At 37.9% G+C, this 56855-nt stretch overlaps 1 protein-coding gene across 1 annotated transcript; it reads right to left on the reverse strand.

The window, feature by feature from the left end:
* Positions 1-24848: 24848 nt before the first annotated feature.
* On the reverse strand, positions 24849-51886 carry LOC140170215 (uncharacterized). The gene is made up of 14 exons (XM_072193550.1): positions 51795-51886; positions 45891-45955; positions 44855-44968; positions 44027-44128; positions 41379-41579; positions 40684-40903; positions 40340-40470; positions 39003-39181; positions 37931-38070; positions 35734-35786; positions 32626-32772; positions 30985-31076; positions 26557-26674; positions 24849-25912 (listed from the first exon to the last, which is right to left on the reverse strand). The coding sequence occupies exons 2-14, from the start codon at positions 45919-45921 to the stop codon at positions 25014-25016; spliced, it is 2427 nt and encodes an 808-aa protein (XP_072049651.1). The 5' UTR covers positions 45922-45955; positions 51795-51886; the 3' UTR covers positions 24849-25013.
* Positions 51887-56855: the final 4969 nt, after the last annotated feature.

A 56855-nucleotide genomic window follows, 5' to 3' on the forward strand; every position in this document is an offset into this window, starting at 1 on the left:
ACATAAATATCATCAAGTCAAGTCAAGTCAAGTAATACTTAATTTTTACGGGTGAGAGTAAAATACCCGCAAGTGTAATGACAAGCACCTCGTATGTACAACTAGACCAGACATCAAATATCCAAGAGGAAAATAACTTGTTATTAATTACCTGCTGTAGGGGATGTGCCACTTCTTCAGTACATTCCACTGAGATAGTAGGCATACAAAATATATCAGTACATGTCCAATTTCAGTCATTTGTTAATATGGCAGTCTGATTGGTCACAACAAGAGATGACAACTTAATTTTGGAGAATATCAAGACCTACCTGTCAATACTTCATGGTGGACCAGGACCCTATTTCCTGCTGATGTCTAACAAGATAATGCTTGACTTTGAAGGTAAGTCATCAAGTCAACTGCTATCCCACTCTAGCAAATTCAAGAGGCAAATGCTATTTTTTTTCCTTTCATTTCGAGGGTCAGAATTTTGTTTCACAGTGCGAGAATCAATCTAGATTTTTGCAAATTAAATTTGCGAGAATTAGTCTTGATTCTTGCAGAATAAATTTGTGGGAATCATTCAATTCATGCAAATCAACTTCTGTGTAAACTATAAAAGAATCTTTGCGAGAATCGATTTTCGGATTCATGCCCAAATTTTGACCCCGATTTCCATTTTCTCAATTGGATCAGGTTGATAATTAAAACTAGAGTAAGATCAGACATTTTTAACATGACAAAAATGTAGTTAAATTTAAATATTTAGGCTATATAATGTTCATATTACACTCTTGTACTACACATTATAGACATTGTTTATGTTTAAATTTCTTTTGCAGAATAAAAAGTTAAATATGAGTTTCAGGTATCCACAAACGGTGCGGTAATGCATGGGCGTAGCCAGCTTTTTTGGCCATGGGAGAAAGGGTGTTGGTGGAAAATATACATCTCTTCAAGGTTTTTGTGAGGAAGGCTTGACAAAAAATGAAATAAGAAAAGTACCTAAACATGACAAAAAATGAAAGAGAACATGGACAACGTAACGAACAGATAAGGGCAAATAGTAGTGACTTTACACATGTATGTAAAATGCTTACCTTGCAGACAAAGTTTACGAAGAAGAAGAAGGGCTGTCAACACCTGATCAATTTAAGTTCAGGAACATCTTAATACTTCACATGTTCCTTGACAACGGCTGTAGGTCAGACGTAATATCAAACATGCTGATGTCGGAGGTTGATAGCCTCTACCACGATGAGGAACTTGGCTATCGTTCAATTCCAGCGAGTGTACTACATGTATAAACAACACAGAAGACAATCTGTGAAGGGGGAGCAGCCCTATATGGAAAGTTACAATACACCCTTCTCCAGGAAAAAGAAGTGATACCCTGCTCTGAGGTATTGGAGTTTCTGCAGCAGAATCAGTTATCAGATGATGACAAAAATAAATTGTATCACTTGTACGAGAAGGATGAGTACAAGGAATTATTTCGCATGACACATGGTGGACCAGGACCCTATTTCCTGTCAAAAACAACACAGAAGACAATCGGTGAAGGGGGAGCAGGCCTACGGAAAGTTACAATACACCCTTCTCCAGAAAAAGAAGTGATACCCTGCTCTGAGGTATTGGAGTTTCTGCAGCAGAATCAGTTATCAGATGATGACAAAAATAAATTGTATCACTTGTACGAGAAGGATGTGTACAAGAGATTATTTCGCATGACACATGGTGGACCAGGACCCTATTTCCTGTCAAAAACAACACAGAAGACAATCGGTGAAGGGGGGAGCAGGCCTACGGAAAGTTACAATACACCCTTCTCCAGAAAAAAGAAGTGATACCCTGCTCTGAGGTATTGGAGTTTCTGCAGCAGAATCAGTTATCAGATGATGACAAGAATAAATTGTATCACTTTTACGAGAAGGATGTGTACAAGAGATTATTTCGCATGACACATGGTGGACCAGGACCCTATTTCCTGTCAAAAACAACACAGAAGACAATCGGTGAAGGGGGAGCAGGCCTATATGGCAACTTAACATATAACCTTCTCCAGGAAGAAGAAGTAATACCCTGCTCTGAGGCATTGGAGTTTCTGCAGCGGAATCAGTTATCAGAAGATAACAAGAATAAATTGTATCACTTTTACGAGAAGGATGTGTACAAGAGATTATTTCGCATGACACATGGTGGACCAGGACCCTATTTCCTGTCAAAAACAACACAGAAGACAATCTGTGAAGGGGGAGCAGCCCTATATGGCAACCTAACATATAACCTTCTCCAGGAAGAAGAAGTAATACCCTGCTCTGAGGCATTGGAGTTTCTGCAGCGGAATCAGTTATCAGAAGATAACAAGAATAAATTGTATCACTTTTACGAGAAGGATGTGTACAAGGAATTATTTTGCATGACACATGGTGGACCAGGACCCTATTTCCTGTCAAAAACAACACAGAAGACAATCTGTGAAGGGGGAGCAGCCCTACGGAAAGTTACAATACACCCTTCTCCAGAAAAAGAAGTGATACCCTGCTCCGAGGCATTTGAGTTTCTGCAGCGGAATCAGTTATCAGAAGATGTATATATGTTAAGTTTTGTTTTTAGTAGGTTAGGTTTTTTGATTCATTACACCATTAACACCATCCAGTAATTTTGCAACCCCAGCTTTACCGCAGGGGTAAAATAGCAAATAAAAGAAGATATGGGATATAAAAATCAGCATTTTCTATGACTGATTTGGTTATAGGCCTAAGCTATCATCATCACATCATATTATTTGTAAGAAAGAAAACTTTCCTATCTTTGATTATGGCTTCAACCCCCCCTGCATACAGAAATTCCTGTATTTATTTTACAATTATGTTAATAATGTTATATCACTTGATGATAAATCTGAGATGGAATATATGTCATTGCCATGGCATTAGAATATATTCAACTGTGGAAGGCACATCAGCTACTGAAGTGTGAACCAAGAAAAATGCAGGATGGATATTTTGAATGTATTAGATAAAACAAGCCTATTGATAACACAGGACTGGGCAATGAAGTTTTTGCCTAGGAAATATCGGGAAAGCCAGACAGATTGGTTTGGAAAGAGGGGGCTATCTTCGCACATTTCAGTGGCAATACGGCGTGGCTGCAAACAGCAGTTGGAGGGACTTACAGTAGTTCACATTGTGGAAAACTCTCAACAGGATAGTAATACTGTCACTGAAAATCTTAAGACTGAATGTATTTTCTACAACCTTTTGTGCTAGTGCATAAAACATACACAATTTTGCATTCATCATCACCAACTATACTAAGCACTGACAACACACACACTGATAACACACACACTGATGAGGGATATGATCATGATGCAAGAATTGAACAGAATGTTGAGAACTGTATGGAGTGTGAGGCCAAGGAAGCTTTGTTTTAAGTTCATAACTTATTTTATCCCTTTATCCCATAATACCAGGTTATTGGGAAAACCATCATTATGGGTGAGAGTAAAATACCTGACAAGCACCTCGTATGTACAACTAGACCAGACATCAAAAATCCAAGAGGAAAGTAACTTGAAACCTGCTGTAGGGGATGTGCCACTTCTTCAGTACATTTCACTGAGATAGTAGGCATACAAAATATATCTGTACATGTCAAATTTGTTAATATGGCCGCCCTGCAGACCTACAGCAGATGGTAACAACAAGAGACGATAACTTTCCTTGATTTAATTGCGGAGAACATCAAAACCTACAGAAGTTTAAAGAAGCGGAATCCATTATCAGAAGATAACAAGAATAAATTGTATCACTTGTACGAGAAGAATGAGTAAAGGGTTTATTTTGCATGACACAATGCTCACTTACAGCACCACTATTTGGTTGTCAGGCAGCAAAACACAGACCCTAATTCGACTGGGTTGTGCCGGTTGTAGGTCTATTGCATTTGGAAATGAATGCAGGGGAGGTTGAGTCATGACATGAGATAAACTGTCAATGTAACAATTCCACTGTCAACGGAACGAGTCCCCATGTAAATGATGTGCAGGGACCTGGTGTACATTATGTCATTTCTCATAAAAAAAAAGTTATCAAATGACAACCAATATTTTAGATAAATACATAGTGACTGCTCGATACAGAGAGCACAGAAAACTGTGGGAAGGTAACTGCATGTTCCACGCCATAACCCACTAACTGGGAATCTTCGAACATCATTGAACCAGGCATGGCAAAATACTCTCAACAACAAATTTCGAAAACTCTGTGATTCTGAGACTCAGTTCCAAGATGCAATCTCTCATAGACGAGTCCGTCAAGAGATTACTGGCCCTCAATGATGTTGTGATTGGACCATCAACTACAAGTGTGTATAATTGACAGCCCTTTTAGACACTGGGAATCTGCTGGATACAGAGAGCACAGAACACTGTGGGAAGGTAACTGCATGTTCCACGTCATAACCCGCCAACTGAGAATCTTCTAACATCATTAACCCACACTGATAAGAAGGGAGTTGGTAAACTTCATGGAACTTTTGAGTGGTGGCACTCAAAGCCAACTACTTCAAGATTGCATATCAGGCCAACAGAATCCACCCGAAGAATGGACCGCCAAAAGGAAGCTACCAATACTACCGACAGGTATTCAATATTCTTTTTCAACCAAGATGGAGATAGACCAGATATAGGCACATTTCAACCAGGCATGGCTAAATACTCTCAACAATGACATTTCAAAAACTCCTGATTCCGAGACTCGGCTCCAAGACACAATTTCTAATAGACGAGGCCTGTCAATCCACCCGAAGAATGGGCCATCAAAAGGAAGCTACCAATACTACTGACAGGTATTCGACCAGATATAAGCACATTTCGACCAGGCATGGCTAAATACTCTCAAGAACGACATTTCAAAAACTCTTGATTCCGAGACTCATCTCCAAGATACAATCTCTAATAGACTAGGCCCGTCAAGAGATTACTGCAGATATGGGAGGGGGCAGTAGGCGAGATAAATCTTCACAATCCCTCTCTATAATGGAATAGACCAATGATGCTGTGATTGGACCATCAACTACAAGTGTGTATAATTGACAGCCCTTTTAGACACTGGGAATCTTAGGAACATCATTAACCCACATTGATACAAAGGGAATTGGTAAACTTCATGGAACATTCGAGTGGCGGCACTCAAACACATGAGTCAACTACTTCAAGATTGCCTATCAGGGCAACAGAATCCACCCGAAGAATGGACCACCAAAAGGAAGCTACCAATACTACCAACAGGTATTCAATATTCTTGTTCGACCAAGATGGAGATAGACCAGATATAGGCACATTTCAACCAGGCATGGCTAAATACTCTCAACAACGACATTTCGAAAACGCCGATTCTGAGACTCAATTCTAATAGACGAGGCCAGTCAATCCACCGAAGAATGGACCACCAAAAGGAAGCTACCAATACTACCGACAGGTATTCAATATTCTTTTTCAACCAAGATGGAGATAGACCAGATATAGGCACATTTCAACCAGGCATGGCTAAATACTCTCAACAATGACATTTCAAAAACTTTTGATTCCGAGACTCAGCTCCAAGATACAATTTCTAATAGACGAGGCCTGTCAATCCACCCGAAGAATGGACCATCAAAAGGAAGCTACCAATACTACCGACAGGTATTCAATATTCTTTTTCAACCAAGATGGAGATAGACCAGATATAGGCACATTTCAACCAGGCATGGCTAAATACTCTCAACAATGACATTTCAAAAACTCTGATTCCAAGACTCAGCTCCAAGATACAATCTCTAATAAACAAGGCCCTTCAAGAGATTACTGCAGATATAGGACTCCGCTACAAGATACAATCTCTAATAAACAAGGCCCTTCAAGAGATTACTGCAAATATAGGAGGGGGCAGTAGGCGAGGTGGCCCTCAATCTTCACAATCCCTCTCTATAATGGAATAGACCAATGATGCTGTGATTGGACCATCAACTACAAGTGTGTATAATTGACAGCCCTTTTAGACATTCCCAACATATGGTTTTGATAACAAATTGGTCAAGTCTTTGTAGACAACTGATCAAACCATATGTTTTATAGAGTATCAAATATATAAATAAATAAATATGCATGCTCGCCAAAGCTCTACATCTTTACCGTATGATAGTGCTTGTTTTCGGCATTGAGAGAAATTTTAGAGTTGCTTACATCGCGATATAACATACTCATATCAGTATTTTGCTGCATGCTCGCCAAAGCTCTACATCTTTACCGTATGATAGTGCTCGTTTTTGGCATTGAGAGAAATTTTAGAGTTGCTTACATCGTTATCTTTCGATATAACATACTCATATCAGTATTTTGCTGCATGCTCGCCAAAGCTCTACATCTTTACCGTATGATAGTGCCCGTTTTCGGCACTGAGAGAAATTTTAGAGTTGCTTACATCGCGATATAACATACTCATATCAGTATTTTGCTGCATGCTCGCCAAAGCTCTACATCTTTACCGTATGATAGTGCTCGTTTCGCATTGAGAGAAATTTTAGAGTTGCTTACATCGCGATATAACATACTCATATCAGTATTTTGCTGCATGCTCGCCAAAGCTCTACATCTTTACCGTATGATAGTGCTCGTTTTCGGCATTGAGAGAAATTTTAGAGTTGCTTACATCGCGATATAACATACTCATATCAGTATTTTGCTGCATGCTCGCCAAAGCTCTACATCTTTACCGTATGATAGTGCTCGCTGGCATTGAGAGAAATTTTAGAGTTGCTTACATCGCGATATAACATACTCATATCAGTATTTTGCTGCATGCTCGCCAAAGCTCTACATCTTTACCGTATGATAGTGCTCGTTTTCGGCATTGAGAGAAATGTTAGAGTTGCTTACATCGTTATCTTTCGATATAACATACTCATATCAGTATCTTGCTGCATGCTCGCCAAAGCTCTGCATCTTTACCGTATGATAGTGCTCGTTTTCACAGATGGGGACAAAAAACGGTTTCCAGTCCTGCAATTTGTTAAGTGATGTACAATAATTATGAGTCCTGGGGAGGGTAAAATTAGGAGGATGAAGTTTTAGTGATTATTTATGGATTATTTTCTAGCCCTACTGTATAGAGAGCTGTATAATATGTGTGACTCATTACAATATCGCGACTGCGTTACATTGTGACTCGCGTTACCATTTTGAATAGTCTGTCTCTGGTGGTACAATTGTAGCAAACCAAAAACCTTATGAAATAATTATGAGTTATGACCCAAACCAGGAGGAAAATGAAAGGAACATTTATAACCCTTTAGATTTTTTACTGCATTAAAAAGTTGTTCTTTTGTGACTCGCGTTACATGCTTAACATTATACAACTTGCCGTTCCATCCTGACCATTACCAACACAGCTTCCTAATTTTTTATTTTTTATTTTGACAAATTATGTATCAAACAACACTATCACAAAAAAAGAATTGTTTTTGTTCCGTATATTAATGAGAAAAAAAAAATTAATTACTTTTGACTATCTGCTATTAACAAAATGTAGGAAAATACATTAAATCCTTCAAATCAATGAAAAAAAATTACTGCAGCTGATATTCATTTGAAAATTTCTATTTTGTTAACTTTAAAGGGTGTATAATCAAAATATATCATCAATCATTGCCAATTGCAAAGTTCATATTTTTGAAAAAACATCATTTTAACATGGAATTGCCCATATCAGTATTTTGCTGCATGCTCGTCGAAGCTCTACATCTTTACTGTATGATAGTGCTCGTTTTCGGTATTGAGAGAAATTTTAGAGTTGCTAACATCATTATTTTCCAGGGAAAACCACATTAATAATCATAATGTCGCATGTTTCTAGCATGCAATATAGTTGAGATTTTGATTCATGTGCTGGCGCCATTTTCCAATTTCTTGAAATAACATGCTTGCGCTGGGCACAAAAAGTAACATAGGGGACAAAAACATCCAAGTCTGCAATTTCAGATGTCATTCACACATCAACCCAGAATTTTAATTTCTCCTATTTGCTCTTTCCTTTCCCTTTGTATTCTTTTATTCTATTATGGAGAGGACTTTTTGGTCAAGAATGTTAAGATGAAGCAAGGTCCGCATCACCTTGTCGTTGGCACAACTGCACAGTTGGCTCAGCTGGCGAAGATGAAGCGGTGGTATGTGGATGGAACATTCAAAATTGTTAAGTCTCCATTTTACCAGCTACTCAGCATCCAAATGAAGAAAGATGAGTGTGTGAAACAACTACCAATGTGTTATGCTCTAATGTCAGACAAGCGGACAAATGATTATAGGAGTGTGTTTAGAGCATCAAGGTAAAAAGTAAAGACATAGTGTCCCTGAAGATTAACAGTTATGATGCAATATATGAGATACTATAAAGTAATGTAACTAATTGACTTCAATCTGCACAGTTGGCTCAGCTGGTGAAGGCGAATCGGTGGTATGTGGATGGAACATTCAAAATTGTGAAGTCTCCATTTTACCAGCTACCCAGCATCCACTACTTTGTGAAGAAGGACAATTGCACAAAACAACTGCCAATGTGTTATGCTCTAATGTCAGGCAAACGGACAAAGGATTAAGACATATTGTCCCTGAAGATTAACAGTTATGATGCAAAATATGAAATACTATGTAGTATCGTAACTAATTGACTTAAATCTGCACAATTGGCTCAGCTGGCGAAGGCGAATCGGTGGTATGTGGATGGAACATTCAAAATTGTGAAGTCTCCATTTTACCAGCTACCCAGCATCCACTGCTTTGTGAAGAAGGACGATTGCACGAAACAACTGCCAATGTGTTATGCTCTAATGTCAGTCAAACAGACAAAGGATTAAGACATATTGTCCCTGAAGATTAACAGTTATGATGCAAAATATGAAATACCATATAGTATCGTAACTAATTGACTTAAATCTACACAGTTGGCCCAGCTGGCAAAGGTAAAGCGGTGGTATGTGGATGGAACATTCAAAATTGTTAAGACGCCATTTTACCAGCTACTCATTATCCACTGCTTCATGCAGAAGGATGAGTGAGTGAAACAACTACCAATGTGTTATGCTCTAATGTCAGCCAAGTGGACAATGGATTATAAGAGCATGTTTAAAGCTATCAAGGAAGTTTTGCCCAAAGACAGCTGTAGCCCAGGTAACAACTCTGAAGATACTGCTATATTCCAGATAATGAACCTAAAGACGACAGAGAAGACAGCAGTAGTCCCGATTACAACATAGATGACAGCTCTGGACCATATACCGGCAAAGACAAAGGAAACAAAGGAAGTCATAACAACTTGGTCAAACCTACCCTTCATACACTTGTGCTGCAGTCAAGCAAGCGTACTAGATGATTATGATGCATGTATTGTACGATATATGAGCGGTAATGGAAATTAAGAGAATATCAGCTTCAAATATCTTCAGCATGATGCAACAAATGCATGTGCCTTCCTGAGTGTCCTGATTTGTACAGGTTTCATGTCCAAGAAAGAAAACAACACACAGGCACTAGCGCAGATAGCGGAGAAAAGCAGGGATGGCAGTGGGGTACCAGTGGGTATCTGCAAGATAATTTCAAATGAGTTGAGGGAGGGGTGGATGAAGAGGGCAGTGTGTTACTATATAGGTAGGTTTCAACATTTAAATGGGCCACAATTGTTGTGCAGATACGACCTCTACATAGATGACATGTCTCTGTCCCCTCAAATCTTACATCTATGCATGATTCTGGGATCTCTAGGGTTTTGAAAGCAACCATGGCAAATGCAACTAAAAAATTCAAAGGCCTAGACAGTGTACTACTCATGGATGAATGCTCTAATATATGTTGGCAATGGAAATGTACAAGTTGAAAAGAAGTCAACATTCACTTTTTCTGTGTATATTTCGGAAAAACCTTTCTCCATACATTAAAAACACAATGCCAGAGGGCAGATATGACATGTTCAATTTGAATTTTTTGTTTAGAAGGTCTGTGACTACTGTGTATCTGTATCAGCACAATTAATCAAAACAGTTTTGAGTGTTTCCTCTCCAAAATGTAGAGTAATTTGAACATTGATGACAGAGCAAGGTTTCCCAGAGAAAAAAAAGGAGAGTATTGAAGACTTGTTTTATTGTTTTAACTTATAAAACGTATAATTAATACTACTCTTATTTTGAAAAGGTAGTTGGATAAGATGGAGAGCAAAAGCAGACATTTATAATTACATTTTATAACTCATTGTTCAAATTTTGACTGCAGGTGGAGTGTTTACACCATCCGTTGGTGGAATTGTCATCGCCAACATGAAAACTCCACAGGAGTGGAAGTGGAGCAAAGCACAGCCTAGTGCAAAAACTAATATGATCATGGTTAACAAAGAGTCTCCCTATAGAGACTCTGAAGGGGAGATTGAGGATGTCAACCAGAAGTCTTCACAAATCTTTCGAGAATGTATTCAAGTTGTAAGGCAGCCACAAGAATGGGTGTTAGACCTCTGCTGTGGAACAGGTATGTAATCTGCATCCAGAACTACCTGTAAATATACTTTACTTGGTTATTTTGGCCCTGAGCATACATGCATATAGAGTATCAAAACCTTGTGCCAAGTTTAGGCAAAGCTTATCCGGCTCCTATAAAATTATCTTCAAATGATAGCCACTATAATTTAGACAAAAATGAGGTGACTGCTGGAATATCATACAGAGAGCTAAGAACCCAGGGGATGGTAACTGCATGTTCCACACCATAGCTCACAAGACAGGAACCTTATCAGGAACATCATTAACACACACTGATGTAAGAAGAGAGTTGGTAAACTTCGTGGAACTATACCAGCATAAACAGAACACACATGAGGAAATGTGCAGAATTTGGCGACAGGAACCAGTATCTGCAACAAGATGCGGGCTGGGAGACAAATTAGTCGTAATTGCAGCTGCCAACCGATACCGCGTCCAAAAACGATCATATCGAGTTTACCATGAGATGTGATTCAAATTCTTATACATTACCAGGAAATGCGGACACAAGAAGCAATCCAGTAATTATTATCGGCCACCTTGCACAGCAGCATTACTACAGTTTGCAATTACAAGACAACACAGAAGATAAATTTTCAAAAAAACAGACCGTTGCTAGTAGAGGGCTATTTTTGTCAACGTATGTCAGTTGGCCTCCCATTGGTGTGCCCACCGGGGCCCTGGAACAGGGAATATAGATCGACCATCCTAGTCAAAATTCCAGCCCTCCAGGACATTCAGTTCGAGTTGTGGAGGCTGATGATGAAAAAGGATAGCAGGGCTGGCAGTGTGGAGGGTTCCAGTGAGGATGTGCAAAATAATTTCAAAAGGGTTGAGGGAGGGGTGGATGAAGAGAGCAGTGTGTTATTATACGGCTGGGTTTCAACATTTAAATGGGCCACAATTGTTGTGCAGGTATGACCTCTACATAGTTGACATGCCGCCAGTCTCAGTCGCTATGGTGTCCAAGTACCTGTCAAGGTGTGTGGTGTGGACTCCATAGTGGCTGTGGCTAATTCAGATCGGCCGCAGCAGCTAAACTACTTTTTTTAAACATATATGTTAATAATGTTATGAATATCATATGACCAGTTGAAAATAAGTGTTTTGCCAATGTTTTGATAGGCAAACAAGATTATTCTTGCAATTCTCTATGATGCATCTCCAGCGATTGCTCTTGCAAGTCCTCTCTTTTTACCGGAGCTCATGAACAAGAGAGATATAGACCGGCCTTCCTAGTCAAAACTCCAGCCCTCCAGGACATTCAATCCAAATTGTGGAGGCTGACGATGAAAGACTTGGGCACTAAGAGTGGGCAACAAAGGGTGAGGGAGGTAGCAGGGATAGCAGTGGGAGGGCCCCAGTGGGGATCTGAAAGATAATTTCAAAAGGGGTGAGGGATAAGTGCGTGAAACAACTACCAATGTGTTATGCTCTAATGTCAGGCAAGCGGACAAAGGATTATAAGAGCGGGTTTAATGTCATTAAGGAAGCCTTGCCCGACGATATGGGGACACAGGAAGTTATTCCTGATTATGAGACAGCAACTTGGAAGGCGATGGCCACTGTTTTCCACAGGTAAATTCACTGAGTATGTTTGTATATGTAGCGATAAACATGGTGCAGATGTTGCACATGAAGATGGTGCAACAATTAGACACACATGTATCAAATATAATGTGCTTACACATCAACAAAAGTGCAATGAGTGCAATCCATCTAGCCTTACCAAATGACACCAAATGCATTGGATTTCAAGTACCGCACAACAATAAAACTCTTGGACCAAAGACGACAATGAGACATGACTGCATAACAAAGAATTGTCCTCAAAATTAAGGCAAGCTAATTAACTGAAAATAGTAATCTGAAAAGAGAACTGAACAAGCTATAGCTATAAACTTGTAGCTAATGAGACAAATCAGCATGGTGTCAACTTGGATTCAGCACAGAGCCAATTAAGAATGTGGTGGCTGTATCAGGTTGTAAATCAGGCAGGAATTATAATCAACTTGGAGAAAAGCAAGATTTTAAATGCAACACGAGTCTAATGATTAAGTTGGGCTTGTGTACAAAACATCAAATGGCCAGCTTGATGGCTATACTGATATTGGAACAATTAATAACGACCTTGAAGAGTTGACAGGTATACCACAGCTTTTACAGTACCATCTCAAGACTTGATCCTTATGCTTCGGGCAACACTCATCTTTCTCTAGCATCACTTTGCTCATATTAGCTTTACCTGACCTTAACTGATCCAGGGTGAAGACTGTATGGATTTTGAGGGGTTTTATAGTCTAAGTAGATGAACACATTCATGACAAAAAAAAAACATTACAGGGTCAAAACCGATAAATCGGCAGTACTTCGAAAAAAGTCAAAATAGCATGTCAGTATTTATTCTAGCCCTACTACTAGTACTAGTTCAAATCATTATTCTGTTTTTGATCATTATTTGACCAGTTACAGGGTAGTTTAAAAGCATTCCCATTACCATTACTACATTATATGATGTTTATTAGGTTTTATATCCATGATATCACTACCAGGCATAAGCTTAATTTTGGAGGAGGGTTGCATCATGATATAAGCGTCATGTATGTAGGCCTTATACGTTCTCTAAGAACTACATAATATTATACATAGGCCTAGGCCTATTCTAGTTTTAATTTTTAAGAGAGTCAGTCAGTGGTTCTTAAACAAATTTAAGGGCTGTGCAATAATTATGAGCCCTGGTGGGAGGGTAAAATTGGGAGGGGGGATTTTGGCGAGCCAAAAAAGGGGGTAAAAAAACATATCTAAGGTATAGCCTAAGATTTGCACATTTGGATCCCAAAAATTTGGCATTAAAGGGGGTGGGTGATTTTTGGCCGAAAATGCCGAGAGCTGAGGGGGGGGGAATTTACCGGGGGAGGGGAGGCCTCATAATTATTGCACAGTCTCTTAGTGTCCTACGAATTAGGCCTACCAGTCAGTATTGGGGCCTAAACCAGTTCTGTTTTCAGTGTAAAGCTGAGAAATTAAGTGTAGGGCTATCAGGGGTGTGAGAGTTCCTCTTTTTAGCTGATTTCCTCTTTTTTTATGTCTAAATTTACGCATTTTATTTTATTTTCAGCCCATTTGACTAATGTATCATTCTAAATTATCTTTTTCATTTTAAAATCTAATATACTGTAACATATCTCATATATATTTAGATGGCCGATAAGGAGGTTGAAGGAGAACCAGGCGTAGGCGAAGGAGAACCAGGCGTAGGCAAAGGAGAACCGTTGCATGATGGCGCAGTGGCTGTGGGAGAGGTACAAAATGTACCGGTATGTTCTAGAAAGTCTATAGGGCCTACGTGTAGATTAGAATAGAGAGTTCCTGTGTTATAATCCGGTAATTGCCTCCGCCATGTTGAAGGGACAACTGCGCGACATGCTGGATCGATGTCATTGTTTACATCAGCTGAGTCAATGCTTTGACAAAAGTATCCTGCGATTTTGCGCACAACGAACACACAATGCAGATCATGTCATTCATTGGAAACATTTTGTGCTTTAACAGACCTAACTTTGTAATTAAGAAGTCAGAGCACGTAGTGCATTCTTCGATTTGATTTTTCTTAGCTTAGGAACAAAAGTTTGATTCTTCTCGGCAATGTCTTTTCTCTATCCATCAACACCCAGTTTTAAAACTAATTTTTTTTATTTTCCATTTTCAGGCGTACAAAGCCATGTTAGGTGCGGATAGCTTTGTTCAGGCAGGTTGGGTTCATGATATGCGACTTTTGAAGTTCTCTTCAGAACACAGCTCTCGACCACGTTTCCTAGTTATAGGCAAAGTGAAGCATTCCCAGACCATGTCGGCAACACACACCTCGCCTTGGTTAGTTGCTGAGCCGGACATAGAAAACCTAGCTGCACATTGTACTTGTATGGCTGGGTAAGTAGGCCTATGGCAAATTTTCATTGTCAATATGTACCGTACATGTATGTAGATTCTAATCCATGCTGATATGATACAAGGAATATAAACACTGAAATTTTTTTTTCCTGACAATCAGAGAAACTCGCAATTGCTCAGGGTCACTCTGAACTGCTTGTGTTAGAAAATCTGGATACAGATGCAACTCAGACGCAGGGAAAGGAACTTCTCTTGACAGTCAAAAATACCATGACAGATCGAAAATAAAGTTTATCCAAATACTTGAAGAATGGAGAGAGAAGGTATTACAAGAAAAATCAAATTGGAATAATCTAAGCGAAGAAATTAAAGATACCATATGACATCCATTAATGACTTCTATTGCGGAAAGCATCTCGTTTTAAATATGCAGGAGTATGCAGATGCTGCATTAAAGGAATGGGAGCAAGTTGAATCCACCACAGGAAAACTTGGGAGGGAGAAGCATCTACTCTGGAACAGGAAATCAGAATCCGCAACTTACCTGGCCATACGGACCGTATGTGAAGCTTACGGTCCAGACGCTAATGCTCAAGCAGGATCTCCAAAAGAGTTCACAGACTATTTGGAGGAGATTGGAGAACAAAGCTATCTGACGGCTTACCGTGGCAATTGCTTTAATGTCCCTTTTGAAAATGGGGCGGCCGTATACTACCATTATCATCACAATCACCTCCAAGACACTTACTCATCACTCCCGATTCACAAGCAAAATAACCAGCTTACCAGATCGGTGAAATATGATCTTCAGGATCCAAGTATAATTGGAGGTATCCGAGCCATGGGTATCTCAACACCCATATCACACAACCCATTATGCGCATGCTGGGCAACGACAACATTTCAGTACTGCAGACTAGTGCATATTATACGCGTCTTATGAATCAGTGACTGAGTGGATGGTAGATCCACAGCCGTTGATGGACGACAGTGCCATTATGTTTGAGGACTTTGTTCAAAAGAAGGATGGTTTACATCAGGCACTTTATGACACTGTCAATGAAGAAATAGAATTTAATACCAGGCAAGCTTTGTCAATAGTGCTTCATAACATACATGTGTGCATTGTTCGCCAACTGATGGACCACTTGCCAGGTGGAAAGCATCATGCACCCAGTGGGAATGTCAGGCATGAGGCAACATCATGCCCCTGCTTGTAAAGAAAATTGAGCAGTAAGCATGGTAAGAAACCTCAAACCCAAAAACAAAATGAAGCATTTGGAAAAGTTTATGACGAATCTCGAACTTGTGCTCTCTCCGATCTTCTTAAGTTCCAAAGTTTACTTTACCAACTTTGAACCAAAGTTTACTTTACCAACTGAGCTAATGTGGTTGACACACAAATTTGCAGGTTTACTTGTTCGTATATAACTATGTGTATCAACGATTTGCTCAAAACCCTTTACCTTTTTAACTAGTATGATGTCAAGCACAAACAATGAACCAGATCATTTGAAACACCTGACAAGTTCAGAGTTGCACTCCGCTCAAACATCCCTGCGTTTAACAACACCGACCAACAACCTTTGTAGGATCTGTATATGTCAAGCACAAACAATGAACCAGATCATTTGAAACACCTGACAAGTTCAGAGTTGCACTCCGCTCAAACATCCCTGCGTTTAACAACACCGACCAACAACCTTTGTAGGATCTGTATATGTCAAGCACAAACAATGAACCAGATCATTTGAAACACCTGACAAGTTCAGAGTTGCACTCCGCTCAAACATTCCGGCGTTTAACAACACCGACCAACAACCTTTGTAGTATGTCATTATGTCAAGCACAAACAATGAACCAGATCATTTGAAACACCTGACAAGTTCAGAGTTGCACTCTGCTCAAACATTCCTGCGTTTAACAACACCGACCAACAACCTTTGTAGTATCTGTCATTATGTCAAGCACAAACAATGAACCAGATCATTTGAAACACCTGACAAGTTCAGACTGCAAAACTACACACCTCATCGTGGAATTTATTTTCATTTTCATTTTGTTTTAAATATAAATATCTTATTATTCTGCTATAATGCTGGAAATCTTAACAATCAGGTTTAAGGTTTCAAAGATGTGTGCAAGGCAAAATTTCATGATTGTTTTGTTTCGAGCCATAATTTGTTTTTTGTGAATACGATGGAGACAAGGAAAAGGCCACTGACTCCAAAACAATTTCGAGCTGAACTCTGCAACAATATCCCAGCCTTTGATAATTTGGAGTAACTACACTCAAGAATCTGTCACATTTTGAACTATGATATCACACACAAATAATGACTTGATCATTTACGTGCTGCAAAACTTCACACATTTGTACCAGCCTGACGTGGATTTCCTTATTATTATTCAAGTTGCCAATTGCTGGTAGACATATCACTCCATGCCTGCTAAAGCAAGGTGGAATGCCTGGAAAACCAAGGACGAAGTCCAGGTTTTATATCATACCTGAGGTGGTAAGTACATTTAAAGGAATGGGAGATAGGACCATTATAGTCATAGGCACGACACGATAGCCGAGTCAGCTACCTTAATTATTATAGAGTTTTTTTTTAATATAAATTTTTACTATTATTAATCCATCTATTTTCATATTTTACTATATAATGCTGGAAATTATAGGTCTTAACAATCATGCCAAGGTTTCGAAGATATACATGTGCAAAGTGAAAATTCACGATTGTTTGGGTAATTTGATGCCTTAGAATTCATTTTATTTATTCTGAATTTATTTCACTACAATGTATATAAATGTTACAAATTAGGTCTTGACCATCATGCCAGACAATTGAATCTATTTTTCCATTTAATTATTGATCAAGCGAATATGCTTTATTCCTTTAAATAAGTGGAGCTCCAGGACGAAATAAGGGGGATTACACTTCCCTTACCTGAAGGGATGGACTGCTACAACAATACCTGACAAAATAAGGGGGATTACAGTCCCTATACCTGAAGGGGTTGACTGCTACAACAATACCTGACGAAATAAGGGGGCCAATCCAGGTCTGCAACCTTCCTACGGAAACCTACCCTAACACCATTGGAGGAGGATGTTGAAATCCTAGAAAACGACATTGATGATAGATTGGTAGAGCTTATAATATCGGAACTCAACTACAGCACTTTCATCCTCTGACCTAAACATTTGCAGTAGTCCGGATCAAAGTGATGTTATGACCCTCATTCATACTGTAACACATCATGCCAAATTGCGAAGTGAAAAAGAAACTTGAACGAGGGATATCTGCGTAGTGCGTACACTATTCACTACAGACGGAGTTCTTCATTTGTATTCTAAAGGCTAAGCAGAGGTCAGTTTTTGGAATGGCAGGTCTGCAACCGTCCTACGGAAACCTACCCTAACACCATTGGAGGAGGATGTTGAAATCCTAGAAAATGACATTGATGATAGATTGGTAGAGCTTATACCGGAACCGGATCCTCTGACTTATCGCCAAAAATTTATCCATTTATGGTATTTACAGCAAAATGCAAGTGTTTTGCTTGTTGTGATGTATGCATACTTATGTAAATCTGGATTATGGCACAGATGACAGATAAAACATTTCTTTTTAAATACCCATGTTCCAGGGCCAAAATAAGCGGAGTTTTGTTTCTGTAGTCTGCCTTATTAATGCAGGCTCTATAAGAATCTCGAAACAGGACCACATGTTATACTTAGCAGCCAGGTGAAGAGGTGGCTGTAAACTATGACACCTGAGATATGCCAAGTGGGAGATATTGCAGGTGTTTGACTGCTGGATTCTGTATGTAGCTAAGATTAGCTGTGAACAAATTAAAGGTCTGAATAAATAAGGGTAACTATTATGTACGTATCAGATTTATAATCAAAACATTTTTGAAATAAAGTACATGAGTACATGAAATTAATGAGACTTATGACTGCACAGAATAGAAATTGAATGCGAAACAAAGGAATTTCAACTTTTATCTTATCTCGTGTGAGAATATTTTAATTATATATTGTATCAACCATTGTACCCGTTATAGTGTCTTTACATTTTTTTAAAAATATGAAACACTGAATTGAATTGCTGTATTAAATAGTATTTGATTTAGGATGAAAATGTAATATTAAATTTACCCTTGAACTTTTTTTTATCCAAAAGCATATCAGACATTTGATAATTAATATTGAAGCACCAAGTTAAATAGATGACAGGGTTATTTATAGTACAGCCTAATTATACAACCCTGAAAAGCATAAAAATGTGCCAACAACGAAAGTCAAAACTGTTCTTGTGCAGAATCTCAATATTTAGAAGTGATTGCACCGCATACATTACATTCTGTGCAGACAAAAGCAATATACTGCGCCAATAAAATATCCTTACACTTGGAAAAATAATCACAATTCCCAAACTGAACAATATTGGGGTAAATTTGTTTCTTAAATAAGATGCACTAGCTAATCGTGCACATTATGACACCTCATTGAATCCAATGTGACTTCAAGAAGCAAAGTTACAAGCATTTGATTAGACGAAGGTCCAGTTTTGAAAGTGACAAACTGGCCTATTCAAAACTCCACAGACTAGAGCTAATTTATGCTAATTGACTTTAATTTAAAACAAAAGGAACAAAAGAACACTGAAACAAAAGAACTGACAAATAAAATGAAAGTTATGAAAAGTACAGAGAAGTAAAAACTGAAATAAAAACTGCTTTAAATAACGCTTCATTGAAGAAACTGTGTTGTCTCTTTGTTTCGCTTGTTGGAATCTTTTTTGTCACTTTTAAAACTGGACCTTCGTCTATTCAATTGCTTGTAACTTTACTCCTTGAGGTCACATTGGATTCAATGTGGTGTCATAATGTGCAGGATTAGATAGTGCATCTATTAAAAAAACAAATTTAACCCAATATTGTCCAGTTTTGAAATTGTGATTATTTTTCCAAGTGTAAGGATACTTTATTGGCGCAGTATATGTTTGAGATACGCAAGAACTTGGAAGTAGTTTGACAAGGTGCATAACTTTATTTTGACCCTCTGGTTACTGCAAGTACCCGGTACAGAAGCAGATGCACCAGTTTCAGTGTATGGCAAAATGTCTATGAAAGCAAACAGTGGGATTGGAGACACAATGATACCATGCTAATCAGATTCTATGAAGCAGAGTTCCAGTGCACAGCAAAATATTCAGTGCAGACAAAAGCAACATGTTTGAGACACACAAGAGCTTGGAAGTATAGTTTGACAAGGTGCAAGCTGTATTTTGACCCTCTGGTTATTTCAAGCACCAGGTACAGAAGCAGATGCACCAGTGTATGGCAAAATGTCTATGAAAGCAAACAGAGAGATGATTGGAAACCCATGCTATCAGATTCTATGAAGCAGAGTGCCATGCACAGCAAAATAGAATGTCTACGGAACCAAGCAGGGAGATAACTGGAAACATACAGATACCATGTTATCAGAGCCACTGATATCATGCTATCTCAGAGCCTAAGAAATCTTCAGTACATGTAACAAAAACAGAAGAGTTCTATGGAACCAAGCAGGTAGATACATAACGATGCCATGATATATGATTTTATGAAGTGGTATCATACCATTTTTTAAATACTTGTGCAACCAAGCAAAGAGATAACTGGTAACATAATGATATCATGCTATCAGATTCTATGAAGTGGCGTTTCATTGCATACCAAAAAGAAAAATATAAATGCCTATGGAACCAAGCAAGGAGATAAATGGTAACATAATGATACCATGCTATCATTAGATTCTATGAAGTGGCATTTCATTGCATACCAAAAAAAAAAAAATTTAAATGCCTGTGGAACCAAGCAAGGAGATATATAAATGGTAACATAATGATACCATGCTATCAGATTCTATGAAGTGGTGTTTCATTGCATACAAAAAAAATAAATTTTAATGCCTGTGGAACCAAGCAAGGAGATATATAAATGGTAACATAATGATACCATGCTATCAGATTCTATGAAATGGCGTTTCATTGCATACCAAAAAATAATGCCTATGGAACCAAGCAAGGAGATAATTGGTAACATAATGATACCATGCTATCAGATTCTATGAAGTGGTGTTTCATTGCATACCAAAAAAAATTAAATACCTATGGCACCAAGCAAGGAGATAATTGGTAACATAATGTTACCATGCTATCAGATTCTATGAAAAGGTGTTTCATTGCATACCAAAAACAAAATGCCTATGGCACCAAGCAAGGAGATAAATGCTATCAGATTCTATGAAGTGGTGTTTCATTGCATATCAAAAAAAATTAAATACCTATGGCACCAAGCAAGGAGATAATTGGTAACATAATGTTACCATGCTATCAGATTCTATGAAAAGGTGTTTCATTGCATACCAAAAACAAAATGCCTATGGCACCAAGCAAGGAGACAAATGCTATCAGATTCTATGAAGTGGTGTTTCATTGCATATCAAAAAAAATTAAATACCTATGGCACCAAGCAAGGAGATAATTGGTAACATAATGTTACCATGCTATCAGATTCTATGAAAAGGTGTTTCATTGCGTACCAAAAAAAATTAAATACCTATGGCACCAATAATGATACCATGCTATCAGATTCTATGAAGTGGTGCTTCATTGCATACCAAAAATTGGTAACATAATGATATTATGTTATCTGATTCTATATGAAGCGGCGTTTCATTGCATACCAAAAAAAAATAATTGAAATGCCTATGGAACCAACCAAGGAGATCATTGGTAACATAATGATACCATGCTATCAGATTCTATAAAGTGGCATTTCATTGCATACCAACAAAAATTTAAATGTCTATTATAATGATACCATGTTTAGCATTTTTCCCCTAGGCTGTTGTTGTAATTTTTATTGAAATTGTCTAGACCGTCTTCCTTTGTTTTCCAGCACGCACAAGGTCTTCACACTTGACAAAGGTCTATGACCGAAAATTGTGTTATATTTTTGCTATGCAAATAAATTAATAATTATTATGTGGCTTGACACCATCTTTCTTTGGACTTAAAAAAAAAATTAAATGCCTATGGAACCAAGCAAGGAGACAATTGGTAACATAATGATACCATGCTAGAGATTTTATATGAAGTGGAGTTTCGGTGTGTAACAATGGTACAAAGGGTCTATGGAACCAAGTAACAAGTTGATGCAAAGACATTGATACCATCAGAACCTCAGAAAAGCTACAGTGCATACAAAAAATAAAAAAAATAGAAGAGGTCTACGGATCCACCGATCCAAGCAGGTAGATTGCAAACATCATGATACTATGCTATCAGATTCATGAAGCTGAGTTTCAGTGCATGGTACAAAAGGTCTATGGAACCAAGTAGGTAGATGATAGAACAATTAGAAAATAGCAAAATAGGAAGGATCCCAGAAACCAAGCAAGTAGATAATTGAAAATGTAAAGATGCCATGCTACCAGAGCCTCAGAAATGTAGTTTCAGTGTATGACAAAGAGTAATAGTGCACGAAACCAAACAAGACAATAATTACTGTGTAAAAATATTAAACACAAATCACACAATGCAATGTCATAATTGTGTTTTCTACAATGATATACTCTCAAAAGCAGTAAATTTCTTGTAGTACTTGATGAGAACTATAGTGTAATGTAATGAGCATTGGGAGTTCAAATTTCTGTGATAATGTACCTGGTATGGTTTAATTACCAGCCCTCGATTTAGCCACTGGCCCGCTGGCCCTGCATGGCCAGTAGTTTTCTCATCGGGCCAGGAGACTTTCCGTCTGGATGGCCCAGTGGGTCAGTTGGGATTTTAGCATAATCTTGAATTTATGACATGTTACAAAATTAGAAACACAATGAAGTACAATCTGGGCCAGTGGGTTTTCCCTTGGGCCGGCTGGAAACCTTCCTATCTGGCCCAAAGACCAGTGGATTATTGCTCCTTATGTCTACCCCTGATACATGTGTGATTATGCATAGATCTTTATATTTAAAAATCATAATTGTTTACTTAGATTTCCCCTTAAAAGTCAGTAACATAATCAGATATATAATGAAAATGGCATTTAAAAATGGGACAGTTTTAAAGTTGTAAGTATACCTAAACTCTGATTACGTAGATATTGCAATATTTGTTTACATGTCATGATCAACAATTTAACAATAAGTTGTTATATGAAACTAAGCAAAAGTGTGTAAATAAATTATACTTTTTAGGCTATTTCAGTTATATATTACCGACCACTATTGAAAACTTTTTTAAATTGGTCACTAATAAATAGGCAATATTTCTTAACACTATGGTTTTGGTCTCATATATTTACATAAAATATAATATCTATCAATTTGCTCTTCAATTGATAAAATCATCATTGTGCATATGAAATTAGCAGTGGTATTACTGCTGATTTCTATAACAATACACATTATATTGATAATGTTTACATATTTGATCAAGCAAACTTGTATGAAAGCCCAAATTAAATATTTGATGCGTAGCACAGATACTTTGAAAAAAAAATCTACATGTAAAGTAACCATTTCATAATTTTGCACCAATCACTGGAAGTAATTCCTCTTCCATTCATAAAATTAAGCAACATGTTTTAAAAAAAAGCGCAGTGATTTATAGTGCGCTACGCACATGCACAACGCCTAGACGTTGATCCACAAGCCTCAGCACACTTTACAGTTAAATTTACAGTTTACATGTCACTTCAGAGGAAAATAGTGAACCTCTGGATTGGGCTATTCCAGTTGATATCCATACACCCCCTGTAGAAGACATGACTATGATCTCCCACACAGGGGGTGTAGATTTCAAATGGAGTTATCCATTCAGGTAACCACTTTTTAAAAGCACATGCCCCGTGTAGAAGATTAAGGTCATGTCTTCCATAGGGGTGTGTGGATTTCAACTAGAATAGCCTATTTTGTTATATGGCAGCCACAGAATTAAAACCAGAGAACCAGGACTCGACCGCCATCTTGATACAGGCATGGAGCAAAAATTGGGGTATTCGGTTTTCCTCGGCATGCGACCGAGGCATTAGTTGTCATGCAAGCGCGACATGCATGATGGGCGCATTTGAGAGACGTACTTGATGCGACCTGCATGTGAGTACCGAGACGCTTCAGATGAGACGCATAATTGTTTTCGTTCGTCTCCGCAAGACTGTCGGCAAGGACCCGAATACCCCAATTTTCTCCCCATAGCTGACGGCTCGATTGTACGTGGCGGTATAGGGAGTCCCGGTTTCCTTCTCTAATTCTGTGATGGCAGCATTTTTATATAGCCTACTCCTTTGTAATACTTGTATCATGCATTTGTCCAATAACATACAAGCACATATGCACAAACCTGTGATTTTAACACTAGCATGTTCAAGGATGCCAATTAATATGATGTTTGATTCCAGCCTGCTTGAAAATACCAAAGGTGCACTACTTTAGTCCCCATGCATGACAAGTTAATTTCCCATAGTGCTACCTACGGGTTTGTATGCAGTTATAACTTCTCTTTCTACGGGTCAGCTTCAACTTAACCCTAAAATAAACCTGTCCTTACCAACCTGTGCGTGATAACCACCAAGTACCGGCGGTGTTTGCAGAGTATAGAGCAGAAGCAGAAACAATAGAAGTAATTCACAGGATAGAGATGTTTACTGCATCTTGAGCTACAAAGGAAAACATGTTGCATAAATTCATACCGTACTATCCTTGCAAAAATACTGGAACACTTGAGTCTATTCTCTCACCAACTATGGTGTGAAATGGTAGTGGTGCTATAATGCTATTATAGTGCTTTTGTGTGATGGCAACACTTTGAGACAGCTGTTCCATCACCCACATATGCAACATTTTTAAGAGCGGGGGTGTGTACATGTGTGATTGATCGCACTTGCAATATGGATTGTGTCAAGAGTAAAACACTATCCTTTTCGATTATACATCTTTTTCAAACCACATTCATGTTATAACCAAATGTTCCAGAATTGTTTCAAAGATAATAGAATATGTATAAAAACATTCCTTCAACTGAAAAAGGCTTGAGGTCCATTTGCAACAAACTACCATAAACTCTGTGTATACTATACTAGCATCGTGATCAACTGGACCCTACACCTAAACGTTGTGCAAAAGATAGTATACATCATATAGCATGTATGTATGGTAAAGTATACACATTATAATGATATGAATATCACAAATGGGCCTCTTGATCCTTCTCCACAAAGAACTGAATACATTATAAAAGTTTGAGGATCACAATACAGAATTCAAATGGAAGTGGTAGGACTCCAACTCGGCATTGTTTGAGTACCCCTTATTGAGGGGCAAGTCACTTGTGGGGCAAGTCACTTGTGGGGCAAGTCTCTTGTGGGGCAATTCAGGCCTTTGACAAAAATGTCACACATGCTCTATTTTGACGCCCATGAATAACAAGATCATGGCAAATTTCCCGTACCATGGGGCTATTTAGAACCCAAGTTCTCCCAATTGAATTCTGTGGATTATAAACCTTTGCATCAAACTAATCTTGACCTGTTTCGAATACAGCACCAGATGTATAATTAGCAACAGCCAACGACCTACCGTCTGGAGAGCATGTCATCCCCATAGGATAATACAAGTCTCTTGCGACACAGCCCATGAAGAGGCCTGTCTTGCTATATTGCAGTATACATCCTGTATTCAACTTGCCCTTTCCCGATTTATTGATCTTTACCACCGAGACAAAGATGTCGCCGCTTTCGTTGCACGCCACTCCTAGCGGAATACAAGGTGCGCCATCTACGACAGGATCTATAGTGACGATATCCTTACCGGCGTAGTCTAACACACACACTTGCTTGGCTTTTGGATCTCCAATGACAATCTGCTCTTCATTATTCACTGCGAGGAAGTTAGGTTTCAGACTCGGGGTGATTTGTTTTGTGATGCTTCCGTCTACAGAGTCATGAATTGTGATGGTTTTCTTTTCGTGATTTCCGACAATAATTTGGCCTTGATTGTCGATGTCTATGCAATAAGTACCGATTTTCTCGTCAGGAGCCGGTCGTGACGACGTGAAGAAGCTGTGCACATATTTTCCATCTGGATTGAACATCTTAACAAACTTAGTAAGATCAACAACCATAATTTTACCTTGAGTCGTGACAGCAACATCATGGGGCGTTCTTAGCTTCCCCTCTGGCTTACCCTTGGGTGATTTCAGGTTGAACTTGTGTTGGCCGTCTTGAGCAAACACCAGGACTGCTTTCTTGCTTGGGTCAGCCACTACGATGTCGCCGTTCGGTGAGACTGCGATGCCTCTAGCTCGAGTGAAGTCGCCGGTGTCCTCACCTTCTTTGCCAAAATCAAGTACTTTCTTGAGTTGGTTGACTTCTTGAGCTGTAGCCTGAGTGTCTTGGTGAGATGCATCAGAAATACCTGGGTTTAAAATAAATAAAGAATTGCTTGCTACAATTGCTATAATTATGAACTTTAAATCAAATTTTGTGAGTTTAAAATTCAATGTAGTATAAGCTTCTCAGATGTGATAAGTCTCTTTACCTTTAAGGGGTAAAACTAAATACTGATAGGGTATAATTGCAAGGTTTTGCATGCTGTACACAACACATGCCTCCGTACTTACATTGTACCTCTGTCGTGACCAAGCAGAACCAGCTAAAATGTTACAGATCTCTGCAAGATTCTCCAATAAATTTCAATGCCATGTGACTCCCTGAACTATTTGTGCCTAAACTCTAAAATAAGGAACATTTCGCACTTTTTTTGTTAGTTGTATAACCAACTTCAGCTCTATACTGGATTAAAATGCCTGCTCTATACAGGGGTGTGATTAGCTTTTCAGGAAAAATCCTGAAAGTAATAAAAAAATCCTGAAAAATAGCGTAAAACGGGGCTAAAACACACAAAATCGGGCTGAAAATTGATAAAATTGCGGAAATTTTGGGCACAAAAAATCCTGAAATCAGGAAAAATCCTGATAAATCACACCCCTGTCTATATCATCTGCCTTGTGAATAGTCATATGATCATATCCATGGTGCTTATTACAATTGCAAACTTACCTATACCACTGTCGGAGAGTGGAGTAGCCTGTGTCCTAGGCCCTCTACCAATTGATGCTTGAGGCTGGTCACCAGTTCTTGCACTCCCCTTTGCAGCTCTTGATGCACTCTGTTCCTCCTGTTAAACCAAAAATAGAAATATGTTTAGGTTTACACCACTGTGATTATTATAAAATTGGGCTAAAAAATATTCTAGTTGAAATCCATACACCCCTTATGGAAGACATGACCTTTAATCTCCCACACAGGGGGTATTCAGGTAATGCCATTTGAAATTCACACTCCCTATGGATTTCAACTGGAATAGCCCATTCCCGCTCTATTAGAAAATTAAATTGTATTACAGTCTATGAGTGAAGGTCAAAAATCAAGTGAATTGATAAATCTAGCAACTGAGCCACAGGGTTTTTAATCTCCTGTGGGGAGTTGACACTATTTAATAATATGTTGATGAAAGTTATCCTATTAAAATATTGTAAAGGTTATCACATGGAACCCCATACACCATACAAAATCATTGTATCACAAATCCCCCTACACCTGTATACCTATCTCATGCAACCTGTCATAATGCGAGTAATCTATCTTGGTGCTTTCTTTATTAGTACCGATAGTGTTTGTTCCTAGAAGAGTTGTGAATCTACGAATTAAGATGAGCAGGGCACCCCCAGACCTGACTGTTTCTCCAGACCAGACCGAACTGGACCAAGGTCGGGTTTGATAGTTTACTTAATTGGTGGTCTGGATCAGGAGTCTAGTAAAGGGCCATGTCGGGTTGGGTTATTCCCGGACAAAACATTTCCGCGCTTAGTTATATATATTGTTGAATAAGCTTTGGGGTATGATTTTTATGACTCTGTGCTAGCTCTACAGTTTGCTTTAACATGATTGCAAGATGCAGTCAGACACAACACAGATGACATCCTCATGATCATCCATAACTCGACATATCGGCCTTGATGCTGGTCTGGTGTCAGGGAATCAGGGTTTAACATGGATACCTTCGGTTCGGTCTAGGTTGGGGATACCGATTGTGATCGAAAAAAGAAAATGTCTGGGTTGGGCCACTTCGAGGTGTTTAGCCACTGGGTTTGTTCGGGTCGGGTAGTTAACATAGTACGCGCCGCTAATCTTAACTACAATCCAGGAAAAAAAGGTTGGCACAGTTTGCCTGTATTTTGGTATATCTTTGCCCCCGCTCCCCCAATTCAATGTTGGACCAAGCCATGTTGTCAACAGGTCCGTGAGACCCTCCAACATTGAATGATGGGGAGTGGGGAAGGGTGAGATATAGGGGGGAGTCTGTACTTCACATATATTGCATGCATGTTTCCCTCGCCTCCCCAATTTTAATAGGGCACGATTTCCATTGTTTAGTGCAGGTGTGCCAACTATTAATTTCCTGGGTTGTCCGAATCAATTCCAAAAATATGCATCTAATTTCATATTTTGGCTTGTAAAATAAAAACCGTTAAAGTTATGGCCACCAAATTTTCAGGAAATAATCCTCACATGCATATCAATATATGAAATTAATATTAACAAAAAATATTGTGTAATAAGGTATAAGTCAAAAGAATGTTATATAATTGCCGATTATTTTGGAAGTTTAAAGCTATGATAACTCGTCCAAAATATGCATCTAACTTCATATTTTGGGTTATAAACTAAAAACCATAAAAGGTATGACCACCAAATGTTCAGGGAGTAATCCTCACATTCATATCAATATGTAAAGTTCATATTGATAAAAAATATTGTGAAAAAAGGGATAAGTCAAAAGAATATTATATGATTGCCGATTATTTTCGTAGTTTAAAGCTATGATAATTCTTCCAAAAATGCATCTAATTTCATATTTTGGCTTATAAAATATAAAGCATTAAGCATATGGCCACTAAATTTTCATGGATTAATCCCCATGTTCGTTTCAATATGCAAAAATTCAAATTAATCAAAAATAATATCGATAATCAATTATTATCGATTATTGATAATCAATAAATCCTTTTTTCAATATTCAATGTTTAAATTGTATAGGCCTACGCAACCAACAAAACTGTATATCTGCAGTAATTTGAAAATATGACTTTCTCCTAAGTGCTATAAAAGCATCATTTTTTACCATTTATATGCACACCATATCTCATGCAACCTGAATGAACGAAACTTGTTTCCGGTTTGGATTGTAACACCTGAAAATTCACATTTTTCGTAGAAAACGGTTCAAATATTTTTTTCTGAATTGAAAAATCTCTCATGGTATATAATGGCCATATTAGGCATTGTGATTGGCAATTTCAAACTTTTTTCAGTTCAATCATCATGGCCGTGGACACGTGATGCTCTGTTTTGAAAGCCATCCGAGTTTCCATTTTGACAAACAACTCGGTGCGGCAATTATGGTGATATTTGTACAGTACCGTAAAATAAAGGTAGAAATACAGAAAAAAAGAAGGACGGACATTGGCAAAAATTAATATAATGATGAATGAATATAATATGATGAAGGATATTGTAAAATAATAACAAAAAAGAAAAGAAAAAGAAATCTAAATATATTCAGGGGCTCGAACCCGTGTTCCAATGCGCCTGTGGCAGATGCCGTATCCATTGAACCACAGAGCTGTGTTACTTCAACATGCTTAAACTATAATATAATGCTATTCAAGATGCAATGTATATAAATATACGCTCTACAAACGGTATACAGTCAAACAAATCACACTTTTACGGCATTTGTTTCATTAACTGAATATTTATCATATATCAGGTGTTGGCTGACATTGTGCTCCACATTGATTTCAGTTTTGGGCCGGGGTAAAATGACTTTGGGACAAAAAACGAACGATGTACACGTTTGTATAAATAAAAAAGAAAGTAATATTATATTAAAATTCTTTACTCTTTAAAGACGTGTATACCGTCCGATTTTGTCCCGTAGTCATTTATCCCGGACAAAAACTGAACTAAATGTGAAGCACAATGTCAGCCAACACCTGCTATATGATAAATATTCAGTTAATGAAACAAATGCCGTAAGAGAGTAATTTGTTGGACTGTATACCGCTTGTAGAGCGTATATTTATATACATGCATCTTGAATAGCATTATATTATAGTTTAAGCCTGTTGAAGTTACACAGCTCTGTGGCGCAATTGATACGGCATCTGCCTCAGGCGCAGTGGAATACGGGTTCGAGCCCCTGAATGTATTTAGATTTCTTTTTCATTTTTATTTTACAATATTCTTCATCATATTATACATGTATTTGTCATAAGCCAATGTCCGTCTTTTTTCTGGATGTCTACCTATATTTTACGGCACTGTACAAATATCGTAATTTCCGCACTGATGATGTTTTAATATAAACATACGTAAAATTGCCCTATCTATGATACGGGTGCAATTACATTAATTTGATGTAATAATAGCTGATTGAAAATTGCTCATTCAGTTCTTTTTATTATCATTTGAATTAGAAGCAATTCGATGTAATACTGCATTTAAAAATCATTCTTTCTTTTTTTTTTAATTAGTTTTCGACGTAATTCAGACCCAAGCCAAGACGCAAAACCAGGCATTAGCGATGTTTTTAATGACCACCCCCTAAATAAACAAATAAATTTTTTCTATTTTTTTTATTTATCGTAAAGCCCTATTACTTATATGTGTTTGTGTGAAATATGAAGATAATACAACATTCCGTTGCAAAGTTATTGAGTAAAAACGGAAAACAGATGCAATATTTAGGATCTGACTCGGACAATCCAGGAAAAAAAGGTTGGCACAGTTTGCCTGTATTTTGGTATATCTTTGCCCCGCTCCCCAATTCAATGTTGGACCAAGCCATGTTGTCAACAGGTCCGTGAGACCCTCCAACATTGAATGATGGGGAGTGGGGAAGGGTGAGATATAGGGGAGTCTGTACTTCACATATATTGCATGCATGTTTCCCTCGCCTCCCCAATTTTAATAGGGCACGCATTTCCATTGTTTAGTGCAGGTGTGCCAACTATTAATTTCCTGGGTTGTAGTATTGGGCTATTCCAGTTGAAACCCCTACACCCCCTATGGAAGACAGGACCTTAATCTCCCACACAGGGGGTGTAGATTTCAAATGGGGTCATCCATTCAGGCAACCCCATTTTATTTATACAGCAATTTATACTCGTTGTATGCAGCGTTCGAAATAGGGCCGGTCAGCCGGCCATTGGCCTGTAACTTTTTGGCCTGGCCAGTAACTTTTCTGACTGGCATCTAGTTGCCGTCGGCTGGCCGGGTAACTTTTAAGGTCAAGCCCGCTGGCCTGTAACTTTTTGAGGCATATTTCGAACACTGGTTGTGTGAAAGATTAAGGATATATCGTCCTTAGGGGGTGTATGGATTTCAACTGGAATAGCGCAAAACAAGGTATCTACTCCTTACCCTACTCATCTCTGCTATGATGGTTTGGTCTGCTGTGCGAATCATGGCTTTGTGATCCTGGTTGTACAGTACTGATACACGCTTTTGGATTTCTAGAAAGATAATTATAATAAAGATAGCATGAACATAAATTTTAAGATGCTGCTCAGTGACAAGACTATGTTGTTGACAGGGTGTGTGCTACACATGACATTGCAACAGGTGCACATTGACACATGTTATGTTTGGCTATCTATACCTATAATCGACAAGATCCTTCAGCACTCTGCAAACACTAACATGGAGTACTGATTGGCTGATTGAATCATGTCAACATCGCATTGGCACCTCATTCGTCAAAAAACAAGCTGCATAGCATTGTGTAATCAAGATGTGACAAACTTCTTTTTTGTGTAATATTCAGGAAGAGCAGTAAGGCAATGTGGAAGGACTTTGACGAATACTAATATTAGTTTCAAATTGCCCAGTCTTATTGCATAGCAAATTAATACACAAGTAAATCAATACAATGTAAGGGAAATCAGTTTAACTATTAAAAATATTCAATTTCTAAACCCCATCATCATTCAATCTCTCTCATCTCTGTGTAAATGGGAGATTCAAATAAAAATAAGTGATCCAATTCCCATCTTAACCTTGCAACTCAGAAACACACACATGTAAGGATACCAGGTGCCAGCAAAACTTATGTGGTAAATGTATAGACCCTCCACCCCCAGACATCACTCAACAAATGATATCATTCAGATAGGCTAACAGATTCAGTACTAGCGCAAGCTCCTATGCAACACATGCAGAGAATGTCAGCGTTTGCCTATAGTATGTTGCTTTTCTGATGGTCTATTATTAATTAATGAGAACACAGTATTATATGTGACACGATCTGGTCCATGGGGGCTAAAGGAGGCAATTTTGAAAATTGAGTTGCTGCAATTATTACATTATACATACAATAGTCTATCATTTACTGAAAACACCAAAGGTCTAGCAAACTTGGTTCTAAAGTTTTTTGATGTATATTTTCTTATGTATTTTATTGTTTTTTACTCCATATTTGTGACACGATCTGGTCAATGGGGGCCAAAGGCGGCAAATTTGAAACTGAGTTAAAGGCAAAAATATGGAGTAAAAAAACAATAAAATACATAAGAAAATACACATCACAAAGCATCATAACTTTAGAACCAACTATGCTAGACCTTTGGTGTTTTCAGTACAAGATAGCCTATTGTTACTACAAGGTAATGATTGTAGTAACTCAATTTTCAAAAATGCCTCCTTTGGCCCCCATGGAGCAGATCGTGTCACATTTTAACCTTTATCTTAGTTTCAAATTTACCGCCTTTGGCCCCCATGGACCAGATCGTGTCACATATACGTTATTGGACATTGTTTTTTTTTATACTAAAGATGGAGCTTCACAGAGTATTGGACTATTCCAGTTGAAATTCATACACCCCCAATGGAAGACATGAAATTAATCTTCCACACAGAGGTGTAGATTTCAAATATATATAGTCATCCATTCAGGTAACCAAATTTTGAAATTCACACTCCCTGTGTGGAAGATTAAGGTCATGTCTTCCATAGGGGGTGTAAGGATTTCAATTGGAATAGCCCATTGTCTCACTGCTTTAATACCTTGGAATGAAGGTCTGTCATTTGGTTCAGAGCTCCAGCACTGCTTCATAATGCTGATGATTTCTGGTGGGGTACTGCTGGGAATTGCACCAGGGTCAGGCCGATTGCCCCCCTGCACCCACAAACTGACTTGGTTCTCTGTAGCAGCTAAAACATATGAAATATAAAAATTACACATTATATACCAGTGAAGATGTCATTTTTACTTGGATGTTTATCATTCACAAAGAGTTATAATACAAAGTATTGTAGAAATAATTTCGCACAAGGAACTTTTGATTGATTCCTATTGACTGCTATGATAGATGAGTTGACTTCTGACGTCATTGCCTGGCAGTATGTGTGCGCATCATCACAATTTCCATTAATTGTTTTTGCCTGGCAGCAGAGGATGTTTAAAGACATTCCCACAACCCAATGGGGTTTCTGACCTTGTATGTCTGGCTTTTGTACACATGTGGTACAGTTGATCATACCTTGCATTGGGTTGTGTGCAAATATCTGGTGTTTTCATCCTATTATTTAACATTCAAAACATCGAGACTTAGGAATAAAATTAATGCAGTGGGACAATATGAATGTTTCCAGTAAGAAAATCAACTAGACTAAGCTGTGGTCTAAGACCACGAACACAGCCGTGGTGTGACCCCTTAATGACCTTTGACTCCAAAATCTCAGAACACTCCACAGACATTGGTTAATGTCAATGCATGTGTGCACGTGGCATCACTCTGTTATGTTACTTGTGGCAGGAGGGGCGTTGTGCGGGGTGTTGGTCTCAGGCGGAGAGCGAGGCGTTCGTCGCATTTGTCCACAAATAAAAAGATACCACATATGAATTGGGTAACCACAATTCATGTGTGAACATACCGTTACTGTCCTATGTTTTTCTTAGCAAATAAAAAACAATTTGAAGGTTTTTCGTTTTATACCGGAAGTGACCCCTTAATGACCTTTGACCCCAAATCTGTGTACACCCCCATAGACACTGGGTAATAACAATGCATGTGTGCAAGTGGCGCCACTGTCCTACAGAATCTGTGGAAGAAGATGCATTTTAAAGGTATTTCGTTTTATACCGAAGTGACCTCTTAATGAGATTTGACCCCAAATAAAAAAAATACCACATATACATTGGGTGACTGCAGATCATGTGTGAACATACCGTTACTGTCCCTTGTTTTACTTAGATAATAAAATTTTTTGAAGGTATTTCGTTTTATACCGGAAGTGACCCCTTAATGACCTTTGACCCCAAATATGTGTACACCACATAGACACTGGGTAATAACAATGCATGTGTGCAAGTGGGGTCACTGTCCAACGTAAGTTGTGGGAGAAGATGCATTTTTAGTTGAAATCACGTTTTTGACCCCTGTGACCCCTGCATGACCTTTGACCCCACAAGTTTCATGTGAAATGTAGGGGCACGGTCAGTGATCATTGTGACCAAGTTAGGTCAAAATCGATGTAAGCATGTGAGTGCTAGAGCAAATGTAATGGTTGACAGAAGAAAGAAGAAGAACGAGATCTGCAGCCAGCAGTGACAAATGAGTTATGACCCCGAATCTGTGAGAACCGGAAGTGATCCCTTAATTACCTTTGACCCCGCAAAAATATTACATAGTGCTTAGGATGTCATAAGGAATATTCCTGGTGAATTTCAACTTAATCTGAACTTATACATGGATTTTGATTTTTTTAAATTTATGATTGACCTTTTGACCCCTTAATGACCTTTGACCTCAATGAAAATAAAACCTTATGTACACCGACAAAATGCATTGTTCCAATTTTAATTAAAAAATTCTACTTTGTTTAGTTGTCGAGATAAAAATTCTTAAAGTTATTTAGCTAAAAACAGGAAGTGACCCCTTAATGACCCTTGACCCCAAAATAAAAATACCATGCATACATCAGGTAACACTAATTCATGTATGATGATTATATTACTCTGGTCTGTTTACATTTTGAGATAAAAAAATTTTAAACTTTTTTGATAATTTTGGTTTTTGACCGGAAGTAACCCCTTAATGACCTTTGACCCCAAAACTGTAGGCATCCTACAGACCCTAGCTAGTAGCGATGCATGTGTGCTAATGGCGACTCTCTGCTATGTAATTTGTAAAGACAGTGATTTTTTGAATATTTTTTACAAATTGTTCAGACTTTTACCGAAGTGACCCCTTAATGACCTTTGATCCCAATTCTGTGAACAACTTTTAGACACTGGCTATAGATGATGCATGTGTGTAAGTGACGTCACAGTGCTATGTAATATGTGGGAGGAGTAGCATTTTTAGTGAAAATCCAAGTTTTGGCCATTGGCCGGAAGTGGATGACATTTGACCGGAAGTTGATCATGTGACATCTGTGGCACCACCAAACGGTTCTACTGACCAAGTTTGGTCATCATGCCTGAAAGCATGTGGCTACGATGGCTAACGTCACGGCTGTGTAAATATCAGTCCTAAGTCTCAACTATTAGCTTGTTGGCTGCAGTTTTAAAATGACCATTTTGTGTGTGTGGCAATGGGGACTTTGCCTTTAAAATTAGGTTATATTGATCAAATTTCCCAATCATAGTGCATTGTATTTTTGCCTTTAAGCCTCCTCTGGCCTGGCAGTATCTGTGTTTTTAAAACTATTACCACATAACAAGAAGGCTATTGAACAGGGAAGTGGTTGTATGCAGTTCGCTCAAGCATATCGATACACCAGGGGTAGCGTTTTAAGGGGTCTTGGGGTCCAAGACTCCTTGATTTGGCAGGTCCCTGTGATTTGGACCCCTTAATTTTGTACGTCTGTGTAGAATTAGATGCCTGGACCCCTTAATTTGCCAATTTGGACCCCAGGACTCAGCAGGTCACCGCTAACCCTGCGATACACCCGTCCCTTGCCTTTGTTATCTATTGGAGGTGGGTAAAGAGCTCTATGGAATTCAATCAACTACACACTTTGAATCCAAGTTTGCTGGTCACATAGCGAAATAATCTGGATGTTCATTAAGTGGCGGAGTTGATAAGCTTTGATTCTACATTATTGTAAAACACCAATGTATGTATGTGATCTCTGTAAGATTACAAAAAATATAGCAATATTACTTACATGCTGGCCAAGGCTCCTGACCACTTAGCAGTTCATGTAGTGTGATTCCAAATCTAAATATAAAGTGGAATGGAATTAAGGCAATTTAGACTAAAATATATTTTGTTTTGCTAGCGAGTTCAAGTTGCGACTTTCGTGAACATAAAACAGCAGCTCAAACACCACATGTAACAATTCATCATTTGTGGATTGTTACTTCATTTGTGGTAGCTGAGGCGAGAGATAATGATGAAATCTACATTCAAAGATCAACTGAACATTCATTCAGAAAAAACGATAGGAATTTTTATTTTTACAATCCTCTACCATGTGATCGATGAAAGGCAGGTACAATATTTTAAGTAGTGGATGCCGGCGCAACTACGATCTACTACGACAGTACAAACAAAATTCCTATCATTTATTCTCGTTCTTAGTCAGTTAAATATTATTTTAATAAATAAACACTGTCATGAAAACCCCCATTCTTCTGAAATGAAAACTTGTTTTCCATTTTAGTTGGACATACTACTCACTGCCATCTCGTTTGTGTATTATAGAACGCGCTACATATTCGCACTTCAACAAGCGTCTTATGCGGCGACACGGTTGCCAAGCCACAGCTACTGACTAAGGAAAATAGCTCAAAATACATAGCATGGTGTTTAACCGGATCTAGCATTGTAACTTCCATAGTTCTGTAATGGGCTAATCCAGTTGAAATCCATACACCTCTGTGGAAGACATGACCTTAATCTTTCACACATGGATTCAAATTGGATTACCTGAACGTGTGACTCCCATTTGAAATCTACAACCCCTGTGTGAAAGATTACCATTTCTGGCAAAGAAGAACTGCAGTTGTTTACATTTTGAGAGCATGCACAGTGTAAACACTGTGGAGGGATTCTGATTGGCTGATCCAATCGTCTGACAAGCATAACAACCGACGTATAATCTCATTGGCCGATTTCTGTGTATGTCACTCATTAACAAGGTGCAGAAACAGTGCAAAAGACTACAATACTTCTCTGGACGCTAGTGTAATATAAGGTCATGTCTTCCATAGGGGATGTGTGGATTCAACTGGAATAGCCTAATTAAACAAGAAAGCAGATTTCTAGATTGATGTCTTCAGCAACATAATCACTTAGAGCCATACATTGAAAATCATAGTTTTCCAGGAAAATTGTCAGAGAGTAACATGAATTACAAGGTGTACATTTCACCTTGAGCACAGAGATAGTCTTACAATTAGGGTCTGATTAGACTTCTCCGTAGTCCACTTGCCCATTTTGCATACTCTGGCTATTACATTTAAGCATAAAACTCTGATTTGTATTAATTTGTGTGCAATTGATAGATTTTCACATCTGATATTTTCAGTCACCATACTCCCTCTGCTTGTTAGCTTCCCAAGTGGACTACCGGTACTTACTTTGACTTGCGGTTAACATTCTTAACACAGGACTCTATGGAGAGTTAGGCCAATTTCTTAGGCTAACTAAAATTGGCCATGATGTAATGCATCTTTAAATGGATCTGGCTTGTGATTGGTCGCCCAGATCACACTATTGTTTAAATCCTCAGTGCACATGCCATTACCATTAACTACATAGTACACAACAATCTATGGAAGTTGCGGTACCGTTTGTGGTGGCGCGAAAGTTAAACTCTCAGTAATGCATGGACGTACATTTTAGCGTGTCATATATGCTTAGTACTTGCGGTTTATTGGATTGATAAACAAGTATGATTGACAGTGTGTTTTAGAGACCAAAGTCCCGGGGTAAAGTTCTGCTTAGAAGTCAAAGTACATTTTTTACTCCGGCTTTCGCGATCAATAAACTGGTAGATTCCAAAATCAGAATTGTTTAGTATTGAAGTGAGCAATTATAATTATGCAAGATATTTTGCATTCAATAACTTTTATTGTCACTAATCATCTAATTAAACTCTTTATGACCATTTGGCATTTTACTATTGAACACTTAATTTTAACATGTTTAAACATCAGTATAATTTTGAGTTCAACGGAATGCGTTTATCATGATTAAATAATAATAATATATCTTTTATCAAAATTCGACTATGGCATAGTCTAGGGTCTGATTTTCCTTAAGGCCACCCTACATAGTAGGAATACTTGTACTTTGAATAGTCACTTAGACTCTAACTTCCACACCTGTTTTTTCAAGTAATGGCTTCAATTACTTACGTATAGATGTCAAATGGTTCTTTGGGTTCTGTTTTACTTGTTGTCCATGCCTCTGGAGGCAGATGTGTACAGGTACCAGCAGATGAATCCTGCACCTCAGAGGAAGATTTCTTGCTGATGGCAAGACCCAAGTCACCAATCTAGAAGGAAAAGGATGGAAAACATGAGCCATATATTTATATGCACAAAAAGAATGACAGGAAGAAGATACATGCATTTGAGATGTGGTCATATATGAGGCTGCAGTGAGTATCTTGGAATAAGATCAGAAAATCCACACCATTAAGAAGAAATTGTGCTAGTTTGGCCACATTGTAAGAAAGGATGTTGGAGTCGAGAAGCAGATTCTTCAAGGAGCAGTGGAAGGTCATCGTGGAAGGGGAGGTGCATCATCTTGGACAAACTATGTGAAGAATGTTTCATCACACGGAATGTATGGTGCAACATGTTTGGCTTTTGATAGAAGTAGAAGGGGTGCTCTTGTGAAGACCACAGTAGCGCAAGAGACAGAGAGAGAGAGAGAGAGAGAGAGATGCACAAACACACATTTTTTCTCGCTACAGGTATACCAACAGCTAAGTCCATTGGCAATTTCTCGCTGGGCTGATGACAGTGTTGTAAATGCTCACTGCATTTACAACCCCAACAGCCAAATAGCAAGCCTCAAATTCAAGACCTAATATAAGGGCAAACCAATGGCATAGATAAACATAGATCGCTGAGCTCTATGATGCCGTTTCATTGCAAATCACACACTGAAAACCTGTTACAGAATGAGGAGACATTACGAAAACAGCACCAAATACAACAAAAATAGTAAATGAATTTCATATTTTAGCACATTCAACTTCGCTGTGTACCATTGTTTCAGCAATTGAGCAATCACATTCCAAAATCTTTAATAATATTTGGTGCTGTTTTTCGTACAGCATTTTATTTCATAGCAGGCAATTCAGGGTTTGATTTATAGCCTGGAGAGACGACTTCATCAGTTCTACATCCATTTTTAAACATTGATAAAATGGTGCCATTATCCATTCTAAAACGTTGGAATAAAGATTGTTATCTGTACCTTTGCTTCAAAGCCATTGCCCACAAATATGTTGCTGAGTTTAACATCTCGATGTATTATGGGTGGGTTCAGTGTGTGTAGGTAATTGAGACCAAGAGACATATCCAATATCATGCGGATCTTTCTGGCAAGACACACCTCAGAATTCATGTACTTCTGACGGAAGGCTTTCAGGTTACCTACAGAACAAACAAAGCACTGGTCAGTTACAGTAATGCTCCTCATTTGTAGGAGTAACGTAAAAGTGAAGGATTTAGAATTCTTGTTTCTGATGAAAAATTAACATGAAGGAAAACAGCAGCGTTAAAACACACTTTTTCACCAGAATGCTGCAGTATTAAAGTATCTGTACATAGAAAAATGTACTGCCCCTCTTCTGCTTTTGTTACACAGTGTACATTGTAGGGAGAGACGGGTAAGCTGTATTATGAAATTATTTATTATACACTTCAAGAAAGCTAGAATAAGCCGCAAATCAGAAAGTTCATATAATCACTGTAAATGGCCTATTGAAATCCTCACCACACTCCCTTGTGGAAGGTAAGTCTGCTACATGTACCGTATTTGTTCCATTAACCGCCTGTGTCCCTATAAGTGCCCACCCAGCGACTTGACTACACATGATTCTCTATCATTATGTGCAGGATCCATGCATGCAACTACTCGTGTATCAAACACAGAGCCATCTACACACAAAGCGCATATGTGACATGATCAAGGGGAATGAGTCGGATGTCGCTAATACTGATTTTGAGATATTGGCAAAGAAAGTGTTCTTTTGTTTTATATTGTTTTCAGCGATTGATAAATTGACATAACTTCACAAAGAAAAGTTGTAACAATATGGGGTTTTCAGTTTCTGAAAGCTCTAAATGTCCTTTTTAGAAACATGTGTAAAACTCATATTTGACCAGGATCAACATGTGACTCATTCCCCTTGATCATGTCACATATTCTGGGCCATTTTGTATGTAATTATGTAAACAATATAAGAAATAAGCGCCCACCCAAAATGACTTTGTTAAGCACCCTGGGTGCTTAATGGAATGAATACGGTACCTCAATTCCAGCAATCTAGGTGGCGTTTTTCCCTGTTTTAAGTTAAAATCTAGCTGAAAACTGTGAAAAATGTTGCAATTTTACATTATCTGGTTCCTATTTGGGAAATTATGAATGGAATTCCAACTTTTTCTGTTTTTTGATAAAAATTGTTGGAACTGGAATGGCCTACAACCGTAGAATTTGTCTGGAATTCCAAAATCATCAAGGGGGTGGTTTTCAAATTGAATAGCACGGACTATCATTGCAAAAATATCAATTTGTTGATAGACACTTACCATTTTCAAAGTACTCCATGACAATGCTGAGATGTTGAGGATCATCAATGATACCCATAATACGGACCAGATATGGTGAGGAGATGGCGCGCCACATCTTCTCCGCCTCTCGACGAACATCATCAGACACTCTGTAAAAGCATTTATAATTAAGATATCAAAACAATTACACTACTCATAATGGATATCAAAAAGTTCCAAAATAAAAACAATAATCATGCATAAGCTTTAGAATCCTCACTTATCAAGTTACAAAGGAATAGATAGAAGTTTGATGCACCTTGTTAAGGACTTCACTTTTTAGGAAATATGTAGGCCCAACCCCCTCTTTCCCCAATACTTACAAAGATCTGAACTGTTTGACAGCCACATCACCCCAGTGTTTGTGACTTGCCAAGTGTACAGAGCCAAACCCTCCGCTTCCAAGAATCTCACCCATGGTAACATCTTCACGGTTGACGATGGAGAAACCTTCAGGAGATGGTTGGCATGGTTGATAAGGCTCACTGGATTCAGATGTGGATTGAGATGACACCAGTGCAGGTTCTGATATTGGTGCTGATGCTGTGGTAAGAGATAACAAATGTAAATGTTCAATTGTTATAATAAGAAGTCTAAAATTTTATGTTTAATCATTCCACTTATACAACATTTTACGAAAACAAGTTTATTGTTAGGACTCGATTTTAAATGATGCAGGTTTTTCATTTTGAACAAGTCCCCAGCCCATATTTATCATGGCTGTTTTAGATACTGAGTATTAACCACGTAAATCGGTAAAAACATGTACAGTTCTTAATTTCAGAAATTCAGAATCCTCTCTGGCATGATAAACTTACTTATTATTAAACATCCATGATATAGTTAATTACCCCGATATCATGCAAATACCTCCCAATTTTAAGAGTATCATGCAATTTACAATTCAGCAATCAGATTACCTTCATCTCGCTTCATCATGTTTTTTTTAACAAATTGTAACATATCATTTTTCATCCCCTATCTTGATACCTCATCTCTCATATCCTTTCCTACTTACATGTGCCTCCAAAGCGTCTGGAGACACCACGCTTATCCATAGCCCGTATGATACTCGGTAGATTCTTCATCATAGCCTCGTCTGTCTGTACCTCATAATACAACAATGCATTGATCATCAGACCTAACCAGCTTGTTGGCTGGTAATCCTCATATTTTAATGGAATGATGTTTCTTTTTAAATGATTTGCATACTGTGCCTCTGTGAAGACAAAAAAAATAGAAAGCTATATCATCTATTATACCACTCAATACATATAGTGTGACAACTGACATGCAAGATTTTCCGGTACCATAGTGCACATTATATTGACACATATGATTAGCCTTGCAAACTATAGTGCGCGTTACAACCTGAGCTCTGAGGCCACTGTACTGCTTAGATCATTGTGGATAGTGGACACTTTTGTATTATAAATTGTGCCCGAGCATGATAAAAATTAAGAAAATAAACACACTAGGCTTTCTAATGATGCCAATGTTTATTTTTTATATTTTGGCACTTAAAGCTTGATATATTGGATGGCTTCTTCTGTGCAATATGACAATATACTGCAGGAAACATTCTGAGAATTGCCATTAGAACATTTAACAGCAATTTGTTTGTCGAGTTATTGATCAAAACATTGACAAACTTAAGGGCTGGGGTATGAACGTTTGACAGTATTTATTTTGGGACATCAGAGCACATCAGACATATCGAATTGCATTCTGAATACGAAGAATGTCATTCTGATATCAAATAATTTTGATTTTTTGAAATTAGCAATTTAATACACATTTTATGGCAAATCATTGAAAATTGATATTTTTGATATTTAACAGTACTTGAAGTAAACTTTATAAATCTGATGATTTATACTTAAAGTGTATGTAGGTGGGATGAAAAGCCGACGATCAATTGAAAATTTTGACCTTTCAGATTGATTTATGGATTTTTTTTCCCAAAACACCAAAAAAATTAGGTCTTTTGGGGAAAAATCCATATCTTCAATATGAAAGGTCAAAATTTTCAATTGACCGTCAACTTTTCCTCCTACATACATTTTAAAATATATCATTAGATTTATATAATGTACTGTTATACAATGTATATCAAAAATTTGAAAAATATCAAATTTTTATAATTTGTCATAAAATTTGTATTATTATATTGTGATTTTCAAAAATGAAAATTATTTGATATCAGAAAGACATGCTTCGTATTCAGAATGCAATTCGATAGGTCCGATAGGTCCGAGGTGCTCTCTGTCCCACAAAAAATACTGTCGAAACGCAATAAACGCTCATTTTAGATCCCTTAATATTTACACAAACTCATCAAAAACTGCAAGAGCTACTGCTACTGAATGAAATTAAATTTTTTTTAATACAATTTCTTGGGAAATTTTCCGTAAGAGGCACACTACGGTACTTGTTATGATATCAGAGAAAATTTTAAAACATATTATGAAAATTGGCCTGATATAATGATATAATGCAAAACAACATAAACGAGATCTGATTGCGTTCGCCTGTGACCGCGAGGATGCACAGCCAGCAGTGACAAATGAATCTGTGAGAACCGGAAGTGATCCCTTAATTACCTTTGAAAAAAAAAAAATATTACATAGTGCTTAGGATGTCATAAGGAATATTCCTGGTGAATTTCAGCTTAATCGGAACTTATACATGGATTTTGATTTTTTTTTAAATTTATGATTGACCTTTTGACCCCCTTAATGACCTTTGACCTCAATGAAAAAAAACCTTATGTACACCGACAAAATGCATTGTTCCAATTTTAATTAAAAATTCTACCATGTTTAGTGGGTCAAGATAAAAATTCTAAAAACAGAAGGGGACCCCTTAATGACCCTTGACCCCAAAAATAAAAATACCATGCATACATCAGGTAACACTGATTCATGTGTGATGATTATATTACTCTGGTCTGTTTATATTTTGAGATAAAAAATTTAAAAACATTTTTGATAATTTTGGTTTTTGACCGGAAGTAACCCCTTAATGACCTTTGACCCCAAAACTGTAGGCATCCTAAAGACCCTAGATAGTAGCAATGCATGTGTGCTAATGGCGACTCTCTGCTCTGTAATTTGTAAAGACAGTGATTTTTTGAATATTTTTTACAAATTTTTTAGACTTTTACCGGAAATGACCCCTTAATGACCTTTGATTCCAATTTTGTGGTATAACTTTCAGACACTGGCTATAGATGATGCATGTGTGTAAGTGACGTCACAGTGCTATGTAATATGTGGGAGGAGTAGCATTTTTAGTGAAAATCCAAGTTTTCGCCATTGACCGGAAGTGGATGACATTTGACCGGAAGTTGATCATGTGACATCTGTGGCACCACCAAACGGTTATATACTGACCAAGTATGGTCAACATGCCTGAAAGCATGTGGCTACGATGGCTGATTATGATGTTGACAGAAGAAAAAAGAAGAAGAAAGAAAAAAGAAGAACGCGGAAAAAACAATGCACAGCGCCGATGGCGGCTGTGAAATCAAGATTTGCTGTTTTGAGAAGAAGTTTGACTCTTAATTCTGACATTTTAAAAATATTTAACCATAAGATAGTGATTTGAAGTTTATGCATCATGGGACAGAATATCTCGAGGTATTATCAACAATTCTGCACCTACCTTTGCGACAATTATCACTCTCTTGGTATTTCTTTGAAAAGCACACTAGAACAGCAGACGCTTGCTCTACTGCCTCTGCCATACGGATATCCATGTTTCCTTCTGTTGACAAATAATGTACAATAATTATTATTAATAGAGATGCACCAAATAACATACCTGCTTACTGGGTTCAGTCAATCTATGGTCTTGAAGAATTAGGTTGATTTAGTCATAGTTTATTTCTCAGGGTTCCCGCACCTTGAAGCCTTTAAAACTCAAACACAGTTCAAGGACTTTCAAGGTCCAAAACATGATTTTCAAGGACTTACCATCGCAAAACAAAAATCATGATGCGGCTCTCCATGCGGCACGTAATAACGTAAGTGATAGCTCCTCTTAACTCCCCAAATTTTGTCAAAATTATACTTTAGGTAAAATTCCAATTTTCAAGGACCTTGTGCAAATTTCCAGGACTTTCAAGGCCTTGAAAAGGTGTTTACAAATTGAAGGACTTTCAAGGACTTTTCAAGGACCGTGCGAACCCTGACTTCTGTATTTACTCCGTTCTTCCCAGATACAGAAAATATATCTCTATAAAACACTCGGAAGCCAAATCCTATGGAAATGCAACAATCAACTGAAGTCATTGCGCTAAGTATGGATTCCATTCATGTCAAAATGCAAATTTTGTGGCAATTTTGACCTCCACATTATATTTTGTTTGTATTTCAATCCATTTCTGCATTGAATGGTGATCATTTAATCATCCAACACCTAATCATAGAAAGGGGTGGGTGGGTGTGTGTGTGAGAGAGGGGTGTGTGGGGTATGAGGGGGTGTACGTACCCATCTGGTCCACGTCCATCCATACATCATAACCAGCCCTTGTGAGTTCATCTCTCAGCTTCAACATCCGTTTTTGTGCGTCCCATTGGTATGAGATCATCACATGCGGCAGTTCTATTGACAGATACAGATAAAAAGAGATATCATTAAACTGGATCATGCTCTCTTTAAATAGGTGCAAAAATACATAATCATTAACTTTTTCCTTATTCCACAGGCAGCATGGACATAAGCACCATGAGGTACTGATTGAACATCATCAATGAATCAATCTTCCAGTCACCTATCTTGAGGATTTCACTGCAAGACCATTGATCAGCTATACATGTACGGGACCTGCGGCTGAGTTGGCTGATTGTTAAATTTTACGGAGTATTTTACTGGAGTTGTGCATGCATTCAAAATCAAGAGACTGGATTGGGAGATTCCAGTTGAAATCCATACACTCCTATTGAAGACATTACCTTAATCTCCCACACAGGGGTGTAGAGTTCAGTTCAAATGAAGTCACTCCTAGTCAGTTTAAATCTCATTTGAAATTCACACTCTTTGTGTGCAAGATTAAGGTCATGTCTGCCACAGATTTCAAATTGGAAACTTGAATGCTAATAGTGATTTGTTATTTCAAGCATGTCACCGTAATAGATTTCTTATTTCAAGCATGTCACCATAATAGACTGTTTGTTTCTGTGATGAAGAGCAAAAACTATACCTCATTGAACCAAAAATACGGGAACAGTGTATTAGTCTTAAGGGTCATGTTTACGGTTAGGATTTATAATTGCTCGCATTTGAAGGCATGGTTACGGTTAGGATTTATAATTGCTCGCATTTGAAGGCATGTTGGATTTTTTTGTTAGGGTAAGGGTTAGGAAAATTCTCATGCCAGCTATAGTGCATGTTCATGTGATGCAATACAACTTGAGCGTTGAGGCCTCTGCACTGCTTAGATAGATGTGGACAACATGATTTAAGTTACTAGGTTTTCGGACTAATGACCCTTTGACCATTGACCTGTGACCCAGACTATTCTTACCGGTACTGCCTGGATCAGTATTCTTTGCCATTGTGACCAACTAGCACATCATTAATTACTGCACACTGAAAATCAAATAAAGAAAACAATCAAAGTTAAAAGAAGAAAAATGTTCACAAAATTAATAAATATTTTAATTTGTCAAAATATGAGTGTCCCAAAACGCGACTTCACATGTTCAACGTCAACGATGCGACTCGGAGACGCAGGAGCGAAATTTGGACAAGCCGTATCTCCAAAATCACCTGGAGTTGAGCGCTAATTTATTCTATGTGCTCATTTAATATTCCCATAGAGGTATGCATCCGGGCCCTACTCTGCCAACTTTGGCTGAGTAACGGTACATGAACAGTAGAGGGAACCCATACCGTAGTAGCTCTGTACAACGGTATAGGATAAAGTATACATTACAAAAAGCTAGTGCAACGCAATTGCATGATTTCAATTAGAGTTTGCACTAAAAAATACAAGGCTCATGTAGCTTAAATAGAACATGTTTGTCATAATATTAATTACACAGCTTCTTGTACTTCTTACCTAAACTCCTATGCTTGAAATTGTAATAAATACTCCATTATTTATCCAGAATAAATAAAAATTCATTAGCACATGATCCAAATCATGGCACTTCAGTGCAAACTTAAGGGGGTACTACACCCCTGGCCAGTTTTGTGCCTATTTTTGCATTTTTCTCAAAAATTATAGCACATTGGTGACAAGTAAGATATGGCACTGGAAATTTTATTTCAGTCATGAAAATATATAAATGAACCCCTAATTTAGGTATGAAAATATATGAATGAACCCCATTTGCTCTCAACCAATCACGCGCACTGTTACACAGGGGTAGCGCTAGAACTAAACACTTCAGTGTCCACAGGGACCCCCGAACTTGCAGAAAATTCAAAAGTATGGGGTCCGGAGTAGAGTTTGGCGAGTCCGAGTTGCACAAATGCAGCATAAATAGTATGTCTGCAATAGCGCTAGATTGAAAAACTAGGGGTCTGCAGGGACCCCTGAACTTGCAGAAAATTTAAAAACAGGGTGTCCGAACTCTATTTTGGTGGGTCCGGGACCCCAAAAAGCAACCTAGCGCTACCCCTGCTGTTACATAGCGTGTATATGTATTATGTATGAACAACCGTTTAGTCATGAAAATATATGAATGAACCACTAAGGGGCTGTGCAATAATTATGAGGGCATTGGTAAAATTTCAGAACGGCTCGCCAAAAATCGCTTGCACCCCCTTCTCGGCCTGCCAAAATCGCTTCCCCCACGGCCCGCCTAAAATCCCCACCCCCTTTAGTACACAACATGCATGCCAAATTTTGGGGATCCCAATTTGAGTGGGCAGGAAATGTGCTATTTAACTAGCGTTTCCGTACTGTTTTCCTAAGCCTTTTTAGAGCATTTTATTTGGCGCCCCATGAATGTGTGCCAAAAATCGCTTCGCCCCCCCTCTCGGCTGGCCAAAAATTGCTTACCCCCCCTTCAAGGTTGCCAACAAATTATTGACCCCCAATTTTACCCTCCCCCAGGCCAGGCTCATAATTATTGCACAGCCCCTAATTTATGGGTTATTCAACTTATTCATCATCAGTCTCAGACTGAATCAGTCGTTTCTGCACAAGTTAAGGGTGTAATTTTAGTGAACGTTGACCGACAACAGTGGCATATATAGATTTCTTTTTGACACAGGGGGGGATGGAGTTGGAAAAAAATTCTTGAAGTATAGTCAATCCAGCACCTAAGTTTTGGCGACAGAATCAATAAGTTTATGGTACAATTACGCGCGAACAATTTTGCTATTTTGAAGCTAAATTGATGAAATATAGTGTAAATGTAGAATAAATGCTAATAAATGAGAAAATTTGCACTTTTGGGGCTATTAAAAACTGGGCAAATATGAGGTTAATTTGGTCAGAAACCCATTTAGGTAACCGTTAGCCATCACTCATCAGCAGGCGTCAACATTGGGGGGGGTGATGATTGTACATTGTATGGACCATCCCCCTGGCAAAATATTCATGATTTCAGTACGGGAGAAGCGGTGAATTCAACGAGGTCGGTCTATTCAGCGATATCGGTGGATGCAATGATACCAAATCGGTGTATACACCGATAGTGCAGCGCATCACGCTTCCAACTGAGCCCACACAAATGCTTTTAATAACACACACTTTTATCCTTCATTAAATTGTACCTTAGTAGTTATTCTTAAATTTCACCCTTGGGAAAAAAATGTTTACCGTTTTGTTTTTTTGCTGCATGATGAAAAAAATTATGATTTTCAAGTGCAAAACTTGGGATTAATGATTTTGATTTTGTGTCGAAAATCATTTTGTTTGTCTGCTATATCGTAATTTTCTGACTCCATCTTGGAAAAATGTGGGGTCAAAGGGGTAAAGGTTGCAATCAGTGTCCGAAATAAGGAAAATATGGAGGTTGTCCTGAGCCTGGACAACTTAAAGCATAAATTCTGCTTGTCCTCAAAACATTTTGGTTGTCCCCAAAATGTGTACAGGTATGCTAGGTGAATTCAAATTTGCCATCAAACTGCATCATTTTACATATCAAATTAAAGCCCTTGAGTAAAGAAAGCCAAAACTGAAAACATTTTTGTCATAGCACTTTCCGTAACAAAGTTACATCTTGTCAAAGATTGACTTTCATCAAAAAGATTCTGCTAGCAAAATTCCCCAAAACGGCATTTAGGGGTGTTTCTAGATCTTAGTCTCATGGCGATAGCAGCTTTTTTTAATGGAACTGCTATCAAAATCCCTCTAAAATTCCATGTGCGACTTGATTATCACCATAAAAAATCATATATTTGGGTCAGGTGAAGTATAGAAAACATATTTATGTAGGTTTCCTTCACCAGCCTATTCTAAAAAAAAATTCAAATTTCTATGTATTATGCATTGTGTTTGGGCCCCGGTCTCGGCGAATTTCGCTGACTAGTAAATGTGTTAACTAAGGTTTGCCTGGGATACCTAAAATGTGCCATATTTAAGAGGTAAAATAAAGTGGTTGTCCAGAGGATAAGTACATGTATCTCAATATGGTTGTCCCCAGTGATTTTTGGACAAGAGGACAAGAGGATAAGTGCTTATTTCGATCACTGGTTGCAATGCATATATGTAAATTACCGTATTGGTCCGAGACTCCGAGTATAGTCCCACCCGTTTTTTATGTGAAAATTTTTCACAATCGGGGGGTGGGATTATACTCGAATTTCAAAAAAATGAGTGTCCCTGGACCTAGACCTAGATGCTAGGATCATTCATGGTTGACCTAAAAAAAAAAAAAAAAAAAAAATTTCAAGATATTTTGTATTTTTAATATGAAAATTGATACTTTGTTTTCATGTCATACTCTATTAATGATTTCAAAATGCATTCAAATTCAATGCATTTTGAAATCATTAATAGAGTATTTTTGTTACAATTTCTGAAATTTTTCGAAAAATGGGGGGGTGGGATTATACTCGAACATGGGACTATACTCGGACCAATACGGTAATTAATTTTTAGCCTCGGATGCAAATGGATAAATATCATGGAAAAAGTTGTCATGAGGATTGGGGTATTCGCCATTTTTCTGAGGACCCGCACATGAATATTAAAATGTAGTGCCGAACATGCGCAGTGGCAATAAAACAAAATGGAAGTTCACACACCGATTCTGCTGCGGCAATTAACACAGCAATTAACACGACATTTTAAGCCCGATTTTCTTCACTTTTTTAAAATCAGTATTTGCAAATTAAACCAACATGCAGAATGATAAAATAAATATATTTTGTACTGAATTCTGAAATTTTGTAGACTTGTGTTGCCCGAGTCATGATCGGTGGATTCAACAAGGTTGGTGTATCCATCGATCATGTCGATCGTTGAATTCACCGCGATCTCCCGTACTGATTTGGGGGGATTTAGCTAGTCTAGATTTTTGGTTTTCCCTATAGCCGTGTACTCAATGCGCAGTCCCTAGCCGCCTAGTGAGTAGATTTTCTTGCAATATTTGGCCTACCTTCAAATTTGATCCTTACATGTACTTTGATTCCAGAACAATATCCAGCGTAGTAAAAAAAAAAATTTTTGGCGTTTCTGATCGTCACGATGAAGCATTTATCAGAACAAAAATGGTTGCTCAGTTCTTCGTCTCATTTGTTTTTGTCGTAGGCAGGTGGTAGGTTAGTCTCGGCACACACTGTATGTGTCTATAGGAACGACGAGCGTTAGGACCGACGCAAATTGGCTGTGCAGAGACTATCGTTTGATGGTGATCAATGACGTATTTTCACGTAACTTAATCTACCAGTCCTTCAACTGCTTACGCACGGTCATCGGGTTGTGCTTGTTCCGCCATGTTTATTGTTTTGAGATCGGGGCATTGAGATTTAGGCTATTTTATTGGAACCAAAACAACAGCGGGAATCGTGTGTTAAATTGACATTGAAAAGAACAGGAGGGATCAGCGAAATTTACTCTTGTGCGCACGCGCAGTGAAATTTGTCATTTTTCATTTGTGATCATTTTTGTTGGACACGGGAGAGAGGCGGCTTCTTAAATCATCTTTATTCGCGAAATTCCAAATGATATTATGCTTTCAAGAATTTGGTAAGAATCCGAGTACAGTTTTACATGCATCGTCCAAATTTCAAAGAAATTTTTTAAATGCCACAGCGGCGCAAAGTCTTAAGCGTGTAAATCACATTCACACACAAAATGGGAAAAACGAGTCTCAGTGGACGAACGGCGTCCATGGCATGAGACTCAGCGAGTCTACTAGGATTTAGCCCCCATCCCCCCGCTATGACCGACAAAAATGACAAAATCATGAAATGCACATGTGATATATGCAGATGAGATGCTGAATGCAGTGAATGAAATTCATTATTATGATGGAAATGCATGAATCAATGGGCATGATGGGGGAACATCATGAACATGAATCTGTTCAGCAAATAACTTCATCCCCATAACCACAAACAAAGACTGTTTCAAATTCAGCTTCATACCAAGAACCTTAGTTGATTGGAACAATTTACCAAGTAATCTTACAATAATCCTAGACTCGCTGAGTCTCATGGACGCCGTTCCTATGTCCATCAGACTCGTATTTCCCATTTTGGATGTCAATGGGAAATACACACTTAACGATTTTGCCAAGTTAGAAACTTGAAAAAAATCTTTAAAATTTTATCAATGTATATAAAAGTGGTACCAACCTTATTGTGCTTGCTAATTTAAGACTCGGTTGAAACAAAATTAAGGATCGAATGCATTTTAGTGTCCAAAAGGCAAAATTATCGTCAAAGTTCTGCGAAATCGGCACCCTAGCGAAGGGTTCAGAATTCGTATCGGTAACGAAAATATCCGATCTTTGCGATCAAAAACACAAAATTACAACTTTAAACATACTATTGGCAAAAGACATTATTACCAAACAATATAGAATAGAAAATTTGACATCATTTTCTCAAAATATTGAAAAAATTTGCTCACTAGACATCGAAAAAGTACGCAATCCAATTCCCGTTCAAACGCGTGGGAAACTGAAAGTGCGATAATCGTGACTAAATAATCCCGGACAAAGAAAACTTCAAAGAGGCAGTTAAAGAACATCTCAAGACATCAGCAGCAAGAAAGTAACAACAAAGCAGAAAGCGCACCACCACATCCTGTCCGGTTGACTCCTTTGCAATAGAAGGGGTGTTGGACAGTACACGTACATGCAAAGAAGAAGAAGAAGAAGTCAGAATCATGAATGATGCATGGATGATGATAAGCTTACCATGCTTACCCTACATTTCACTTTCACATTCATGCATTGTGCATTGCATTGAATATTTTACTTGATAGACATAGTAGATATTGTGCACAATATATTTATCCTACCTTTTCAATGAATCAAATGTAATTTGTATGGTTAAATTGAACAATTTTGCCCCGCGTGAAGCTGCAGACGTCTGCAGTTTTCGCCCAAAATAATGACGCTGGTCAAAGGTCATCCAGCACTTGTGTAACAAAAAGGGTCCTTAAAAAGGGCAAGATCCGTGGCAGACATTATATTAACCGCGCAAAGCCGGGGGGCAAAGGCAAAGTGTGCCAAAAGTCCGAATTGGTGAATGTGAATTTTTAACTTTTTAAACTTGTTTCCAGAAGAAAACATCATAAGGAATATTTTTCTACCATTATTTAATTTTTTTGTTATTTCTGGTAGTGTCATTTACCCCCGTAAAACCATGTCATGGACAATAATGTCATTACCGTTTTTCGGAACTACAATCATGAAGCGCTGTGTAAATTTGGTATTATAATATTACATTACGGTAGTAGGCCTATTTGCAATCCAAGATTTAGCTCAAGTCTTCCATAATAGGAGTATGAGTTTCAATAGAATGGACAAATTCGTAACTTCCATAGTCACTCCCTAGCGATATGGCCGAGGCCGATTTCAAATGGAAAAAATAGCCCAAGGCAATTTGCAGTTGACGATTTTCAATCTTTTTGGGTGGTTTCGTACGCGAAGCCAACCCATATTTATGTGATCCGATCATGAGGAGAGACACAGTGGAATAGCGCCAGATGCCTGCTTTTATTTGGCAGTTTTTTGTTCTTTTCGAAGCGCTCTTTTTTAAAGGTCTGTTCATTGAATTTACAACCGAATGACAAAACAGGCGAAAATAGTCACTTTTTGCACAAGATTTGCAATTTAAAGATAATTGACCATTGCTCATTCTAGTGACTATAGATAGCTACTTCATCAATACCCTTATCAGCCGTATATAGCTATTTCATAAATACCATTATCAGCAGTAGGCCTAGATAGCTATATACTTCGTCAATACCCTTATCAGCAGTATAGATAGCTACATCATCAATACCCTTATCAGCAGTAGATAGCTACTTCAATACCCTTATCAGCAGTTACAGAGCTACTTCATCAATAACCTTACCAGCAACAGATAGATACTTCATCAATACCCTTATCAACAGTAGATAGCTATTTCATAAATACCCTTATCAGCAGTAGATAGATACTTCGTCAATACCCTTATCAGCAGTAGATAGCTACCGGTACTTCATCAATACCCTTATCAGCAGTAGATAGATAGCTACTTCATCACTACTTTTCCCAGCAGTAGATAGATTCTTCATCAATACCCTTATCAGCAGTAGATAGCTATTTCATCAATAACATTATCAGCATGTGACCCAGCAAACACAAAAACGTTTTTAAAACGTTTTAAATAAGTTATATTTTGGGTTTTGGTTTAGGTAAAAACGTTTTAATAACATTAAAATGTCGGGATATAAAGGTCATGAAATCGTTTTAAAACGTTTTGTTTGAAAACACACTACAACAATATTTTTAAAATGTTTTCGAAATGTCATTGTAAACTATTTTTGCAAACATTTTGGCCAAATATTTTGTCAACACTTAAATAACATTATGTTAAAATATTTGCACCCAGCAAACACAGAAATGTTCTTAAAATGTTTTTTACAAAACGTTTTAATAACATTTAAATGTCGGGTTATATATCGTGAAAACATTTTAAAAACGTTATTGTAAATATTTTGGGCAAACGTTTTTTGCGAAATATTTTTTCAACCCCAAAATAACATTGTGTTTAGAATGATTTGTACCAAGTTTTCAAAAATGTTTTGTGAATGTTATTAAAACGTTTTTATACCCTTTATATAACCCGACATTTAAACGTTTTCTGTAAAACATTTGTGTTTGCAGTGCATTAATTTACCAACAAATGTTATTTAATGTTATGAAAACGTTTTATACCATTAACGTACCCTTTATATAACCCGACATTTAAACGTTTTCTGACAACCTTTTATAACCTTTTGCGAATGATGTCGAAAACGTTTTGTGTTTGTTGGGGAGCTACTTCATCAATACCCTTATCAGCAGTAGATAGCAGTGGCGAAGCGTGGGTCATCATATTGGGGTGGGGGCACCGGCCATGATGGGATGGTGGGCACCGGGACTAATTGGGGCACAAGCCATTTTTTTGCAATTTTCCTATGGGATTTTTAAAATTTTGCAATCAATGGGGGGGGGGGCACGTGCCCCTATGATAGCTACTTCATCAATACCCTTATCAGCAGTATAGCAACTTAGTCAATACATTTATCAGCAGTAGATAGCTACTTCGTCAATACCCTTATCAGCAGTAGATAGCTACTTTATCAATACTTATCAGCAGTAGATAGCTATTTCATAAATACCCTTATCAGCAGTAGATAGCCATTTCATCAATACCCTTATCAGCAGTAGATAACTACTTCATCAATACCCTTCCCAGCAGTAGATAGCTACTTCATCAAAACCCTTATCAGCAGTAGATAGATGCTTCGTCAATACCCTTAACAGTAGATAACTAATCAGTCAATACATTTATCAACAGTAGATAGCTACTTCACCTCACCAACTTACCCTCATCATCAGTATATAGTAACTTCATCAATACCCTTATCAGCAGTAAAAAGCTACTTCATCAATACCATTATCAGCAGTAGATAGCTACTTCATCACTACCTTTCCCAGCAGTAGATAGATTCTTCATCAATACCCTTATCAGCAGTAGATAGCTATTTCATCAATACCCTTATCAACAATAGATAGCAGTGGCGAAGCGTAGGTCTTCATATGGGGGGCACCGACCATGATGGGGTGGTGGGCACCGGGTCTAATTGGGGGGGGGGGGCATAAGCCGTTTTTTGGCAATTTTGCTATGGGATTTTTAAAATTTTGCAATCGATTGGGGGGTACGTGCCCCTATCAGCCGTTAGAGAGCTACTTCATCAATACCCTTATCAGCAGTATAGCTACTTCATCAATACCCTTATCAGCAGTAGATAGCAATACCCTTTTCAGCAGTAGATAGCTATTTCATCAATACTTATCAGCAGCAAATAGCGTTTCATCAATACCCTTATCAGCAGTAAATACCTATTTCACCAATACCCTTATCAGTAGTAGATAGCAACTTTATCAATAACCTAACTCTTATCAGCAGTAGATAGCTACTTCATCAATACGCTTATCAGCAGTAGATAGCTACTTCATAAATACCCTTATCAGCAGTAGATAGCTACTTCATCAATACCCTTATCAGCATTAGATAGCAATTTCATCAATACCCTTGTCAGCAGTTAGAGAGCTACTTCATCAATACCCTTATCAGCAGTAGATAGCAACTTCATCAGTACCCTTATCAGCAGCAGATAACTACTTCATCAATACCCTATCAAAAATCAAAATCAAAATCAGCAGTAGATCGTCGCCTTATCAATTAGGCCTACCCTTGGCCTTATCAGCACAGAAGAGCAGCAGATAGCTATTTCGTAAATACTGATATCTACTATATCTGCATTAGATAGCTACTTCATCAATACGCGTATCAGCAGTAGATCGCTACTTCATCAATACTTATCAGCAGCAGATAGCTACTTCATCAATACATATATCAGCATTATATAGCTACTTCATCAATACTGATATCTGCATTAGATAGCTACTTCATCCATACCTTTATCGGCTGCAGTAGATAGCTACTTCATCAATACCCTTATCTGCATTAGATAGCTACTTCATCAAAACCAGCAGTATAGATCGTCGCCTTATCTATTAGGCCTACCCTTATCAGCAACAGAAGAGCATGCAGATAACTACTTCATCAACACTGATATCTGCATTAGATAGCTACTTCATCAATACCTTCATCAGCAGTAGATAACTACTTCATCAATACCCTTATCAGTGATATATAGCTACTTTATCAATGCCCTTATCGGCAGTAGATAGCTACTTCATCAATACCAGCAGTAGATCGTCGCCTTATCAATTAGGTCTACCCTTATCATGCTTATCAACAGCAGAAGAGCATGCAGATCGATAGCTACTTCATCAATACCGATATCTGCACTAGATAGCTACTTCATCAATACCTTTATCAGCAGTAGATAGCTACTTCACCAATACCCTTATCAACGGTATATAGCTACTTTATCAATGTACTTATCGGCAGTAGAGCTACTTCATCAATACCCTTATCTGCATTAGATAGCTACTTCATCAAAACCAGCAGTATAGATCGTCGCCTTATCAATTGGGCCTACCCTTATCAGCAGCAGAAGAGCATGCAGATAGCTACTTCATCAATACTGATATCTGCATTAGATATTAAAGTGACTGGCGCATTGACGCACATGTGAAAGTAATGATTGGCTTGCACGCATTTATCCCGGTAAGCAGTAGATAGCTACTTCATCAATACCCTTATCAGCGATATATAGCTACTTTATCAATGCACTTATCGGCAGTAGATAGCTACTTCATCTTAACCAGCAGTAGATCGTCGCCTTATCAATGAAGCCTATCAGCAGCAGAAGAGCAGCAGAAAGCTATTTCATACTATTTACTATCTGCATTAGATATCTACTTCATCAATACGCGTATCAGCAGTAGATCGCTATACTTCATCAATACCTTATCAGCAGTAGATCGCTACTTAATCAATACCTTATCAGCAGTAGATAGCTACTTTGTCAATACCTTATCAGCAGTAGATAGTAACTTTATCAATACTTTATCAACCGTAGATAGCTACTTCATCAAATTGTTATAAGCAGTAGATAGTTCTCAATATTAGGCTTTTACTTAATTAATTCCTCTGACTGAATTTTATTTGACTTTACTTTGTATTATTTTTTGTTTCATTTTGATTTCAATTTTAATTTGATTTTGATTTTAGTTTCAATTTCCATTTCCATTTCCATTTCCTTTTCCATTTCCATTTCAATTTCAATTTCAATTTCAATTTCTCTATTTCTATTCCTCTATTTCTATTCCTGTTTCTTCTCTTTCTATTTTGATTTGATTTTTTTAATTTTATATTTTTATCTTTTGGTCGATCGATGTAATCAATCAAGACA

Source organism: Amphiura filiformis, chromosome 14 (assembly GCF_039555335.1).
Source record: "Amphiura filiformis chromosome 14, Afil_fr2py, whole genome shotgun sequence".
In the NCBI taxonomy this organism is placed as follows: Eukaryota; Metazoa; Echinodermata; class Ophiuroidea; order Amphilepidida; family Amphiuridae; genus Amphiura; species Amphiura filiformis.

What these genes read in the sequence shown, in the direction of transcription:
- LOC140170215 (XM_072193550.1), bottom strand. Translation starts at nt 45,921, where the DNA reads ATGGCAAAGAATACTGATCCAGGCAGTACCG. An exon ending in GATGGACGTGGACCAGATGG is followed by an intron (nt 44,129 to 44,854) that starts GTACGTACACCC and finishes ATTTGTCAACAG; the next exon opens with AAGGAAACATGGATATCCGT. An exon ending in TGACAGACCTTCATTCCAAG is followed by an intron (nt 31,077 to 32,625) that starts GTATTAAAGCAG and finishes TTATCTTTCTAG; the next exon opens with AAATCCAAAAGCGTGTATCA.